A 72089-nucleotide genomic window follows, 5' to 3' on the forward strand; every position below is an offset into this window, starting at 1 on the left:
GTCAATTCAACGTTGTCCATAGGCATTGAAGTAGAATTTTCCATATTCAGATCCGCTAAATTGGTAGAACATCAAAACCAATTCGGGGAATAACCGATTCTCTTTGAATGATATAGAAGAGGCCCATCCATAACGTATGATTTCAAAGTGTCAAAATAAGGAGAAAATCGGCCATCTTGAAAGTTTTTCGGGTAGTCTTTCTCGCCATTATTTTTCTTGGTTGATCCATTGGTAGTATTACCGAGGGAAGGATAGGGAAAATTGTTTGAATAAGAATGGCTGAAAAAGAAGAGATTTATAGCCAATCTATGAGTCCTGCACCAACACGGAGTCCAAGTTTAGTTAATGACCCATGTGATTATGAACAACATCATAGGGGATCCACGAAGAAGTCTTGTCATGTCGGATATCCAAATACAATTAATGAGATGGTTCAATGTTAGAAAATACGGAGGAAAGTTTCACAGGGTAGTTAGACTTACACGTAATTTCAGAAATGATGATCATAACTCAGTAATAGAATATGGATAGAATAATCGAGCTGCATGTGTGACAAGTGTTATGCGTACCTTGTAGCGTGCGCGATCTTCTCTGAACACCATATGTATCAATTAATTATTTTGGTGAGTTTTGGATGGCATTTCTTTGTTATGGTTTGTTTATTTATTTACTTATTTATTTTATTATTATTTTTATTTTTTTATTATTATTTTTTTTAGAGAGGAAAAAAAACAAATAATATACACAAATATTTAATACGGAACTTCTCCATTTAATATATAACCCATACAAATGTGTGAGAATTATTTAACACACCATACTAATATACAAAATGAAAATCAGAAAAAGAGACGGTTACATAGATCTAGATGTTCTGGATCATGTTATGAATGGGTGACAAGAGAATAATGATAAACACTGTTATCACGAATACTGTGATAGCCCATTCGCGTTGCTCCTTTTCCCATCGCTCTATTTGATTCATTATGTTCAAAAATTTGAGAATTTGTGAAGAGGGAGAGAAGGGAATGAATGAAAGTGGAAAAGGAGAGTTGGATTTATAACTTGATTTCTGACCGTTGGGCATCTGACCGTTGGAATCAGTCCGTTTGATTCTGACCGTTGGGCTTTGAGAGTAGGCCCAATGCATCAAGGGACAACTAATATAGTAGGAATTACAATAAGTGCATAACTTAAATAATTTCTCATTCAAATAGTCTGGAGATACAAAATTATGAGAAATCAACCGATATATAATATTTTTATCACAAGAAAACTAAAAATGCAATGCATAAGGGAAATAAACGACTCATGGGAATCCTAGGGTTAGCGTAAGATGAACCATAGTTTCAGATCGCCGCCACGAATTTAACTCCTCGGGCCGAGCCGACCGGTCCGGAATGTGGCTTATAGATCAGAAAGAGTTGATCTTGGAATTGAAGCTGATTTGCCAACATTATTCTCCTCGAAACGGCCTTGGCGATGCGCATTTCTTCTTTGGAAGTCATTTTGGGAAGTAATCATCTCTTCCCCGACGAAGAAACATCCTGCGCATACTAGTGTTCATGTGTCTCAAGGCTTCCATGGGAGTGTTGATTCGGTGCATGGTAGCCTCATTAAAACAGTCAAGTGGTGAAGGGGGAGGAGGAGTTACGTTATCATGCTCAATGTCATCTCTAGCTACTGGGTCCCAGTGGTCCAGAACACAAGTTTCGAAAATTCCAAAATTCTCGAAAGACCTTGTTGGAATGAAAGGAGTAGCGGACTGGAACCCTAAATTAAGCATAAACTGAGTAACAAGTACAGTAAGAGGAGCTAAGCTGTTTGACGCGGTCGTAAGAATATGGCCCAGAAAATGGACCATACAGAAAGCGTGCTTCTTCTCCTGGAGGATCCACAGTAGGTGCAAGAATGTCTTGTTCAAGTCAGACGTCTTTGAAGTGCCAATGACGTTGCAAGCCAGCCATTGAGTGACGGCTAGTTGGTTTTTACGATCGAGCGAAAGTGTTGGTACACGCACGCAGTTCGAGCCATCATTGTACTCTCCCTCAAGAAGCGTGTCAAACATCAAATCCCTCATAGTCGATACTCGACAATAACAGGGGTCGGACTATCGAGTTTATCGGAATCATGGCTGTCAGATTCGATATTAACTCCAATAATGTGAGTTCACGTTCCAACCCATCCGCCATAATCCAAAATTCATCACCCCGAAACCTCCATTGTTGTAAAATTTCAACACTAAATCTTTGAGTAATCGAGCTGGAATTTGATGCAGTAGATATTCCCACTCTCTACTAGCTATTTCCTCATCGAAAAATGGGTGAAACATCCCGAAATTGTAGAGGTTTTGAAATTTCTCTCAACCGTGATTCTCCTTCGCGTCTTTGCCATAGCGGTGTAGATGATATTTTGAGGGTTGAAATAGCTAGGATTGGTGGAGGAGATGGTCTTTGGAGGAAGATTTTTGATTTGGTGGAGTTTAGCCCCGTCGTCGGGTTGAATTCATTGATGGAGTCGCGGCGGCTTGAGGGGAGTGTGAGGGAGATCAAGATCCGGATTTTTAGGGGGAAGAAATGAGAGGTTTGGACGCGTGGGTGCCCCGCGTGTGGGTTTTTGTAGCCGGGTCAGTGTTTTTGGGTTAGGTCCAAATTTTTTGCCCAAGCCCAAATGAATTCCAGAAATTCCCCTTATGTCCCGAATTGTTTCGAAATTTCAAACTTGGAATTTCGATTTGTTTTAACTCCAAATTGAACCAATGAGATATCAAAACGATCGGCATTAAAAATTCCATCCACTGGAATATGATATAATCACATTCAAACTCATTTTTTTTATTATTATTTTTTTTTTGTGATTTTATTTATTTACACATTTATATACAAATGTACAAGACGAAAGGAACGTGTCAACAACACTGGAAGTCCAAATAAAACAACACATCATAACAACTTAACTTAGGCAACTTTCATGTCGGCTCTGGGGCGAACCCAATCCAGCCAGACTGTGGCTTAACATTTATGTTATGGGGGCCTAGGGTTCAGGACGGTACCATCCCTGACCAATGTGCAATGGTCTAGTAATAATATTACCCTTAGTACATATGGTATAGCCTCAAACCGCCTTGATTTGATACAGTCACATAGAAAACCGATCGGGGTTGGCCTGGTGGAATCCATTGCCCACACGAACTAGGAAATGTCCGATGTTGCATATCACGACTTTCTTTGGGCACCATGCTTGGTGCTAAGGGAAAAACGATTATATACATGTTGAGTCTTTTATCGTCAGATTCTCAAGACGAATGTGAGTCTTTTAACGTCAGATCCTCAAGACGAATGTGAGTCTTTTAACATCAGATCCTCAAGACGAATCCCAACCTGTGGGAACAACGGGATGACGACGAAGTTTATCCTGCTGAGCTGGTGTCAGACAATAATATACCTTATACCAGCTCATCTCCGATAGAAGATCAAGACCTGGACAGAAAGGAGTTTGACAGTTCATACACCACCCCATCCTTTTTAAGCCCGTCACTTTTCGAAAGCAAAAAAGTACTACGACCATTACCTATTCGAGATGGGTGAGATTTGGACCAAATGATGAGTTGGAGTTCGCGAGGAAGAGAATAGAAAAGGGAGGAGAAAGAAGGAGTTGAAATTTTTGGTACCCATTGTTTTCCAGGAGGCACGTTTGCTCGATTATCAGAAGACATTTATACTCAGTTCTGAAGTAGAGTTTTTGTGGACTATGGTTCTGGCGCTTGTAACCACACACTCTAGGGATTTAAAGAAAAGAAAATAGAAGAGGGCACGGCTACCCAAATGGCATACTTTCTCTGTTTAAACACATGGAAAGAAGTACACCATCGAATCTATTAGTCTATGTAGACTGGGTTATTGAGAAGAGTCTCTTCGACATCTGGAGAGCGCAACTCATGATAATGTTTAAGGCGTTGGCCATTTACTTGAAATTCGATGTCATCATTTACATTTTTCAAAGAAATAGCCCCATAAGGGGTGATAGCAGAGACTGTGAAAGGACCAGACCATCGAGTCTTTAATTTTCCTGGAAAAATGTGTAATCTTGATTTGTACAACAAAACTTTTTGACCCACTTTGAATTCTTTTCTCAATATGTGCTTGTCATGCACTCTTTTCATGTTGGCTTTATAGGATTTCGAGAGATCATAGGCATCACTCCGAATTTCCTCAAGCTCATTTAACTGCAATTTTCTCTTCGCGCCTGCCGCGTTAGTGTTATAATTGAGGCTTTTGATGGCCCATAGAGCACGGTGCTCAAGTTCAACCGGCAGATGACAAGGTTTTCCAAATACGAGGAGATAAGGAGACATCTCTATAGGTGTCTTAAAAGCTGTTCTGTATGCCCACAATGCATCAGATAATCGTAAAGACCAGTCTTTTCTATATGGATTAACAGTTTTTTCCAAAATGGATTTGATCTCTCTATTTGAGACTTCTACTTGACCACTGGTTTGAGGATGATACGGAGTTGCCACTTTGTACGTGACTCCATATTTCTTTACTAATGATTCAAAAATTTTATTGCATAAATGTTTTCCCCCATCACTAATTATATCTTTTGGAATACCAAATCGAGAGAAAATATTTTCTTTTACGAACAAAACGACCGTTTTATGATCGTTAGCACGACATGCCAATGCCTCAATCCATTTTGATACATAGTCAATTGCTACTAGAATGTATAGGAAGCCATGTGAATTTGGAAATGGACCCATAAAGTCGATGCCCCATACATCAAAGATTTCCACAATTAAAATGGGATTTAAGGGCATCATATTGCGTTGAGTAATCGCCCTAGCTGGCGGCAGCGATTGCATGCTTTGCAATGTTCATGTGCATCTTTAAACAGTGTTGGCCAATAGAATCCACATTGTAAGACCTTGGCCGCAGTTTTCTTACCACTAAAATGACCACCACAAGATTGTTCATGACAGAAGGATAACACATCATTGTGTTCCCAATCGGGGATGCAACGAAAGATTAGTTGGTCGGAACAATACTTGAAGAGGTAGGGATCATCCCATAAATAAAATTTCACAGTGGATAAGAACTTTTTCCGGTCATTACGAGACCAAAATGAAGGGACTTCTTCGGTAACTAAGTAATTTACTATGTCAGCGTACCAAGGAGATGAAAAAATAGAGTACAAGTGTTCATCTGGAAAAGAATCACAGATAGGTTCGGTATTAGTATCAACATCACTGACAAGTCGTGATAAATGGTCTGCAACCACATTTTCGCAACCTTTTTTATCTTTAATTTCTAGAGTAAACTCTTGCAAAAGGAGAATCTATCGGATCAACCTTTGTTTTGCATCTTTTTCGCTAATAGATAACGAAGTGCCGCATGGTCAGTGTAGACAATAGTTGGAGAACCCACTAGGTAAGGACGAAACTTATCCAAAGCATATACAACGGCGAGAAACTCTTTCTCAGTGGTGGTATAGTTACGTTGAGCTTCATTAAGGGTTTTACTCGCATAGTAAATGACAACTGGCTTATCTTCTCGGCGTTGCCCTAGTACAGCTCCAATAGCATAGTCGCTCGCATCACACATTAATTCAAAAGGTTTAGACCAATCAGGTGGTTGAATTATGGGAGCGGTAGTTAATGCGGTTTTTAAATTTTCAAAGGCTTGTTTGCAATTGAAACTGAAATAAAAAACGACATCTTTAAGCAGGAGATTGGTTAAAGGTCGAGCAACCTTTGAGAAATCTTGAATAAATCTCCTATAGAAACCTGCGTGTCCTAAAAATGCGCGAATGTCTCGAACTGATTTTGGTATAGGAAATGAAGCAATTTTTTCTATCTTAGCTTTGTCGACTTCGATTCCGTCCTTTGAAACGATATGTCCTAAAACTATTCATTTTGTAACCATGAAATGACATTTTTCCCAATTAAGAACAAGGTTTTTCTCTTCTGGCGTGTAAAGACTTTTTTCAAGATTTGATAGACAACTATCGAAAAGAATCTCCATATATGTAGAAGTCGTCCATGAACACTTCCATAAAAGCGTTCAACCATATCACTGAAAATGTGAAACATGCAACGCGTTGGAAAGTACCGGTGCATTGCAAAGGCGAAAGGCATTCGTTTATATGCAAATGTACCAAATGGGACAGTGAGCGTGGTCTTGTCTTGATCAGCAGGGTCTATGACTATCTGAAAATAACCTGAATAACCATCAAGAAAACAAGTAATATGCATGACCGGCTAAACATTCGAGCATCGATCGATGAATGGGAGTGGAAAGTGATCCTTACGAGTGACGGCATTAAGTTTGCGATAGTCAATGCATATTCGCCATTTCACTGGAATACGAGCGGAAATGCATTCATCTTTATCATTTTTCACCACTGTAATGCCAGATTTCTTGGGAACAACGTGTATTGGACTCACCCAAACACTATCAGAGATAGGGTAAATAATACCCGCATCGAGTAATTTTAAAACTTCGTCTCGTACCACATCTTTCATGGTAGGGTTTAGTCGACGCTGCGGTTCACGCGACGTCTTAGCATTTTCTTCAAGGTGTATGCGATGGGTGCACACAGTAGGTGTAATGCCTTTAATGTCAGCGAGGGACCATCCAATAGTAGAACGATGTTGTTGAATGACATTAATTAAACGAGCTTCCTGATCGTCAGTTAATTGTGAAGAAATGATAACTGGGTGACGACCATTTGGATCAAGCTGTACGTATTTTAATTCCAAAGGAAGAGGTTTTAAATCAGGGGTGGGCGGAGTGGGTATTAAAGATTCTTGAGGAAAGTCATCATCCATGCAGTAAACAGATTGATGTTCATCCAAGTTACTGGACATCACAGTCGTAGGGTCAAATAATGGTATTGACTCTAATAACTCATTTACTTCTTGTGTATAATCATCGTCCTCAAACTCGGATTCGCTAAAGGAAAGAAATTGGTATATTTCATCTTCTGGAAACGAGTTTGTTAAATACTCTTGCGGAATCTTTGTCAACCCCCGTTCACCTCACCATCAATGTCGCTCGGAATTTGTTTCATCAATTTGAACACATTTACCTCTACCGATAGATTTCGAAGGACATGGTCATTGAACCATCCCTACAGTTAATAAGAGCATTAGCAGGTTGCTAGGAACGGGCGTCCTAAGATGATAGGAATGGAATCACATGCAACTTCTGTATCCAAAATAACAAAGTCTACAGGATAGAAGAAGTCTTGGACTTTTACGAGGACGTTTTCCACAATTCCTTTTGGATACTTTATGGAACGATCGGCTAACTGTAGAGTCATGGTGGTAGGTTTGAGCTCATGAAGACCTAGTTGTTTAAATAAGTAATATGGAAGTAAGTTCACACTAGCTCCTAGGTCTAGTAGCGCAGTAGCCGTATATTTGTCATCTAAGGTGCATGGAACCGTTGGTCTACCAGGGTCTTTCTATTTGACTATACCATTGTGTTCTATGATGGATGGAAACTGTTCGGTGAGGAACGCTTGTTGAGGAACATTAGTTCTCCTTTTTGTGGTGCACATATCCTTCAGAAATTTTGCATGTTTTGGTAATAGTTTTAAGGCATCGAGAAAAGGCAAGTTGATCGTCAAATTTTTAAAAGTCTCTCGAATTTCCGCAAAATTCTCATCAGGTTTATTCTTTGCCAAGCGTGCAAGAAATGGTGCCTTGGGGCAGAATTTGGAAAAGGGGTCTTCTTGCTTATTTCCTAAATTCTAAGATGTTGACTTTGTTTGATCTGGTGAATCATCCGTAGGTTCATTATTAGAAATAGATTCATTGGAACCTTCGGATTCATTTGATTGATCATCTGGCATACGTATTTGATTGTCTACCGTTTTTCCAGATCGTAGAGTAGTGATTGCATGCACCTCACCTTGATTGGAGGTGCTTGTACCAGGTGCATTAGTAAGTTCAAAGGTTGTGTTTGCTGGTTTAGGGTTTGGAATTGCTTGTCCAGGAAACACGCCTTTCTGACTCTTCTCATGAGCCAATTGTTGAAGTGATTGTTGGATAGACGTTAAAATTTGAGACTGTTGGTTCATGTAAGCTAAGAAAGTCTCGTTTGTCCTATCCGAAACGGGTTGCGCAGGTTGTGCAACAGGTAGTAGTTCACGATTATTGCTGAGAAGTTGTTGATTATAATTGGGATCTGGATTAGCTGGAATAAGGCTGCAATTGGTTTGATAGTTAGCATTTGAATTATTTTGAAATTGACCTTGTTGGTATTGTTGATTATTTCCTTGGCGGTATGGAATAAAATTGTTGGTAGGTGATAAGAGCCCAAAACTGTGGTTTTAACCCTGTAACAGTCATACTTTTAGCCCATTATGTGAGTAATAATTAAGAGTTAATACTGATTACGTGTTTTTATGCATTTCAGGCTTCAAAGTCCATTATGTGCAGAAATGTGCCACTTTAGCGAGATAAAGGAGCAAAGGTCGGTTGCTAAGGAGTTCTGTGATTAAAAGCCAATTTTCAAGAAGACAAAGCCTCTGTAAAGCCCGGTCAAAAGATAAAAAGTCAAAGTCCACGCGGGCAGAAACAGTGCACAAAGTCAATAGAACTTCCGAAGACCATATCTTTGGACTCAGACCTCGGAATTGGGCCTACCTTATGTCAAAACGATAGGCTCGGAGAGAGCTTTCCAATGGTTCAAGCCTTGGCCCAATCAGAGTAGCAAAAGTGGACGAAAAGTCTGTCGAAGTCAACTGCAGCTGAAGAGGCCTTTTTGGACCAAAAGTATTGGGTTTTGGGCCTGATTCTCTGGCCCGAAACATGGATCCAAGCCCATGCACGATTTTTGGATCTGAACATATAAAAACCAAAGCTTAGCTCTTTGTTAAGGGTAGCTAGTTAGACCCAAAACTATATAGAATTCTAGATCTAGTTTTCAGTAGATTAATTAAGTTTAAGTTCCATTTTCAATTCTTGTTTTAGATTAAGTCTTTGAATCATTGTTCTTGATTGGTTAGATAAATAAAATAGTTATTTTGTCAATTTCGATTTTTGTCATTTCAATTTATAGATCTAGTTTTAATTCTTGTTGATTATCATTTCGTAGTTTAAGTAGATTGAACATTGTTAGTTAAATTAGTTAAGTTAGAATTTTAATATGATGTGTAGTTATAATTCAATGGGAAATGATGGGTTGATGACTCAAGGCTAAAACCTCCATTAGAGGGGTTGATGAAGCTTTGATGAAAACTTAGTGGTATAGTGTAAAATTGTTGTAGAATCTATTCCACTCTAGAAGGTCGTGATTCGCCATGAGAATGGGTGGACGACCCACTACTAAAAAAATGACTTGTGATGACGGCTTTTAGCCGTCATGAAACAGATTTAATGACATTTTTTTGTTTAAAATTCAACTGTCATTATAGATCCCGTCATAAAAGTTAACAAAAAACGTCATAAAGTTGATGACGGTTCTGGAGAAGCTGACATCAAAGCTCGAACTTAATATGACAAAAACTCATTTATAAACGTCATAACTGGATCCTTTTGCATGACATGTTTTACTTAACCGTCATAATTTATTAGAAAAAGTGTCAAGAACTAAACCTTCATTTATGACTGTTTTTATGTAAGTGTCATCCTGATAAACAAAAGTGTCAAGAAATTAACACTAAAAACTGTCAAGAATTGGTATGCCACACGACAGTTCTTTGGAAGCCATCATATCTCCTTTTATTTTTTCCTGTAAATCTGAAAATTCCTGTAAATTTGAAATTCCTGTAAACCAATACATTCCGACACCACCAATACATTCAGACACTTGACAGCTGGAGTCCATTACAGAAACAAGAATCATACTTTTATTAACAACATAAATCATCCTAAGAACTTATTCATATTACATGGTTTATTCACCGAGAAAAAAATTAAATAACTTGAGCACTTGATTCAAAATCAAGTCTCATAATCCAACAATAATGCAATTTACATAACCCATCTAACAAATTGCTAATCAACCGATCCATCTCAAACAAACTTAATTGAGCTACCGTGTTATCTCACTTATAACCTAAAAAAAATATGAAAAAGAATGTGTTAGTTTGTTTAATAAGTAAACTAAAATTATAATCATATAACGACTTCTATACAATATTAAAAAAATACACAAACAATGTGTTAGCACACTAAGTCAATAACTACTAAACGAAAGAGATACAATCAACTATGACAAAGGAAAGAACATAAGAAATCATACCTAAATTCAAAATGTATGGTGGAAAATCTTCAGAATAAAGCTTTCATATACAACCCCCAAAAACCTATCAAACATAAAATATATATAAATGGTGCACATACCTATGCCGAGATAAATTTCTCGATGTACTCGATAAACTCCAAATGAATTTCAATAAGGTCCGCGCTTGTATATGTCCTAGTGTTAGCCAACTTCATTAGCTACATAAGTCAACAAAGAAATTACAATCATCTCTGTTCTTTTTATATACTTGCAATTAGTATGAGAAATAACACTTCTTGGGATACCAATTGCAGCTGCAAACTTTAATCCTTCAAGGGTAAACTGAAATTGAACATTTCTTCTTTGAAAAGAAGAACATATCATCTTGATAAAAAAGTATCATCCATACGCATCTTTAAAATCTAAAAAGTATAAATGGTCATCAACTCTTTTCATCTCTATAAAGTCTAAACACGACACAAAGATGCACTAACAAAAGTGGGCACCAGTCCAGCTATAGATGCCGATAAATTGAGGCAGTACAAAGGTGGTTTTTCAGCATCTAACAAGATATTGGTTGTTCTTAAGGAGTCTCAAGCAACAATTACCTTCCTTGCATTAACACAACATACAACCCTCTAACCCATAAAATATTGCATTAAGTTCCTAAAACAGGACTGACCTTCCTCCTGATCCAGTGACAACAAATAATGTAAAGCGTAATATTAGGCTGATAGGACACACTTCAAGAAAAGGAAAAGGAACAAACTATAAAAGACCATCATTACTTTATTTTATTTCATAGTTAGAACTTGTATTCCCTAAACCCCTTAAATCCCCTAGTGAAGGTGTTAATCAAACCTAAGACATTGGGCCCGACCTCCCAAGTCTAACCAGTAGGCCATTGGACACTTTCATAACTAAACAGTCAATCTGTTTCCTAACCTTGCTGATAGGAAGATCACCCCTCGAGTCAAACAGTCTTTACGTGGCGGGTTAGGCGCTGGCTGTTTCTGGATCTGATCTAGCTGAACTCCTCCTTCTCCCTCAACATGAATTTGAGGCATAGAGATGGAATGGAGCCCGGGTCAGCCAACAACTCCGGCCCAGAAGCACGCTTGTCTTAAGTTGCAGCTGGATATGAAGGGCTTAGTTCAGAGCCTAGGTGCGGTGATCTTTGTAATGCATCGATCATTCTAAGGTCTTCCAATTCTGCCTGTCGACTATATTACCATCGAGTGAATGTGGTATCGGTTCTTGCCCCATTTTTGAGAAGTACTTAGTATCCTTTTAGCATACTAACTAGAGAACAACATCGGTTTTACTCTAAAGGTGAACAAATTTGTGTAAGTACTTTACTGAAGAAATAAATCAGAGGAATTGACAAAAAAAAAAAAAAAAAACTTATATGGGAAAGAAAGCAATTGCTCGGGCGAGATAATAAGCATGGTCAATGGCCATACATTTCACTCATAGCTACAGGTTGCTTGCTTCCTAACTACACGTAATGAAACTGAAGTTCGAGATGAGCTACGATAAGCGAGACTCCTCTATAAGGGCAGTGGGTTCAAACAAACAAAGGGCAGAAAATGACCTTTGACATACACTAAGAAGCTGAGATAAGCAATTTAGTCTTTATTTTCTTCTTTCAAAACAAAAAAGCCTGAGGTAACATGGACAACAAGATATTAGGGGGAGCCAAGTACAACAGTGCATCTTAAAAAGAATTAGCAAGCCTTAGGAACGTGAGGGCATGCTCCTAACAGCACCCTTGGGAGCAGGTACTTGCCAAGAAATAAACGCATATACCTCACTTTATTAGCGCATCAAACTTTATCTCCTAGAATATATTATTTTGAACTTTAAACAGACTTGACTCTTGGCTACTCTAGTACTCGTTTTCCAACTGAAAGGCATTGGTGTTTACGATAATCATTGTCCAAAAGATTTCTATCACTCAGTGCACTATTGCATGCTATTAGCCTAAGATTGCCAAAGGATGTGATGGGAGATGATGATCTAGCAGTAGCTGCTACTGAGGCTGCTGATGGAAGACCAGTATATTGTAGGGATAGGTACTATCGTGCATTAGCAGGTGGTCACTTTTCTAGACCCATTATAAGGTTTTCTAGACCTGATAGTGGCCTAAGGTGAGTTGATGTGGCCTGCAATGGCCTAAGGTGAGTGGATGTGTGGCCTGCAGTGGCCCTTTGAGGGACCCTGGAGTGGTAGTTGTGGACTATTATGGTCTGCAGATGGTCAAGTGGGGCTGGTGGAGGGCATGGTCTGGAAAAACTTTACTTCCAACCCCACAAAGTGATAAGCAGCACCACCAGTGCATGAAGAGTGACTAACCTCGCAGCAGATGCTTGTGCAAGACATAGTGCAGGACTTCCTAAAGGGGCTAGTAGAAAATGGATAAGCAGACAACAAAATTCAAGTTTTTAAAGCCAAGGGGTCATTCAAGAAGAGTGTTTATGTGCAAGAGTGAATTTGATGAAAGAACAAGCCCAGATGAGGTGAAGAAAGAGATACATAACTGCTATGCACTCATACACAAGCTTGGAAGGGGAGTCGTTTACCTGGGTTCTTCAAGAATGGGGCCAGGCCATCCACATTACATGCAAACAGTAGAGTTGGTGAGAGAGATTGGAAATCTTTTAGACTGCACAACATGGACAGGAGTTGGTCCAGGTCTCATGGATGCTGCAACTAAAGGTGCACTGCAAGCAAAGAAACCAGTCGGCGGGTTTAAGATAGGTAAAGAGCTCCACATTACTAGAAGATCATGATCAAGGGTTAAGGATGAGAACCTCATATTGCTCCAAAAGTGTAGGTTTTTCTCTGCCAGGAAACATGGATTGGTGGATCTTTGCAATGAGATGTCTTTTCCGATCATTATAGTTGTTATCGCTCTCCCAGGTGGTGTGGGGACTCTAGATGAGATGTTTGAGATCCTTGCATTGATTTAGCTTGAAAGGGTTGGATCAGAACATCCTGTTCCTTTCCTTGTGATGAACTACGATTTATTTTATTCGAAGCTACTAGCCTTCTTTGATGATTGTGAGGATTGGGGTACAGTTCCAAAGGAGAGGTGGAATCATTGTGGAAGGTTTGCAATGGAAACACCGAAGCTTTGGAGTACTTGAGAGAGTTTTACAGCTGTTCTTAGAGTAAAACAGAGCGTAAAACTAGATAGCAAAGGGTGTTTGGAACTTTACCAGAAAAAAAGGGTGTGTGAAAGACTCTCTCGACAAATGGTGTGAGATCTATGCATATTCTTTTTGACAAGTACAAATATCAATTGCATGTGTAGGCAACAACATCCCAACTAGTTTGGCTCCTTGTCTCACAAGTTCAGAACATATCAGATGTGCAACTCTCAGTTCTCACACCCAATGAAATCAGGCATGTCATCATAAAAAAAAACTTATAAGGTCAAACAGAAGAAAAATAAAGACAACCAAAGGAAACCTAGCTCAAGAAATCAAAGGGCATAATTCCACACATGAGATAGTGCCTAAATGCCTTACTTGAGAGACTAAACATCTAAACCCAACATAGCTAATTTCCCCAAGTAACACACCACGCCAGTAATGGCGGCCATTTCCTAAAAGGATTTGGGATAATGATATAATCAGTAAGGACCATGAGTCTATTTAACTAAGGGAGAGAAACAAAATTAAGTTGAGTGAGAAAGCTCATTAAAGAGAGTAACTACTGAAATGTAATTCCATCCTACCAAATTAAGATGAATAGTGAAAAACATTACCAAAAACTGCTGAAACATGGGACACAAGAATATGTACATAGACATCCTATCGTGATGCGAAAGAATACAACTACAACAACTTCAAGCTTTAAACAATATTTTTAACTTTTTCATCTTCTTGGGGAGGCCAAATCCATCCAGAGGTAGCAGGAGGATGATATTAAATGTCACAGGTATAATGGTGCAATTATTATCAGCCAATACCCAATACTGAGTTTTTTCCATTACCGATGCAGTCATGTATGCGTAATATTACAATTGATGAAACAGATAAGTAGATGGGGACCTAGTAATAACAAGCAAACTAGAACAGTACGTGTTCACTGTTCAGGATCCATATTACAATGAACAACCAGAAACCAAAAAAACATAATATTGTTGCATTTTTTCAGATGATTTAAACCTCAGACTGAACAAAAAATTCGAATGCAATAACAAATATTTCTACAAACAATTTAAACAAGAAAAAAGAGATAAACAAAAAACATACTTACTTTTAGATTTCAAAAAGCTTTGTTGTAGTAGTAATCAGACTGATCCCTTCTCAAACAAGTTTAAGCGCAGCTAAGAAGTGAAGAAGTGAGTGTGCGAGAAACCAATGAAACGAAGAAAAAAATTGGCGCAACTGTTAGGGTTTGCAATGGAAGGGGAAGAAAGATGTATAGGCGTAACCTAATATCAATCCCTTAATATCCGGCGAGAGGGAAAAATAATTGGGGTGAGCGGGAGAATTTTCATCGCGAGGGAAACTTGAATTTCTCATTATTGTTGTTTCCTAAGTTTTTTTTTTGATACGATAAGTTTCTTTTTGGATAAAGCTGTTTCCTTAAGTGAGGAGTCTATTGACGGTTCAATTCTCAGTGATGAGTCTATTGATTTTGGTATTCCTTTTTTTTCGATTAAGTTGCTGACGGTTTAATTGAAAACCAAAATGGACCAAAGTTGGTGCCCAACAAGTTGACGGTTTAATTGAAAGCCAAAATGGACCAAAGAGAGTGACCAAAAAATTGTGAGAAGGTTGACGGTTTATTCTATTGCTAATTTGATTGTTTTAAGAAATATCATCATATTTTCTTGACGCTTGTGCCATACACGACATAATATTGTAACAGCAATTATAAAATTATTATATTTTCTTGACGTTTGTGTTATACACGACATAATATTGCAACAGCCGTCATAAATTTATTATATTTTCTTGATGCTTCTGTCATACACGACATAATGTTGCAATAGCCGTCATAAATTTATTATAATTTTGTGACGCTTGTGTCATACACGACATAATGTTGTAATAGCCGTCATAAATATATTACTAAAACACCTATCTTGACGGTTTTTAACAAAGCCGTCAAGATAGATAAAAAACATGCGTCATAATATGTCATTTTTTTAGTAGTGACCTCACATGCTAGTTAGTATTTGGTAGAAATGCCATGAACACTAGGGATTAGAACTAGAAATTCTTGCCGTAAGAACGTAAGAATCGAGATACAAGAATCTATGCTAGGTTATTAAGTTGGATTCGAGGTGGATTCAATTCCCCTCTAATCCTTTATCTAGATTTCAAAGCAATCATATTTCCATAGCATTCGTAGTTTAAATTCAACATAATCAATTTCATATTGTATCGTAGTATAACACCCTTCGTAAAGCTCTCATTGGACTTAAGACCGATTAGTTAACTACGAAAGCATTCCATGCTAGAGAACTAGGAGTGGAACGAATTTGTTACTCCACTCTATTTCGATAGAATTGAGAGTAGAAAACTTGATAAATATAGACACGTTAAAGTTTTAGTTTACTTACGTTTTGAGATTCATCGTTCATTTCGTAGGTAAACTATCATTTTTATCTTTTATCAGTAGGTCGAACAGGTGGATTAGCGAAACCTAGAGGAGTCCCCATTTGTTGGTTATTTTGGCGCCAAGCAAAATTCGGATGTTGTCTCCACGGTGCATTGGGAATGTTGAATGCACATGCCTCCTCCGATTGTTGAGTAGGGGAAGCATATAACAAGGGACAATATGCATCAGGATGGTCAGGACTAAGACAAAGGACACATGGGGCGGTGTCAACGTTCATGACTGGTTTTGGTAGTTGATCGTTTACTTGAACTGCAAGGGCATCTACTTTTTTAGTTAGGGATTCTATCAAATTTTTTATTTCGGGATCGGGTTTTACCTCAAAAATAGATGTGGCCTTTGTAACATTGTCCTTTGATGACCTAGACGACTCAGTGTTACCCCAGTGTGTACCTTTTTTCACTTGTTTTTCAAGAAAAGTATAAACTTTGGTAGCTCCTTTGTCTATGAAGCAACCGCCGTTCATTATATCAAGAGTTTCATTTTGATGATCGGAAAGACCATTAAAGAATGAACGAACAAGGACAGCTTTGTCCAGTTGGTGATGAGGACATTCTAACAGAAGATCAGTAAAACGACTCCATGCTTCTGTAAAGGATTCATGAGCATTTTGACGAAAGAATTGAATTTTCTGAAGCATTTCAGTTGTTTTTTTCTGAGTGTAAAACTGAAGCATGAAAGCTTGAACTAGTTTATTCCATGTGTCTATGGACTGTGGGTGTTGTCCCGCTAGCCAAATTGACGCTTTTTTCGAAAAGTGAATGGAAACGGTCGAAGCAAGAGTTGTTCCTTAGAGCTTCTTTGGATGGTGAAATGTTGTTGCCACTTGTTGAAGCCTCACGAAGATGATTGTAAGGTTTTTCGTGCTCCAAACCATGATATATAGGTAACAAACTGAAAACGTTTGGTGGGATACGAAAATCACCGACAATGTCCTCAAGTTTGTTGCAGGAAGAAGGTCCTTCCTGTAATGCAGTATAGAAGTCCGAGAGGGGCTTCTCTGCTGGTGGAGGATCGTCAATCATAATGACAGAAGTTGATGGCGATGAAGGATCATGATGAAGGTAATTAACAGAAGAAGAGTAATTTTTAGGTGAGAACTTACGCAATTGATTATCGTATTTTTTTCGACGATAGGTATGTTCAATTTCTTTAGTGGAACCAGACCTTAATCTCATGCAAGCATAAAATTAGATCTAACTTACAGAAGGAATTTAGGAGGACTCAAATTTTATTATTATCTTAAGCATTAGAGTTGAACAACATATGCCTAAGCTGCTGCTAACGTAGTAGTGAAGCTAGGAATACGTGTGCATAAACCAACAGCCAGGTCACAAGAGAGATATGAGGGAGGCTTTCCGTGCAAGCACGGTTCTAATTAAGTAACCTCAATCTTTCAAGTTTCCTAGACACCATTGGAATATGATTAAGATTTATGGAATTAAAATTTATGCAAAGGCGGTATTAATTTTAATTTAATTTGTTTTTAATTATTATTATTATTATTATTATTATTATTATTATTTTTAAAGATTTATGCAAGGGTTAAAATACAAACATGCAAATATGATCTACTCATACAATACTATGTACGGTAGCATGTGAAGATACTCTACTCAAGATAATTATAATGAACGATAGCTATACTAATAGGCAAGCTTGTGTCATCGATAAATACTTTCATACGTCATGGGGCAAATATACATCAAGAATAATATGTATATGTACACTAATTTGTAAATCGATATTTAAAACGATATATCAATAGTAGCGGCAAATTTGAATCACTCATACGTATCTAAATACATTAGCATGCTAATATAGTATACATACGCGGATAAATCATCGACAAAACTAAACATGCAAAAATTATTATACATAAACTAAAATAAACTAAAAATCGACTCTTGTATTGCATAATAATTCGATTTCGACAATACTCATTGAGATTGCGAAAGATCTTTACATTCGACATAAGGTAAGAGGCCTGTCATATAGAGAGCGACTTTACCCGTAGGTTTGGAAACAACTTACCCAACTCAGATTTTAACCCTCGTTGGAATGTTCTCCTCTTTCTTCACAAAATCGACTTATTAGACAATACCGTGTACGTATACGTAGAGAAATACTAAACATGCAATAATAGACACTTATACATACAAATATAGATACCCATGCAAAACAGTACAATTGGTATGTACATATACATTAATATGCAATTCATACCCACTTAATCGCATATAAATATTTACGGGCGTATTAATATGATTCATGCATATTTCTAGCCTAAGACGTAAATAATAATCCATAAACTAATTTATAATAACTACGTACATGGAATTCATGTAATAAAAAAAACAGTAAAACGTTGGAACCTGTAGCTTCCTGCTAAACCGCCAAAGAGTGAAACAGACGTTTCAATCGTCGACGTGATTAATCCCAATAGATATTCGAAATTTTTAGGTACTGGTTCAGAGAGTTAGGCCTGGATATGGATCAGGGTGTATCAGTGGATGCTGGAGGTTGAACAGGAGAAGCAAACAAGGAAATACACCCGCGGACGCGGGGTACACCTGCGGACGCGAGTCTTTCCACGCGCACGCGTGTCAAATATGCCACAATTAGTTCAACTTTTCACAGAAGTCTTATAATTGCCTGCAGTATACTTTCCCAGTCCTAACTTTTGGTACCTGGAAGTGCAACAAAAAATTCGTGAGCGAACAGGTCTATTGCGAGACAAAAATACAAAATTTAACAAAAAACGTAAGAACGAAACTAAAAGGAAGAAAGGAAGAGAGTGGGGGTTCCCCCTTGATGCAACTTCCAATCTGTAGCACAAGTCCTATGGCTTTAGAACAGCAGCGGCACCATTTTGATATTACACTTTTACTACATTTAAAGATTGATTCTCTAATTTGGTGCAAAAGCGAATTCAAAGTTCCTTACTCACAATCTTCGCATTCGTAAAGTTGAAGTAAGGATCGAACCAACCTAAAGGTTAGGACATCTACAACTTGGTTGTTACTCTTAGAGAACTAGTGAGTAAGTTTATATTAATACTAGGTTTATTTCCTACATAAACATTAAAGAAAAACATTAAGATTCGAAATATGAAACTAAGACAAAATACAATTTAACAAAGAAAAGGTGGAGAGCTAATCTTCCTCATGTGAAAATAACATTTAGTTGTTGATTTGAAAAGGTGAATTTGATTCTTCCTAGACTCATAGACAAGCCCTAATGGAAGAAAACTTGATCCTTAACATGTATGGCTCATTTCTAAACTCATACATGTTAGCAATTGGAATCAAGTAATGACTTATCTCTAAGCTCATTACTTGATTCCTAACTAGACACTACACCAACTATCATTTTGGGATAGGATGTAGGTCTAGTTGTTCTTCCTAACAACCTACCAAGCTAACAACAATTATTTTCCCTCACATGAGTTGGATTAACTCCCCAAAAGGGAAGTTAGCTCATGATCCTTGGAATAAAGGATTACAAACTTGAAGAACAAAAAGAGAGAGGAAGAGGAAAAAAAAAACTAACTAAACTCATTTGCTTTTTATTTATTCTCTAGAAGAAAACCAAAGTTTCCTCCATTAAAACTATTACAAGCTTTTCTTACCAAAAACTAAAAACTAAATAATAAGAATGACTAAGGAACTAAAATAATACAAGGTAAGGAAAAGAAGTCAAGGGAGTAAATGGAGTGTCCCCTTGTTTTGTTTTCTTCTTTATTTGAGAGACATCTCCTTTCCTCCATGTGAAACATCAAACCACATTTACTTCCTTTTTATCCACCACATTAAAACAAAGTGACACCTTGCCATTTTTTCACTATTAACACCTAATCTAATTAATTATATGCAAGGTGTCAACTTTGCACCAATAATTTGTCATTTTTGTCTTGACATGCTCCATGATTGATGACTCATCCAATCTTGCGGGTTCGTATAGTGGGTCCTATGTCTCGTCCAGTGGCGGTCTGATCTTTGGATAATTTTACAACTTCCCGCCTATGCATAGAGTTCATCACCTTGATTGTCTGAGCAACTCACTTGTCGCATTCGGAGTCCTGGTTCAAGAGGTAGGAGCTTCGGAAGTTTGATGCTTCTGTGCGGATTTGGAAGAATTCATATACATGTCGTTCCTCGTGCTTTATTGCAGGTTTAAACCATATTTCCATGTTTACTGCGAATACCTGCAAAAGTATGAAAACATATTTATTTCATGATTATTAAACACATAGTTAACCAAATTTATATGTCTCAACAGGGTTTCATAATACACTTTTGGGTGCTTATCAGGGGGTAGTAACGATATCTCCCGCTCCGCTAGTTCTTCTACAACAGTTAAGGCCGCCGGTATGTTTGAGATTAAACCTGATCCTGAACTAAAAACGTTAATCGAATCTCTCACTAAAAAGGTAGAGGCTATTTCTGTTCAACAAAAGCCTATCCCCGTCATGGATGTCAACTCCAATCCATGTAATTTCTGTTTGAGTCCTGAGCATCCCGATTCCTATTGTCCTCTTGCTTATGAACAACAAACATCACAATAAGATAACGTTTGTTCAATTAATAGTTATCCTATTCCTAACGCCCCTTGGAGACAACATCCCAACTTCAGTTGGAGAAATAATCAACAAGTAACACCTCCAGGGTTTAATAATCAAAATGTTAGGCCAGCAAACAATTACAACCAAGCTCCACCACGACAAGGACAAGGTCAGGATAATTATAATAATTATAACAATAATAATTATAATGTTAATAGAGGTATTGTTCCGGTAAATAATAACTATCACAGCCCACCCATTAATAATCAACGTGACATAGTTCCTGTCACACAACCTATAGCTAACACTCCTCCACAACCAGATCGTTTTGACGCCTTTATACAAACCCAATAACAGATTTTACAAGCCATCCAACTTTCCTTACAACAGTTAGCACAAGAGAAAGTATAACCAAAAGGTGTGTTTCCAGGTCAAGCGATACCTAATCCTAAAACAACAAACACACCCTTTGAGGTAAACGGTAATACTAGTAAGGAAAATGAAAACGTATGTGAGCTAAATGCCATCACTACTCTCCGTTCTGGCAGAGTGGTTGATAACGCCGTAACTATGCCTATAGTTACCCCACTAGTAGTCCCTACACCAAATATTGAACTAGATACCGAACTAGAAACTGAAGATCCTACCCCTGTAGAGGTACCAGTTAAACCACAACCTAAGAAACAGAAAGCCAAGGTTAGACATCCTGTTGATCCATACGCGAAATATAGAGAGAAACCACCGTTTCCCTAGAGATTAGCAATGTTAAACAAGGATACGAATTTCGATGAGATTAGGAAAGTTTTCAAAAATCTAACGATAAACTTACCTTTTCTCGAAGCGATTAAAACGTTACCTCATCATGCTAAGTTTCTTAAAGAGTTGTGCATAACTACCTAAGTGATGAGTATGAGAAATAGGATAAAATGTGGAAAGAATAAAGAGAAAGACTTTTCCCAAATAAAAGTCAGTTATTTACTTCAAGAAAGAAAAATAGAATCATGTTCTTAAGCCATCTAAAAAAAAAAATCCATTAAAGGCTTAAGAACAAGGTTGGAAAACTCAGTTAGAAGAAGGAAAGAAAACAAAGATTTCTCTAGTGTAAATATATGAAGACCCTATTCTCTCATACTTGTAAATTTTAATTATCCATTTCCATTTTCTTATACACTATCACCTAAGCCCCACAATACTTAAGAAAGACCTCTAGCTCAATTAGGAGTAGGGTGGTGTGATAATAAGTAGTAGACGTGATTGATCGACATCAGCTCCTCCTCATTTATCATTGAGATGTGAGGAAGCGTGTGCCCACATTGCTGGGTTAAATTGGAGTTAACAAAACCTGAGTGGAAAAATTTTGAGTGAAATTATGTTTTGACACATACCTGTGAGAACCCATTTAGGTACACTCTCCAAAGGATTCAGAAACAACCCTGCTAGTACATTTTAATGAAAAGTTCACTGCATGTATGATCATATGTAGATGTTTTAATTATTGAATACATATTAACTTGAGTTTCAAAGAAATCAATCCTCGTTCCCTGCTAAGGAGATGTATGGATATCTGAGATTAATTTAGGAACGCGAGTTTTACGTCTTTGAAGTCGTTGTAGTATAAATGAAGTTTGTGAGTATCTTCTCTGGAAAACTCTCACGAGGCTATAACTCGTCCACTAGGGAATTCCTAGTGGTTTAAGGCCTTGTTGCATATGGTCAATGCAACCGCACTCTGCGGAACGAGAATTAGTTAGGACTACACATTTTTTGCCACTTATCTATTTTAATATCTCTTCTTTGCTTGAGGACAAGCAAAGTGCTTTTTGGGGGTAGTGTGATAAGCACCCAAAAGTGTATTATGAAACCCCGTTGAGACATATAAATTTGGTTAACTATGTGTTTAATAATCATGAAATAAATATGTTTTCATACTTTTTGCGGTATTCGAAAATAAACATGGAAATATGGTTTAAACTCGCAATAAAGCACGAGGAGCGACATGTATATGAATTCTTCCAAATCCGCACAGAAGCATCAAACTTCTGAAGCTCCTACCTCTTGAACCAGGACTCCGAATGCGACAAGTGAGTTGCTCAGACAATCAAGGTGATGAACTCTATGCATAGGCGGGAACTTGTAAAATTACCCAAAGATCAGACCGCCACTGGACGAGACATAGGACCCACTATACGGACCCGCAAGATTGGATGAGTCATCAATCATGGAGCATGTCAAGACAAAAATGACAAATTATTGGTGCAAAGTTGACACCTTGCATATAATTAATTAGATTAGGTGTTAATAGTGAAAAAATGGCAAGGTGTCACTTTGTTTTAATGTGGTGGATAAAAAGGAAGTAAATGTGGTTTGATGTTTCACATGGGAGGAAAGGAGATGTCTCTCAAATAAAGAAGAAAACAAAACAAGGGGGACACTCCATTTACTCCCTCGACTTCTTTTCCTTACCTTGTATTATTTTAGTTCCTTAGTCATTCTTATTATTTAGTTTTTAGTTTTTAGTTTTAATGGAGGAAACTTTGGTTTTCTTCTAGAAAATAAATAAAAAGCAAGTGAGTTTAGTTAGTTTTTCTTCTTCCTCTTCCTCTCTCTCTTTTTGTTCTTCAAGTTTGTAATCCTTTATTCCAACGATCATGAGCTAACTTCCCTTTTGGGGAGTTAATCCAACTCATGTGAGGGAAAATAATTGTTGTTGGCTTGGTAGGTTGTTAGGAAGAACAACTAGACCTACATCCTATCCCAAAATGATAGTTGGTGTAGTGTCTAGTTAGGAATCAAGTAATGAGCTTAGAGATAAGTCATTACTTGATTCCAATTGCTAACATGTATGAGTTTAGAAATGAGCCATACATGTTAGGGATCAAATTTTCTTCCATTAGGGCTTGTCTATGAGTCTAGGAAGAATCAAATTCACCTTTTCAAATCAACAACTAAATGTTATTTTCACATGAGGAAGATTAGCTCTCCACCTTTTCTTTGTTAAATTGTATTTTGTCTTAGTTTCATATTTCGAATCTTAATGTTTTTCTTTAATGTTTATGTAGGAAATAAACCTAGTATTAATATAAACCGGTTGATTACGTTAGGCGTTTTTCTTCTACCTGACATTAATCTCATGCAAGGTTAAGACCAATCTTAACTAAACACGACAACACTGAAAACAATCCTGATATGCTAGTATAAACCACTAACAGGAGATGCGAGGAGTGGAAGAAAGAAGTACCTGAATGCCTCCTTGCTTCTCTTATGAATAGCATCTTGTATACGCGAGCTCAGTGTGTGTAACAAGTTAGAAACACTGAATAACTTGAAGTAATGGAAGTTTGAACTAACTAGTGAAAATCGGGCTTTTCCAAAAGAGGGCGAGGGTCGCGCTCAGAATTAGCCTAGGTAGAGCGGGGGCTTTCAGTCCAACTTCGAGTTCAGACGGCTTCAAGCACGATCCTATTTCGAAGTTAGCCTTGTATGAGTCGTCTTCCAGGCTTATTCTTTGAAATTTTTTAAGTTTCTGAACCAAACAGTCATTATTAGAAACAAACAAGGGTGGGTGGGTTTAATAGGACTTTGGGAAGACTAACAATACTAATGAAAACAATTCTAAACCGAACTAAGATGGCAACGGCGTCATTTGATAAAATGTAAAACGAATAGTTTTTCCTGCGAATAAGCAACGAGACTCAAACGCAAGTAAAACTAGAACTAGATTTACGCTTATATTATCAAAGTTTTCTACTCTCGATGCTATTACAATATAGTTGGAATAGAAGATTCATTCCACGCCTAGTTCTTTAGAAGTCTAAGTTAACTACGATTATCAGTCTATCAAGGTAAATGAGAGTAACGACAGAAATATACTACGATAGGAAACTACTAATCAATATGCGAATAACGAAATTACGAAATTCAAATACTAACTTGACAATAGAGAATTAATTAGGGGAATTCGATTCCACCTTGATTCGACTTAATCAACTAACAAAGAAATGTCGTAATCCAAATTTCAATGCTTTCGCATAACGAGCTGGTATTTCTAATCCCTAATTATTCATGGCAATCTCTACCAAATAATAACTAGCATGTGAAGCAATCAAACCTATTATCATGGTGAACTAATTACTTTCTAGAATTGAATAGATTATCATAGCAATTTCTAAGCTAACAAAATCAAGTTTTCATCAAGGCTTCCTCAAACCCCTCTAATGGAGGCTTTAGCCTTGAGTCATTAAACTATCATTTCTACATGAATTTAAGCAAGACATGATATAAAGATTATAAATTTACTAATTTGATCTAATCAAGGATTTACAACTGAATTAACAATTAAGAAATGATTAACAACTAATAACTGAATTTAGATCTAAGTAATTTAATAAACCAAAACTAAATTTATGAATAACTAATTATTTTTATTAATCTAATGAAGAATTATCAATGATTCAAGAAGCTAAATTAAAAACAAGTAAATCACTAATTAAAAAATGGAGTCTAAGCTAATTTATTTCTGATCTAGGTCTAGCTAATGAGTCTGCCTCCTTTCCTCCTTCCAAGAAGAGAAAGAGATCCCTAATTTCGTGCATGGGCCTAGAGCCATGTTTTGGGCCGGAAAATCGAGCCCAAAACCTAATTTCTTCAGTCCACAGAGGTTTTTCAGCTAGATTTGACTTCAGCAGACTTTTCGTCCACTTCTGCTCCTCTGATTTGGTCAAGGTTTCGACCATTGGAAAGCTCTTTCCAAGTTGGTCGTTTTGACATAAGGTAGGCCCAATTCCTACTGTACCCACAGACGGCGCTTGATAAGTGCTCAAAAAGTGTTATTTAACCCTCGATTATGCCTCTTGTTTAGCCATCTTAGTGGACTAATAGTGTTTGTAAGTAATATTTTAAGATTCTACAGGTGAAAAAGAGAGTTTTGTAGAATATTAGAGAAAAAGGGGTAAAACAGAGCAATACGGAGCATTAAGGATCACATGGGAAGCCCGTGGACAATCATGGAAAAAGCTAAGGAATTGAAGCTACTAAAGATGCGACTTGGACCTATTTTAAAGCCTATTTGGAAGCCCAAGACCAAAGGATTCGTTGCTTGGACCAAAACCCGCAAAAGAGGAAAGAAAAATAGACCAAAGGTGGAAAAATAGAGTCTTGCGTTTGAGACGCGACTATCATGCGTCCAGACGCGACCCATGCGTTTGGGACACATAGATCGAGCGTCCAGACGCATTGATTAAGTCTGGGACGCATAAATAGTGCGTCCAGATGCATGAATCGACACTATAGCCAATTTCTTCTCAGTTTTGGAGATGAAGTTGGACTCTGAAAGAAGTCTATTTGTATTAGGAAACAAATGACGGTTTGGAATGCTTCTAGAGCTCATTATAACCCCTATAAATAGAGGACCTAAGTGCCTCATATAATAGGCCAATTCACTTATATTCTTGTCTCGAACTTTGAGAGAGAGATTAATAATAAAAGATCGGTTTTAACTAATTTGAGTCTTAATAAATTAGTCTTTCTAGTCTTATGTTCTTGACTCTTCTTCTTCTCGTTCTTCGTGTTCTTCCTTCTATATGGAAGGCTAATCTTCTCCTTCAGGGAAGAGATGAAGCCGTGCTTAAAGGTTTAATGATTCTTACGGTTTATGGTGTTCTTCAATCGGGTTAGTTCTTTATGTTTTTAGTTATTAGTTCCATTGCCCACACCAGGGGATGGAAGTATAGATTAAGGTTTTTATTTATTACAATTGAATATCATGCTAGTTTAGGGTTTTATTTATTGCAATTGAATATTTGCTAGTAACATGTTTTTATTTATTGCAATTGAATATAATGCTAGAATAGAGTTTTATTTATTGTAATTGAATATTATACTATTATTCTCTACTTTTCTTCTAATTATGTAGTGTTTTAGAGTAAAGGAAGTATTCCTTATGTTTGCCTTAGATGGCGATTCATTGAATAGCTGCCCAAGCTCACATAAAAGGAAAGAAGATACTAGTAACATGAACATAGGAACAACCTTAAGTAGAGTTAATTGTTTAACGATGTTTCACCCAAAAAGGCATCAAGACTCATTTCGATTGCCGATTGTAGTCTACTTGGAGAACAACATGAAGCAAAAAGTCATTGAATCAAAAGCATTGGTGGATTTGAATCTCTTGAATCTATCTATCTCATATTCTCTCCCTATTTCCAATTCTTAGCTTTAGTATAAGTTTAGTTAGTTTAGTTTAGCATTAGAATCTAAAATCTCTACAATTATAGTTTTTAATCCCTCAAACCCCCTTTCCAGTCCTGTCCTTTATATAAACATACACTTAAAAGTGGAACAATACCCTACTCATCCTTTACTTATTGAGGGATAATTAGGTTTTGATACGCTTCTTTTTGTTCAACGACCATCATCTATCTACATCATCCATATACCACATCACAAAACAAAAAGGAAGTCCAAAATCAAACCCTTCTTATCGGGGGATATAATTAATTGTAGCCCTGGAAGAGTTGGTCAAATGGCGTCGCTGCCGTTTTAAGTTGTTTATGTTTAACATTTTCTTTCAAGATTAGAAGTTTGGATCTTAAGGTAATTTTAGCCGCATCATCAATCCTTTTGAGAAAGAGAGAAGCTTGAAGGACATCTCGAAGACAAGATCTACCATCCAGGTTAGTCGAATCTTCATTCTTTTTATTTCATTCTTAGTTTAGTTGCATCATAATTAGTTTAGTTTTATTACTTTCTAGTATAATTGTATTTAAGATTTTTTCAACAATTGAAGTTGTAAGCCAACACAGCGAAAAATCAAACTCTAGTGTTTCTTGTCTGAATCTTGACAAACAGAGTATCGTCTGTGGGACGTGGTACTTAAGCAATCCAAGTGATTCACCATAACCCCTAGAAGAGGCGACTTTTTAGACAATCTGGCGAGATACTAGATGCAAAGCCCAACCCAGTTGAAGAAAAGTAGTTTTGCATATTAGTATAATTTAGAATAGTTGCATATTAGTTTAATTGCATTCAAGCATAGTAGGATAGTTTTCACCATCTTCGCATAGCAAGAATACTAGACGAGATTGATACAATGGCCGCACACAATGATGGAGGTGTTGTGGACACCAATAATCCTGAAACTATCCCACCCATGCAAGCACAACAAAGGAAGAAGCTGAGTGATTTCTATTCACCAATCATTGGAGACCCACCAAGCAGTATTGTTTTTCAAGAGACAGAATCTAACCAGTTTGAACTTAAAGCATCAGTAATCTCTATGCTTCCAAAGTTTAATGGTTCAAACAATGTTTAGCCATATGTTCACATGAACAAATTTCTATCAGTCCTCAGAACTTTCAAGAACCAGAATATCAAAGATGAGAGTATCAAGTTGATTCTTTTTCCGCTCTCACTCGAAGGTAAAAGCCTCCGAATGGTTAAGCGCCACGGTCGATCAATTCAATAGATAACTGGGAGAAGTTGAGAACGAAGTTTATGAACAAGTTCTACCCACCCCAGAAGACAGATGCCATGCAACAAGCCATTAGCAATTTCAAAGGGAAAGTGACTGAAGAATATCATCAAAGCTGGGAGAAATTCAATAATCTGCTAGTCTCATGTCCACATCATGGATACGGAAAGAGCACACTGGCTCATTTTTTCTATCGAGGACTCTCGATGATGAACAAGCAGATGATACAGTCAATGCACAAAGGCAAGTTTACATCGATGGATGGAGAGGAAGCATACAACTTTCTCGATAATTTAGCTGAAGAAACACAACAATGGACTACTAGCAATGAGGATATCGCTAGCATGGAGGGGGAGCCAAAGCAATTTGGCTACCAAGCACATGAACAAGCAGATCAAGAACTGAAGTCTACATTGGCCAGCCTGGCCACCAGCAATTGAAACTCGAGTAAGAAATTTAATCAGTTCTCTATGAATCCCTCCAAGTTCAACAAGTCTCAAGCTAAATCTCTCCCAGTCATGCAAGCTAGCCAATCTGCGAAGTCCGTTGGACACTTCTCATGCAACTCTAGAATGTCACGGTTACTATCAACATGCATCGGTTGGAGAGTACAATATAAACTCATTTTGAGGCCCAACCAAGGTGGTAATAACTTTCAAGGTAATTATTGGAGACGAGAATCTTTGGACTGATAAGAGCCCAAAAACTGTAGTTTTAACCCCTTAACCATCATACTTTTAGACCAATTATGTGAGTAATAATTAAGAGTTAATCGATTACATGTTTTATGCATTTCAGGCTTCAAACTCCATTATGTGCAGAAATGTGCCACTTTAGCGAGATAAAGGAGCAAAGGTCAGTTGCTAAGGAGTTTTGTGAATAAAGGCCAAGATTCAAGGAGACAAAGCCTTTGTAAAGCTCGGTCAAAAGCTGAAAAGTCAACGAGGCGTAAGCTTGTGCACAAGTCGTGAGAGAACTTCCAAAGGCCGTATCTTTGGACTCAGACCTTGGAATTGGAAGTATCTTATGTCAAAACGACCGGCTCGGAAAGAGCTTTCCAATGGTCCAAGCCTTGGCCCAATCAGAGGAGCAAAAGTGGACAAAACATCTGTCGAAGCCAACTGTAGCTGAAGAGCCCATTTTGGACTAAAGAAATTGGGTTTTGGGCCCGATTTTCCGGCCCAAAACATGGCTCCAAGCCCATGCACAATTTTTGGATCTGAAAGTATAAAAACAAAAGCTTGACTCTTTGTTAAGGGCAGTTAGGTTAGGAAGCTAATGTTAATAGAGTTTAAGGTTAGAAAAAGATAGATCTAGATTAGTTTTTAGATCTAGATCTAGTTTTTTTACATTCATTCAATTAGTTAGTTTAGAATCATATTTTAGTTTTTAGAATAAAGTATTAGTTTTTCATTTCAATTTAGATTATTGTTTAAATTCTTATTTAGATTTAGTTGTCTTAAATTCATAATTAGTTATTCACAATCTTAGTTCTAAATTAGTTTTAATTTCAATTTAATTTAATTATGTCTTATTGTTATTATTGTTCTTGTGTTGGGAATGGTAGTATAGAAATTTCACATCAAATCATTACTCTCACCATTGTTCCTTTTGGGTTTGATTAGTTGAATTCGATTTAAGTCTAGAGAGTTAAGAGTGGACGAATCCTTACTCATTATATTGCATGATTATGTTTTGAGAGTAAGAAGACTTGATTTAAATGTAAGAACGGTAGGATTACGTATTATTGTTGTTAACATTAATATTTAGGATTCTACTATTTTTACGGGTATCAAATGGCGCCGCTGCCATCTTAATCTCGTTCAAGACAAGAATTCAATTACTTGAGTCCAAGGGGCAATCCCCCATTCTCTACCCACCCACCCTTTTAATTTTTCATTCTTATTTCTTGAATTTTTCGAACCTGTTCCTTTGTTTCAGGCATAGGGGCTGCGGATTCACAGAGAAAAACACTACGGTGAAGGTATTTCTAAATTTTCGAAAATTCTGAAAATTTTCAGACATAATATTTAATGTGTTGTTGATTTATTGGAATATTTTCAGATTTTTCAAAGTTGGTTTACCTTGTAAAAAAAATACGATCTTTACAGTGCTGCATTTCAGTTTTCACACGTATATTCTTGAAAAACAGACGAGTAAAGTTACTTAGGGAGTTCTAAGAATTCTATAATTTTTACAGGAGTATCTATCTTAAGTCAGGAGTTTGTAGTAAAAATTTGACGAGTTTTTGATTTGTTTTGACCACCTAAATAGTAGAGTGTTTCCAGTGTGTTTCTGCAGTGTTGCAAACACTTAATATCTGGAACACCAGCCGATAAGGAGAGGTTGTAGAACTCCAATTGCTCTAAAAGTTTTACAGAAACAAGTAGGATCTGTCAGGAGTCTCCAGTAAAAATTTGGAAATTTTTGGCTTTGTTTTGATGGGTTAACCATTCGGTTGTTTGTATTGTGTCCGAAAACTATTTCGCAAACTTTGCAGGGCAGTAGAGGGACTTTCATAGCTCCGATTGATCTGAAAATTTTACAGGCTACTTGATAGATGTCTTATAAAATTAATGTAAAAATTTCAAATTTTTTGGAGTACGATAAAAGGCCTAAAACTCGAAAACCCTGAAGAGCGACCCGCGCCCAAACCGAGCGCGACCGCGCCCAAAACACTGGACATTCGAAAACCCTGAAGTGCGACCCGCGCCCAAACCGAGTGCGACCGCGCCCAAAACACTGGACATTCGAAAACTCTGAGCACACCTGCACCCAAACAGAGGGCACCCGCGCCCTCGAAGGAAAATTCAGCATGAACAGCCCAATTTTCACAGGTTAGTTCAAATTTCTATTTCTTCAAGTTATTGGTGTTTTTTAACTTGTTAAATACTGCGAGATTGCGTATACAAGACGCTATTCAAAGCAGCGTAGCAAAGAGGCATTCAGGTACTCCTTCTTCCACTCCTCGCCTCTTACGTGAGGAGGAGTTTTAATTCTAGTATAATCGGGCTTGTTTTTCGTAGAAATAAATACAACACGCCTATCTAGAATTTCACACACTACACTTGCATCAATGGCTAAAAAGAACAAGAGACTCATCTCTCGATTTTTATAAAGCCCTAAGCGATGGCCCTAAGTCGTGCATCGTTCTTGCAGACCTAGTGGGGATTTTTGAATCCCCTAATATATTTAACTTGTTACCGGTTTTCATGGTTTAGACCACGAGAAGCCTTACCAAAGACATCGTAGGATAGACCAAGTTCTCACTACATTCCATCATCCTAGCGTAAGTCGGATCAAGTTAAACTTAGGGTGTTTCCTTTCACCCTAGCCGACAAAGCGGCGTCTTGGTTAATTGCCCAAGCGCCAAACTCTGTGGACTCATGGGCTCAACTTGTTCAATTGTTCATGGAACAATTTTACCCACCACTAAAGGCGGATGAAATGCTTCACAAGATTCATTTCTTTAGCCGAATCCTCATGAATCCTTTTCAGGAGGCACGGAATCGTTTCAGCGATCTTCTCATTAAATACCCGCATCATAATCTTGCGAAAGACACGCTTGTTCGTGCTTTCTTCAAAGGGGCTTTCACATTATCATAAGGAGGTTCTAGATATCATGGTAGGGGTAGTTTTCTTAGTAAAGGAGCCTTGGAGGCTTATAAATTCTTAGAAGATCAATCTAAGAAGAACAACAATTGGGGAGGTAACGATTCCTCCGCTCCTCTCCTTCTTCTCTTGAGGTTAAACATGATCGAGAGCTTAAAACTCTTTATCGATGCCCTCACTAAAAGGTAGATGCCATCTCTATTCAACAACAACCCACTCGGTCATGAACATTAACTCTACTTTCGTTGTAATGTGCATTTGTAGTCTTGAGCATTCCGACTTCTATTGTCCTCTTGTCTATGCACAAACACCACCACAACCATCACACTTCAACCCGGTTAACTTCAACATCAAGGACAATGGAACTTAGGTGACCAGAATAGAGGTTTAGTACCCATAACCCGAACTATCAACATCAAGACATGAGCGCTCAACAAGCTTTAATTCCAATACAACCATCTACCGGACAAAGTAGTAGTGACCTTGTTGGAGAAACAAAATCAAATTATGCAACAAAACTCAACTTGATGAAAGATCAAGATGATCAAAACTCTAATATGATGAAACAAGCGATGCAAAATGATGCAGTCTTTGTGCCAAAAGGTTATTAACATGTCTTCTAACCAAAATAATAACCAAACCGGCGTGTTTCCAAGTCAAGCGATTGCCTATTCCTAAGTCAACAAACACGCCTTTGAAATAAGCGATTTTTCTTGTAATGGTAATATAAACCAAGGGGACCTACATGCAGTCACTACCCTTCGTTCAGGGCGAGTAGTTGATAACCAAGTGACTATGCCTAAAGATTACCCGCAAACTAAAAATGATACCATACCAAATACTATAATAGAAACTGAAGACCCTACAACTATAGAAGTACCAGTTAAACCACAACCAAAAGGGAAAATATTACAAGACCCAATAATAGAAAGTGAAGACCCTACACCTGTAGAGGTTCCAATATAGACACCTAGATGGAAAATGGCTAGAGATAAAGCAAAGACTAATAATACTTTTATCCCTTCTGCTAAAAATAGCGATAAAGCACCAGATCCCCAAAGACTAGTTGTGTTTAAAAAGGATGAGAATTTTGATGAGATTAGGGAAGTGTTTAAAAATTTGACTATAAACCTACCTTTTCTAGAAGCTATAAAAGTCTACGGACACGCTAAGTTTCTAAAAGAGTTGTGTGCACCAAGAAGAGGAAAACCAACATACCCCACGAAGCATTCTTAATGAACAATATCCCTCTTTATCTCGAACATAATGGAATTGTTAAGTACAAGGACCTTGGTAGATCCTATCTTGTACAATGCACCTTAGGTGATACCTTCATAACAACTGCTTTTTATTAGACACGGGGGCAAGTGTTAACTTACTCCTTTTTATTTATATAAACAACTAGGTCTAACAAAACTTCAACCAACCAAAATGACTTTTGCGGTTAGTCGATCGTTCTATTAAGTATCCCAAGGGTGTAGTTGAAAATATTCTCGTTAAAGTTCAGGATTTTTACTATCCAGCCGACTTTGTTATTCTTGACACAGAAGTTGCTCATGATTCCATTCCCATCATCTTAGGGCGTCCTTTCTTGGCAACCGCCAATGCCCAAATCAATTGTCGGGATGGCTCAATGACTCTTTCTTTTGGAAATCTTTCTGTAAAAGTTAACATATTTAGACAAAAACAGGGACAACTAGGTTTGCCTGTAGAAGGGGAAGTGAAGTACATTGAGAGTTTTTTACCTCACATTAGTGCGGCTGACACTTTAGTCCCCACACTAGTAGATACCCCTCTTATGGAAGAAGACAAGGATCACAATTTCTACTCCCTAGGCGTAGATAACATCAAGGAGGATTTCCTTCGACTCTTTTGCAATCCTTTCTTTTGCCTCATGAAGTTCTCTCCTATTGACATCCATTCATCTCTTGGCCCCATGACGGAAGAAGAATTTTTAAGCCCTCTATCCCGTGATTTTTCTTACCCACCTATTGAGGAATGTCTTGCATATCTCAAGGCCTCTGATGATATAGAACTAAGAACACTAGTTGAACACCATTCACCCACCTCACATCCTCATGTCACTCATTCACCTTCCATCACGAATGTTCCTCGCCCTCTACCTTTTCAAAGAACCATTGAGTTTGTACTTGACCTTGGCATTTCTCCTATGCTTCATAACTATCTAAAACCAACTGGTGAAGAAGTAACACCCAAGGACAAGCCACCTGACACTTTTTCATTTTTTCCATTTTTTCCTTCTCAAAATTATCCACATCCTACATTATCTTCCACAACCATCAATTTTCTCACGTTCATTTACTTGGCATCCCCTTCGTAGGAGGACAAAGAAGAAACTGTATACTCGATTAGGTTTTAGATCTATAAGGCTTTGCTCTCATTCCACTAAGCTACGTCATAGGAAATCTTGGTGCTTAATTCTGTTTGATGGTGCATTCCATGTTGCATTCCATGTTAAACTTTTTGATTGGATATATGGTAAACTGCATTTTAATACATATATATTAGATAAAGTCTCGAAAGTATCGACTATAAAAGACTCATTTTATTCTTGATTGTACTCCATTCCAATCTTATGTTATGGAAGTGCACCATTAAGGCAACGGACCCTCCTTTTTTGGAGTGAGTGGTTGTAAGTGTCGGATTCTTAGTCTACGTTTCATGTGACTCACGATTTATCTCTTGCACTTTTCTCGTGGATTGAGTAGTGCTTCTCTATGGAGTGAGTTTCATTTTATTTCTTTATCGTAATTTTGTTTTGTTTTTCTAAAAATCAAACATATAAAAACTAAATAAAATAAAAATATAAACATATATTAGTAAGTCTAGGGAATCTAACTTTAAAAGACCCAAGTTTTCGTACAATACCAACTTTCTGGAGTATAGGCCAAACAAAATTTTCAAACTTAAAAAGAGTTTTCCAATTTTGTTTGGGGGTGGCGTATTTTGGTATTCATTTCAAATCATGTTGCCACCCTAAGCTGTCATGTTTACTCGGTAGAGTTTGTGTTAGTTGAAATGCGATACCGGTTTAATCGTGCTTCATATTATCATATCATCTTTACAATATTTACATTTACAGTCTTCCAATTTTTGCCACGTTTCTATGGTAAATTCTTTCCTTATCTCTTTACACTTTGAGGACAAAGCGTTCGATTGTTTGGGGGTGGGATAGAAACATTTGCAAAAATTAGACACTTTTAGGATGTAAATTACGCACTTTTATTTATAAAATGTTAAAAATTATAAAAATTAGTTAGTTACATAATTTAATTGTGCTATTGAATTGTTTCATGAACCCCCTTCTCCCAAATTGTTTGGGGGTGGTATAGAAACACGATGTAAATGTGAAGCACATATTAGGTTGTATATTACGTATTATTTGTCTTAAAAATAATAAAAATAAAAATAAAAAGTTTATGTTATACACTTAGGAATATTGGTATTGTTTCTTTCTCTATGCTCTTAATAATTTAAAAGTCTCACGTAGCTTTTGCATTAGAATAGTTTTTAGAAACTTAGGTTAATATGTAGGTAATAATCTTTGCATCTATCTATAAATATATTACATGAGTATCTATGATTGTTTGGCGATAAGTTTAAAAATCTAGGCTAGAGTACTTATTCTACAAATCTGTGAGAATATAGCCCTAAAGCCTTATATGAGTGAAACATTTGAGAAATGACACAAAGGGAGAAGTATATTCGAATAGATAAATCACACGTCCACTTGCTTGACCACTATACCATGTCCTAAGAGAGAATTTAGGCCCTCTTTGGATCGATATAGCCAGAAATTCAAACCTATGAATTATCATTCCGCTAGTCGCCCCACTGAGCCTTTCATTAGCCCTTCCATAAACCACAATTCCTTTACCCTATTACAAAGCAAAACAAAATATATAAAAAATTATAAAAAATTAAAAATTAAAAAAAAAATCAACCTACCCATTTTAGAATAAGTCTGAGAATAGGATGAGTGAAGAAAAGAGAAGAGAAAAACCTGTGTAAATAGAAATTAGTTAGTTGCTTCATCCAAAGAAAAAGAAAAGAATTTTCCATCCAAAGAAAAGAAAAGAAAAAGAAAAATATAAATAAAATAAAAACTCCAAAAATAGAATAAAAGGAGTCGAAAAGCCAAAAGAAAAAGGCTAAGAATGGAAACAAAGTGTAGAAGCAAAAGAACAAGGTTTTCTCTAGTTATGAAATATGAAGACCCTATTATCTCAGACTTGTCTTTTTGAATATCCGTTTCCTTCATTCTTAAACCATCTCCTAATCCCCGTAACACCTAATAAAGACCTCTAGCTCAATTAGGAATAGGTTAGTGGGATAGTAAGTGGCAGATGTGTTTGATCAACTTCGGCTTCCTTGTGTGTCATTAAGATTGTAAGGTAAAGTATGCCCACTGCACACTAGAGTAGCAAAACTTGAGTGGAAAAATCAGAGTGATTTTTGTCTTGACTTTTATGTGAGAACCTACTTAAGGATGTTATTCCAAAGTTTGAGAAAGCGGACACATTCTGCATTTCATAGCATTACTCATTGTATATATGTTTATTAAGTAGATGATTGATTATTATGCATATATTAGCTTAGGTTTTCGACATGATTATTACGTATTCATTGCTAGTGAGATGTATAGATAATTGAGACATAAATAAGGAAACAATAGTTTTATTTCTTAGTGGATTTGTAGTATAGATGAAGTTTGTGAGTACCTTCACTGGAAAACTCTCACGAGGCTATAACTTCGTCCACTAGGGAATTCCTAGTGGTTTAAGGCCTTGTTGCATATGGTCAATGCAATCTTTTCGTAAAAACGAGTAGATAGAACTCCATTTTGCTCACTTATTCTAATTTCTCATCTTTGCTTGAGGACAAGCAAAATGCTGTTTGGGGGTGGTTTGATAAGAGCCCAAAACTGTAGTTTTAACCCCTTAACCATCATACTTTTAGACCAATTATGTGAGTAATAATTAAGAGTTAATACTGATTACGTGTTTTTATGCATTTCAGGCTTCAAACTCCATTATGTGCAGAAATGTGCCACTTTAGCGAGATAAAGGAGCAAAGGTCAGTTGCTAAGGAGTTCTGTGAATAAAGGCCAAGATTCAATTAGACAAAGCCTTTGTAAAGCTCGGTCCAAAGCTGAAAAGTCAACACGGGCAGAAACAGTGCACAAGTCAGCAGAACTTCCAAAGGTCGTATCATTGGACTCAGACCTCAGAATTGGGAGTATCTTATGTCAAAACGACCGGCTCGGAAAGAGCTTTCCAATGGTCCAAACCTTGGCCCAATCAGAGGAGCAAAAGTGGACAAAACATCTGTCGAAGCCAACTGCAACTGAATAGCCCATTTTGGACTAAAGAAATTGGGTTTTGGGCCCGATTTTCCGGCCTAAAACATGGCTCCAAGCCCATGCACGATTTTTGGATCTGAAAGTATAAAAACAAAAGCTTGACTCTTTGTTAAGGGCAGTTAGGTTAGGAAGCTAATATTAATGGAGTTTAGGGTTAGAAAAAGATAGATCTAGATTAGTTTTTAGATCTAGATCTAGTTTTTTTACATTTATTCAATTAGTTAGTTTAGAATCATATTTTAGTTTTTAGAATAAAGTATTAGTTCTTCATTTCAATTTAGATTATTGCTTAAATTCTTATTTAGATTTAGTTGTCTTAAATTCATAATTAGTTATTCAAAATCTTAGTTCTAAATTAGTTTTAATTTCAGTTTAATTTAATTATGTCTTATTGTTATTATTGTTCTTGTGTTGGGAATGGTAGTATAGAAATTTCACATCAAATCATTACTCTCACCATTGTTCCTTTTGGGTTTGATTAGTTGAATTCGATTTAAGTCTAGAGAGTTAAGAGTGGACGAATCCTTACTCATTATATTGCATGATTATGTTTTGAGAGTAAGAAAAATTGATTTAAACATAAGAACGGTAGGATTACGTATTAGTGTTGTTAACATTAATATTAGGATTTTATTATTATTACGGTTATCAGGACCCCCAGGTTCTCAAGATCAAAGTTATATTCCACATACAAGTCAAGTTTCACAGTTGGTCCCTCAACAACAATTATACTCTCAACAAAATTCCAATACAAGTGGAGAGTTAGTGCCTGATCCTAGGAGAAATTATGCCACACCTGCCAACCTGGAGAATGCAATTACTTTGCTATCACAGAAAAATCAAAAGTTTGAAAGTGTTCTAGAGCTTCTTGCACAATCTCAACTCAATCTCCAGCAATCTTAGGCAAGTCAATGTTTTAGAATGGAGTCTCTAGAGGCTAAGGTCGACCAACTCACCACTGCTTTGTCTGTAAAGACACAAGCCACTCAACCTAACTTATTGGAACCAATATTGAAGAGTGAAGATGTATGCCACATTAGGACAACTTCTAGTACTGATCAACTCCATGATCATGTCAACTCAGTTACTACTCTCAGATCAGGATTGAAGATAGACAACAAGGTTGACTTACCTTCTCATGATGACATTGCTACAGAGCAATCGGTCAAGATTTCAAATGAAGTTGAAAAGGAAGTGGGGGAAATCCTTTCCACTCCCATTTGTCAAGATAACCAAGACAAGATATGCAAGAATGCCAAAGAGAAAGAAGAGCAAACACATGCTGATGTGTTTGTACCAAAGGCACCTTTTCCTATGTTTTTTGCTCAAAGCAAAAAGGACAAGCAATTTTTAGAGATGAAGGAGGCATTTGAGAAAGATAACATCAATATCCCCTTTCTCAAAGCAATCAAGCAGTTGCAATCATATGCCAAATTCTTGAAGGATGCATGCAACATAAAGAGAAGTACTCATGTTCCAAAGCGAGCATTTCTAGCTAGACAAACAACATCTATTATCCCTCAGCAAGCTCCAGTCAAGCTCAAAGATCCAGGAAGTCCTACAATATCATGCAAGATAGGAGAAAAATTCACGGGTAATGCTCTCTTAAACCTTGGTGCTAGTGTTAATCTCTTGTCATATCATGTGTACCAAGCGTTGGGCCTGGAGAACCTAAAGCCTACAAAAGTCAAATTGAAGTTAGCTGACCGTTCTACCAAGATTCCTAGAGGCATAGTTGAGGATGCTCTTGTTCAAGTAGCCGATTTCTACTATCTAGTGGATTTCATTGTGATAGACACCCAGGAGGCCTTTGATAAAATTCTAATTATTCTAGGCCGACCTTTCCTCACCACCGCAAAAGCTTTGATAAATTGTCACAACAGTGAAATGAAGATCAACTTTGGTCAGATGTCCATGGACATAAATATCTTTCACCTGTTGCATAAGGATTATGATGAAGCCGAAGGTGGAGAGGTGTACTTCCTTGATAGCATGATACAAGAATTCGTCCCATTCGAAGATACAATTGAAAGTGCTCAATATACAAAAAACTATGATGAACCTGATAACCACACCACAGAGGCGTTGCTAGCCATGTTCTTAGAATCTCTGCAGAAAATTCAAGATTTAAGTGAGCATAATGGAAAATTGACAGAGAGAGTATCATACCTTGAGAAGATGAACTCTACATTTCAGGATGAACAACATACTTACCCGAGAAAAATGGGGTTACTAGAGAATCAGCTTAAAAAAGTTTTGGAAAAACAACAGAATCAAGAAACTGAAATGAGTCTTCTAAAGCAAAAAGTGGACCATATTGATAAGAAGCATTGCATTATTGAAGCCTCTTCTACACCATCATTGTCTAAACGAGAGAAGTATATGAAACAGTGTACCAACCACCTTGAGCGTAGTCAGCCAGATATCTATTATCAGTACTATGGTGGTAAAGGGCACATCAGATATTATTGTCCTGTTAGAAAGAAAGATTTTCGTCAATCTTCTACACAGAGGAACCACAAGGCCTATCACAAAATCATCAGACCTGAAATAGTTCAAGGTAGAGAAGCAACTTCACCATCAATCTTTCCGACATATCAAGGAGTATTTTTGACAACCCACAAGGTGAGACCTCCTGCGTCCCTCGAACATTAAATCCGATTTGGGTAAGAAAATATGATCTCCTCACTCCAAATTGATAATGCATGATATACTAGTCTTGAGGATCTGACTATAAAGGACTCAAAAGTCTTGAGAATCTGACTTTAAAAGACTCACATTACGTCTTGGGGATCTGACGTAAAAAGACCTAAAAATTTGTTTCTTGAACTAATTCTGATATTCGGCATTAATGGTAATATCCTACCTTTTTCTCATCCATTTCATTTACTTCTTTATACATTGAGGTCAATGCATGCATAAGTAGGGGGAGGGTGTACTTGATAAATGAATTTCGAAAATTAGTTTTCAAAAACAAAAATATTTTTGTTTCTATATATCGATAGCATGAGAAAAATGAATTTTAATGATGAGTCCGGGATATATATTCTATCTTGCTTAGTGTTGAGTTTGATAGATAGTTGATATTATTGATTTCATTACTGCTTAGACTATTTATTATGCTCGGACATAGTTCTTGTTGATAGAATTCTTTATCAAGGCACCACCATAATACTTGATCAGTTTTGTATACTTTTGCTAGAAGAGAGATTTAAACCCCTAGTAAACTGGAAGTAGAATTTTTAGACTTATCCCGTGAGACTTGAGCTTTATACCCATTCTTTGGATAGTTCTTACTAAAAATCCGAGTCTTAGTGACTCAACATCTTTCAGTTCTTTATGTCGTTGTAATATAGTCTCATTATTTGTTGATTTGGTTAATCACGAAGTGACATCAACTGGGGAGATAGCTATTAGGTCTTGTAGTCTATTCGAAGCAGAGTATCATACTGATAAGTCAAGTAGTGAACCTATTCAGCCTTTATCCCACCTAGTAGGACCATCATATTAAACCCTTTTGAGCCTTACAATAAGCCATTTTCTTCCAAAACCCTTTTACCTTTACCCAACTCCAGACAAGGAGTATAGCCAAAATCTTTATCAGCCATACCCATATGTTTCTGAGAATACGAGGGGCACAAGGAGGAACAAAGACCACAAAAGGAAGATTACAAGGAAATATCAGAGAGATACAATGAAGACCATCATTCTGTTCAAAGTGAAAGAAGCTAATGGAAAACAAGCATATCCAGTACTAATCAAGGATATACTACTGAGCTTTAAAAAAAAAACAAAAAACAAAAAACAAAAAAAAAAAAAAAAAAAAAAAAAAAAAAGTTGAACAGAATGGATGGAAAAGCTAAGAGAAAGGAAGAATTTTCTCTGCAAAATAGAATTTGAAGAAATCTTCCAAAGAAATAAGCAAAACCCTTAGTGTTTTTCAGAAACAACCTTAGAATCCTTTTTACCTTTCCTTCATAAACCAATACCTAAACCAAGTTACAACCCATGACTTATCACTACAGTATGGTACAAAGTCTAGAATAGGTGAGAGGATGCTAAAGTGAAGGACCCGACACTTCATATGTGATTGACATTCTTTCCATGAGACTACTTTTATTCAGAAGTCTGTTTTTCAAGGTAGTATGTGGGATATTCGTATGCATTATTCTTTTCCCCACATACATGAGGTAAAATAGTAGACCATCTTCTGAGAGATTCTTTTCTGAGAGTATGACCGGTGAGGATTGAAAGTCGAGATGATCTACCTATGGTAAACTAGGGATTCCATTTCTTGGATAGGAGAGTATAGGAGATTGACTAACTACACACATAAGCCTTGATTGAGAATTTTGTCAATTTTTACTATCTCCCATCATAATCTATGAGTCTTTACAGCAATGTAGTTCGCAATGGAGACTGTCTATTGGAGTAAGCACTAAGTGGGTAAGGAATTTCTCTCTCTAAAAAATACTATCATTCTTGAACATTCTATTGATTGATTTTGTGGGTATATCACCTGAAAACCCTCACGAGACTATAACTCGTCCTTTTTGGGGAACTTAAAGGTTTAAATCCTTGTTACATATGGTAAATGCAATCGCGATGCCTACGAAAATGAGTTAGGATTTTATTTTTGTTATTAGGATGTGATTTTGATCACTTATCTATTTTTTTTATCTTATTTGCTAAGATACTAGCAAAAGGCTAGTTGGGAGTTGTGATAAGTGCTCAAAAAGTGCTATTTAACCTTCGATTATGCCTCTTGTTTAGCCATCTTAGTGGACTAATAGTGTTTGTAAGTTATGTTTTAAGATTTTACAGGTGAAAAAGAGAGTTTTGTAGAATATTAGAGAAAAGGGGGTAAAACAGAGCAATACGGAGCATTAAGGATCACATGGGAAGCCCGTGGACAATCATAGAAAAAGCTAAGGAATTGAAGCTACTAAAGATACGACTTGGACCTATTTTAAAGCCTATTTGGATGCCCAAGACCAAAGGATTCGTTGCTTGGACCAAAACCCGCAAAAGAGAAAAGAAAAATAGACCAAAGGTGGAAAAATAGAGTCTCGCGTTTGAGACACGACTATCGTGCGTCCAGACGCGACCCATGCATTTGGGACGCATAGATCAAGCGTCCAGACACATTGATTAAGTCTGGGACACATAAATAGTGCGTCTAGATGCATGAATCGACACTGTAGCCAATTCCTTCTCAGTTTTGGAGATGAAGTTGGACTCTGAAAGAAGTCTATTTGTATTAGGAAACAAATGACGGTTTGGAATGCTTCTAGAGCTCATTGTAACCCCTATAAATAGAGGACCTAAGTGCCTCATGTAATAGGCCAATTCACTTATATTCTTGTCTCTAGAACTTGAGGCAGAGAGAGATTAATAATAAAAGATCGGTTTTAACTAGCTGAGTCTTAATAAATTAGTCTTTCTAGTCTTATGTTCTTCGACTCTTCTTCTTCTCGTTCTTCGTGTTCTTTCTTCTATATGGAAGGCTAATCTTCTCCTTCAAGGGAAGAGATGAAGCCAGTGCTTAAGGTTTAATGATTCTTCTGGTTTATGGTGTTCTTCAATCAGGTTAGTTCTTTATGTTTTTAGTTATTAGTTCCATTGCCCACTTTGAGGGGATGGAAGTATAGATTAAGGTTTTTATTTATTACAATTGAATATCATGCTAGTTTAGGGTTTTATTTATTGCAATTGAATATTTGCTAGTAACATGTTTTTATTTATTGCAATTGAATATAATGCTAGAATAGAGTTTTATTTATTGTAATTGAATATTATACTATTATTCTCTACTTTTCTTCTAATTGTGTAGTGTTTTAGAATAAGGGAAGTATTCCTTGTGTTTGCCTTAGATGGTGATTCATTGAATAGGTGCCCAAGCTCACATAAAAGGAAAGAAGATACTAGTAACATGAACATAGGAACAACCTTAAGTAGAGTTAATTGTTTAACAATGTTTCACCCAAAAAGGCATCGGCACTCGCTCGATTGCCCGATTGTAGTCTACTTGGAGAACAACATGAAGCAAAAAGTCATTGAATCAAAAGCATTAGTGGATTTGAATCTCTTGAATCTATCTCTCTCATATTCTCTCCTTATTTCCAATTCTTAGCTTTAGTATAAGTTTAGTTTAGCATTAGAATCTAAAATCTCTACAATTATAGTTTTTAATCCCTCAAACCCCCTTTCCAGTCCTGTCCTTCATATAAATATACACTTAAAAGTGGAACGATACCCTACTCATCCTTTACTTATTGAGGGATAATTAGGTTTTGATACGCTTCTTTTTGTTCAACGACCATCATCTATCTACATCATCCATATACCACATCTCACATACAAAAAAGAGCGAAGGTCAGCGCTAGCCGGGTCTCTGCATCCAGCAGGGTTTTACTCTGAAAGTAAACTCGCTTTTCTATCTTGTTAACCACTCGCACAAGAACTGAGCTTACCTCATACTCAGTAACTCCCAGATATAAATACAACTTCTCTCCTTGCTCCGGTCTCGATAGTAAAGGTGTATGCCTTGCCTAAATAACTCTTCAACTCTTGGAAGGCCCCATCACATTCCGCATTCTAACGAAAATCAGGTGTTTTTCTTAGCAAATGATACAGAGGTCGGCATTTTTCCGGCGACTTGGAAATGAATCTATTGAGCGTAGCGACTCTTCCAGCCAACCTTTGTACCTCTTTCACATTCTGAGGGGACAGCATTTCTATCAGTGATCGAATCTGCTAAGGATTCGCCTCTATTCCGCGGTGAGTGACTATGTAACCCAGAAACTTTCCTGAAGTTACCCCAAACGTGCACTTCTCGGGATTGAGTTTCAGCTTATGCTTTCGCAGTATGCCAAAAATCTCCTGGAGACCTTCTAAGTGTTCCTCTTCCGACATCCTCTTCCGACATGCTTTTTTCCACCATGTCGTCAATATATATTTCAATCCCCTTTCAAATTTTGCCTTCGAACATCTTTTCTCCTAACTGCTGAAATGTGGCCCCAGCATTTTTTAAACCAAAGGGCATTCTCGTGTAATAATAGGTACCACCCTCCACTACAAAGGTTGTCTTCTCTTGATCTAAACCGAACATCGCAATTTGATTGTATCCCATGGACGCATCCATGAAAGAAAATACTTTGAAACCAACCATTCTGTCTACTAACTCGTCCACCCGAGGCATAGGGTAACAAACTTTCGGACACTCTTTGTTTACGTTTGTAAAGTCGACACACATCCTAACTTTGCCGTTCTTTTTTGGAACCGCGACCACATTGAACAGGCATTTTATGAACTCTACGTCCCTTATTATCCCGGCACCTTTCAACCTTATCACCTCTTCGCGAATCCCCTCAGCATACTTTGGTCTCACCTCTTCGCTTCGCATCTGAGTTCATATGTAAGTGATGGCAGGTAAACTCTGGGTCTAACCCCATGATATCCTCGATTACCCACGCGAATATGTCCTTATTCTCTGCCAAAAATTGCACTAGCTTGCTCTTCCATTCATTTGGCAAGTCAGACCACACCAATGTAAATTTCTCTCATCTCCCACTCCCAAGTTCACTATCTCAATCTCATCCAAAGTTTTTGGCCCCATCGGCGGCTCTTGTACTACCGCCGTGGCCACCTCCTGTAATTGCTATGTTGATCCTTGTTCGGGAACCAAACCCTCCCCTTTTGTTCCTCAGACCATACTCTTCATGGTCACCTGATGGATGCTCTGCGCGGCAACTTGATCCCCTCTTATTTCATACATTCCCCTATTCATGGGGAAGCGGATCACCTGGTAATATGTCAATGGGATTGCCTTCATCTCATGGATCCATCTTCTCCCCAGGATTGCATTATATTGTGAATTAGTATCCACCACCATAAATCTTGTGAATACAGTAGTCGGACCCGCTATTACTGGTAACACAAGCTCCCCCATGGGCCCTGTCATACTGTCGTTAACTCTGAACAAATTTGTTTGAGGGGCTTTCATCTGATCTCTGTCTATGTTCCTTTCCTCCATGGCCCCTTTGAATAGAAAATCCACTGAACTTCTGCAGTCTATCAAGACCCTCTTAACCAGGTAATTACCCATCGCTATAGTGATCACCAACGCATCTTCGTGCGGTGTAATTACTGACTCTAGATCCTTTGGGGTGAACATTATGTTTTCCTCTCCTATTGCGGTTCCACTGACTAGCCGTGGTATACTCACCACCTCATTGACCTGTTGTAAACTTGTTGTCTTCCTTATCTTATCTCTGTATGCATTTCTTCCTAGTGTTTCTCCACTAAAAATGACATTGATAGTTCCTAGAATTCTAGCTGGAGTCGGCACTCTCTCGGCTTGACGAACCTCAGTGACAAACTCCCTAACCATCCCCTTCTCTATCATCCTTTCCACCAGCCACTTCAAGGCATAAAATTCATTAGTTGTATGGTTCCTGATTTGATGATACACGCAAAAGGGTTTCCCCTCCAGCTCCCCTGGTGTACTCCGCAGACCCTCATAACACTACTGCCCCTTAATTAGCGACAAGATTTCTTCCAACGGCCTGTTAAGAGGAGTTTGCGTTATTTCGCAGTATGGCTTCCGCTCTCGAATGTCCCTCCTGGCTCGATCCCCAGTTCTTTCTGGCCATTGGGTTTCCCCTCTGTATGATCCCCTTTCTCTTTCATCTGTCCTACCTTTATCCTTTCGATCATCTCTGTCTACAGCCTGCACTGCCTTCCCCAATTTCTTCTATTCCTTCACATTCCTCTGCATTATGTCCTCATACCTTATGTATTTTTCTACTTTCGGGTACAAAGTGTGCAAAGTAGTGATTTCAATTTTGGAGACCGACTCGTGAACTCTAGTTTCAGGCCTCAAGCCGTGCTGGAAAGCTATGACCGATGTATGTTCCTCCAGATTTTCCACTCTCAGTGTCTCTCCCTTGGATCTACACAAAAACTCCCTTAGCGACTCCACTGACCTCTGCTTGATGTTGAAGAGTGCCGCTATATCGACCACCCTCCTTTTTTGGTGTATGATTGGTCGACAAAAGCACTCTCCAACTCTTCAAATCTATTGATGCTCCACGAGGACAACCTGTAATACCAATCTGAGGCTCCCCCCTTAAGACTAGCAGGGAACATCATGTAGGTGAGTCCGTCATACTTACTTTCCTGCCACAACTGCATCTGCTGCCGGAAGTGATGCAAATGATATGTCGGGTCTCCTTTCCCATCATACCTCTCAAACCTTGGCTGGGTAAACCTCTTAGGTACCTCCGAATTCCATATCGAATCTGCCAGCGGATTCTGATTGACATTCGCCACCACTTTCTGCGCTGCACTTTGGTTCGCTCTTTCTGCTACGGGGTTCACTTCCCTATCATTCTCGATCATCGCCTGTACCACCTCCAATGTGATTCCCACTGTTTGTTCTGTGCCTGATAAAATGTAAAATGAATATTTTTTTCTACGAATAAGCAACGAGACTCAAACGCAAGTAAAACTAGAACTAGATTTACACTTATATTATCAAAGTTTTCTACTCTCGATGCTATTGCAATATAGTTGGAATAGAAGATTCGTTCCACTCCTAGTTCTTTAGAAGTCTAAGTTAACTACGATTATCAGTCTATCAAGGTAAATGGGAGTAACGACAGAAATATACAACGATGGGAAACTACTAATCAATATGCAAATAACGAAATGACGGAATTCAAATACTAACTTGACAATAGATAATGAATTAGGGGAATTTGATTCCACCTTGATTCGACTTAATCAACTAACAAAGAAATATCGTCATCCAAATTTCAATGCTTTCGCATAACAAACTGGTATTTCTAATCCCTAATTATTCATGGCAATCTCTACCAAATAATAACTAGCATGTGAAGCAATCAAACCCATTCTCATGGTGAACTAATTACTTTCTAGAATTGAATAGATTATCACGACGATTTCTAAGCTAACAAAATCAAGTTTTCATTAAGGCTTCCTCAAACCCCTCTAATGGAGGTTTTAGTCTTGAGTCATTAAACTATCATTTTTATATGAATTTAAGCAAGACATGATATAAAGATTATAAATTTACTAATGTGAACTAATTAAGGATTCACAACTGAATTAACAATTAAGAAATGATTAACAACTAATAACTGAATTTAGATCTAAGTAATTTAATAAACCAAAACTAAATTTATGAATAACTAATTATTTTTATTAATCTAATGAAGAATTATCAATGATTCAAGAAGCTAAATTGAAAACAAGTAAATCACTAATTAAAAAATGGAGTCTAAGCTAATTTATTTCTGATCTAGGTCTAGCTAATGAGTCTACCTCCTTTCCTCCTTTCAAGAAGAGAAAGAGATCCCCAATTTTGTGCATGGGCCTGGAGCCATATTTTGGGCCAAAAAATCGAGCTCAAAACCCAATTTCTTCAGTCCACAGAGGTCTTTTCAACTAGATTTGACTTAACAGACTTTTCGTCCACTTCTGCTTCTCTGATTGGGTCAAGGTTTCGACCATTGGAAAATTGTTTCTAAGTCGGTCGTTTTGACATAAGGTAGGCCCAATTCTGAGGCTTGAGTCCAAAGATATAGTCTTCAGAAGTTCTGCTAACTTTTATGCACTATTTCTGCCCGCGTTGACTCTGACTTTTCAACTTTGACTGGGATTTAAAAAGGCTTTTTCTCTTTGAATCTTGGCTTTTAATTACAGAACTTCTTAGCAACCAACCCTTGCTCCTTTATCTCGCAAAAGTGATACATTTTTGCACATAATTGACTCCAATGCCTGAAATACATAAAAGCACGTAATCAGCATTAAATCTTATTTATTACTCGCATAATTGGTCTAAAAGTATTATTGTTAAGGGGTTAAAACTACAGTTTTGGGCTCTTATCAGCGCCCAGCGGTGGGTATTCCTCAGTCTCCCCTTCCATGTCACTACCTCAGGAATCTGCTTTTTCCGTTTCCCCCTGTGTGGTCTCCCTTTCCTTTCTTAACTCGTCATTCTTGTTTCTCAACCTAACTATCTCCTCTTGAAGAAGCCTGGTGGCGTCTGCCGCCACGTCTGAAACCTCTTCCTCCCCTACCCCTTCAATCTTGACACTCCCTATTTCCTCTGCAACCTCTCTAACTGCTGCCTTCTTAGGTTTTCCCACTCCTATTTTTGCTACGGTGGCCATTTTCTCTCTTTTCCCCACAGACGACGCCAAATGTATACTCAAATATTACAACCTCCAAGATCACTAGTCTTTAGTTCCTCTCTCTCCTTTCTCTTCTCTCGGTCTTTTTTCTCTTCTTTTTCCTAACCCTCTGTCTTTATAACTTCCTTCCCCTTTTCTAACTTCCCTCTCTTGTGGTTCCTTCATTCTCTTTCATCCAGCGGTCTCTACCTCTTCATGTGTCACTTCAGTCTTTTGCGGTTAAGGTTCTGCTGTCCTGATATACTGCAGCATGTCTTCCCTTTACCACTCTGCATCTGGCCCACTTGCCACTAATAACCTCTCATGTGATGAATATGACCCATACAATTGGTCCACATCACCAAACTCATTAAGGGGACTAGCACTGAATCAATGTCAAATATTATTTTTTCATTTTTTCTTCCTTCAACATAGCCCAAAGAAAGTTAAATCACAAGAATCTAAAAGATGTTGCACTGTTCATTTTCTCCATTCGCCTATAGTACCAAATTATGGCAAGCAACAAGATTTATTGTTATTTTGAATGGAGTTTTTATGATCTAAACAAACAATTTAGGAGATATTAATTCGTTTTTAGTAGATTAAGGTAAACTCAAAACCCAATTTTATAAATGAGAAAAAGGATAGTTCTTGAAGATGAAGAACCAGACTAGCTGGTTCATTCATGGAGTTGGACTATTTGAAACGACATTTCATGAACGAATCATTCAAACATGTCTCTTTTTAACAAATCCATAACAAATTAAATTGATTTTATTCTCCACCAATTGACAACTACATCTTGCTTCTTGCAAGTTGCAATTTCTTGGCGTGTCTTATGGATATAGAGAGATAAAAAGACTGAGAAGATGAATATTGCAATGCCATACTGTCTGTACTTATTGTTTGTTCTTGAAAAAGAGGATTTGATGTAGTGGTCAAGTGCTGGTCCTATTGTTTGAGGATAGGTGAGGTGAACCAATCAGTTTTTTATGTCGCGTGGACAGGAAAATGATGTATGTCTACAAATTCATTCTCTTTCAAATATTTTTCCAATACAACTAGTCAAATGTTAATTAGACAGTATCATTTTTTCAATACAAATTATGGTTGCTTCTATTGACCTCCAAGTTTCCAACACTACGTGTGTGGCAGACTGCCCCAGTACGTTATTATTAAGTACGTTATTACTATTATAGAAAAATCTGGGGTCGAGTGAACAGTATATTCTACGTCCGCCCCAATGGCATTTTTGTAATTTTATAGTTCTTTTGTTTTTTATTGTTTGTCTTTTTGAGGGGCAAAACAGTAATTGTGCAATTTCAAATTTTGTTTTATTTCAAACGCATCGGCATGGTGGGCTCCAGTGTTTGGAAAAAGTGTACACGTTGGGGTAAAATAGTAAATTCACTTCTATTGTAAAGCTTTTTTAAAAAAAGAAAAATAGTGGTGGGGATTGATAAGCACCCAAAACTGTATTATAAAAACATGTAAAGACATAACATTTCGGTCAATTTTGTGCTTAATAATCATGAAATAATCGCATCTTCGTGCTTTTTGCAGGTTGGAGCAACTAATGTAAAAATTGTGATAAAGCCAGCATTTAAGCACGGAATAGGGAGTATACACATGCTTTCCCATCAAGCCCATGTGAAGCCCAACAAATCCGGACTAAAGCCCAAAGACTCAAATAGTACTTAATCCAGTCAGAAACGGGATTACGTGCACAGAAACGTCAAACTTCCCAAGCTCATATCTCTTGAACCAGGACTCCAAATGCAATGAGTGAGCTGCTCCGACGATCAGTGCAACGAACTCTACGCATAGACGAGAAGTTGTAAAAATGCCAAAAGACCGGACTACCACTGGACACTACACGTGGACCCACTAGGCGGGCCCATAAGATTTGATGAGTCATCATGCAAGTCAAGACAAAGGTGCAAATAATTGGTGCAAATTTGACACCTTGCATGAAGTTAATGAGTTGGTTGGATTTAGGTGATGATTATCTAAAAAAATGAAAGGTGTCAAATGGGGGTTAGTTGTGGATAAGTGAAAAATAAACGAGAGGAGAGTGTTTCACGTGGGAGAAGAGAAAAAGGCTCTCTTATGTAAAGGGGGGCTGATTTTGGGAGTGGGCTAGCTTTTACTTCCTTGACTTTTACTTTTCATTTACTTCCATGTCTTTACTTTTAGTTTTTAGTTTTTAGTTTTAAGAAAAAAAGCTTGTAACTTGTTAATGGAGGACTACACCTTCTAGTTCTTGAATAAAAACTTCTGTTTTCCTTAGGTAATTAGTTGGCTTTGTATTCATTTCTTCTTTCTATCTCTTTTTACTTATCTTACTTGTAGTTGTAATCAAATCCTAGGATCATGAGCTAAAACTCTCCCAAGGGGAAGGTTAATGTGAGGATCAGGCTACAAATTTAGGATTCCAAAATCACTACTTAAAAGACTTAGGTTCTATTTTTCATCCTGTCCCAAAATGACAGAGATAGACAAATATTTGATCAACTGTTGTAAAGTAGAACTAAGAGTTGGAATGATATTTCAGATATGAAATATCATTTCAATTCCACATGCTAGCATGATATGTTTAGAGATATATATATTATGTTAGGGATTTGAGATAGTAGTGACCTGTTTCTAAAAGACTTGTAGCTAGGCCTTGCATGAGTAAGATTAATACTTCCCTATCTTTCTCTCTCTTTCATTTAACTATAAAACAAACTTACAAATTTTAAATAACTTGTGTTAAAAAAAATCTATCTATCAAATCCTTCTCACTTAGTTCTCCAAGGTGTAGATTTCAGTTGTGATCATTTAGATTCTTGTCTTAGAAGTTGGAACGAAATCCCTACTCGAACTAGATTGGCATTCTAAAAGAAAAACAGTGAGTAAGGAATTATTGAGTTTTAGCACGTAGTAAGTAAATTTCTAAAAAAAACACTGAAAAGTGCTAAGATCAAATGGCGCCGCTGCCATTCTAAAGACCTAAGGACATGTGCTTGCAAACTGGAATTGCTCCAAGGGGAAACCCCCCATGCTCATCCTTTCATATATTTCTTTTTCTTATGTTTTCTTCGTTTTTTTTTAAATTTCCTGCATTTTTGCTACTGATAAACATTATGGTTTTGGTTGTACTGACAGGTTCCAAATGCTAGGACCTGGAAACTAGGCTACAAAAATCACTAAGCTTACTGTGAAACATTTGGTCTGTTGTGCACGTTTCTTTTATTTGGTGGACTTGCGGGAAGCTTGCAGGTTCCAAATTTTAAATATTTTTGCATGCTTCACATGTATGTAGTTATTATGTTGTAGTTAATGGACTATATTTTGCGTATTAGGTTAGTAATATGCATGAATCATGAATATTTGTGAATATATATATATATATATATATATATATATATATATATATATATATATATATAAGTCACATGTTTAGCATATATATTACCGTATAAGTTGTTATTTGCATGTTAGCATATATAACTTAGGAGTTATACATAGTAATTAGGGTGTGTTTTGGTATTTTGGCCATAACTTTGGCTATGGTTCTCTGAATCACACGTGTCAGCTCAATTCGGAAAGATCTCGGTGGAGGTCATTTTCGAGGTCAAAATCAACTGTTTTCCCCTCCAGAATCATCATTTTAGAAAATTGTGTTGTTTAATAAGTCGATTTTGTCATGAAATAGGAGAACATTCCAACGAGGGTTAAAATCTGAGTTGGGTAAGTTGTTTCTAAACCCTAAGGGGTGAAGCTGCTCTCTATATGACACTTGCAATCTCAATGAATATTGACGAAATCGAATTATTATACAATACAAAAGTCGTATTTTAGTCTAGGTAAAATACGTTGCCTGTTTAGTTTACATTTTCACATTTTAGTATATATATGCGTACGTATAATATTTTCACATGCTACCATATCTAAATACATATGAGTAATTCAAATTTGCCTGTAACTATAGATATACGTCTACGCAATATCGATTTACAAATTAGCGTACATATCACATTATCAAGTATATTTTGCCTCATGCGTATGGAAATATTTATCGATGATACAACCTTGCCTATTCGTGTATAGCTATCATTATGAGTAGAGTATCTTCACATGCTACTGCATCTAGTATAGTTTGAGTAGATCGTATTTGTATGTTTGTATTTTCACCCTTGCATAAATAAAAAAAAAAAAAAAAAAAAAAAAACGACCTTGCATAAATTTTAATTCCATAACTCTTAATCATATTCCAACGGTGTCTAGGAAACTTGATAGATTGAGGTTACTTAATTAGAACCGTGCTTGCATGGAAAGCCTCCCTCATATCTCTCTTGTGACCTAGATGTTGGTTTATGCACACGTATTCCTAGCTTCACTGCTACGTTAGCAGCAACTTAGGCCTATGTTGTTCAACTCTAATGATTGAACATAATCATAAAATTCAAGTAATAATAAGTTCCTTCTGTCAATTAGATCTAATTTTATGCTTGCATGAGATTAAGGTCTGGTTCTACTAAAGAATTTGAACATACTTATCGTAGGAGAAAATACGATAAGCAGTTGCGTAAGTTTTCACCTCCACAAAGTTCTTCATCTATTAATCCAAATCAACAAGATTCCTTGTCACATTTTCCGTCATTCATTATGGCTGATGAAAATCCAGCAGCTGAGAAGCCCCTTCCGGACTTCTATCTGACCTTTACGGGGAAAGACCTTCTTCCCAAGATCAAACTTGAGGACATTGTCGGTGATTTTCGAATTCCGCCAAACATTTTTAGTTTGTTACCTATGTATCATGGTTTGGATCATGAAAAACCTTACAATCATCTTCGTAGGCTTCAACAAGTAGCCACAACATTTCACCATCCCGCCATCTCTAAGGAACAACTCTTGCTTCGGCTGTTTCCATTCACTTTAGCGGATAAAGCGCCAATTTGGCTAGCAGGACAACAGCCACAATCCATAGACACATGGAATAAATTTTTTCAAGCTTTCATGCTTCAATTTTACACTCAGAAGAAAACTACTGAAATGCTTCAGAAAATTCAATTCTTTCGTCAAAATCCTCATGAATCCTTTACGGAAGCATAGAGTCGCTTTACTGATCTTCTTTTAGAATGTCCTCATCACCAACTAGACAAAGTTGTCCTTGTTCGTTCATTCTTTAATGGACTTTCTGATCATCAAAAAGAAACTCTTGATATAATGAACGGCGGTTGCTTCATGGACAAAGGAGCTACTGAAGCATATACTTTTCTTGAAAAACAAGCGAAAAAAGGTACACATTGGGGTAGCACTGATTCTTCTAGGTCATCTAAGGATAATGTTACAAAAGCTACGTCTATTTTTGAAGTAAAACCCGATCCCGAGTTGAAAAAACTGATAGAAACCTTCACTAAAAAAGTAGATGCTCTTGCAGTTCAAGTAAACGATCAACTTCCACAACAGGCCATGAACGTTAACACTTCCCCATGTGTTCTATGTCTTAGTCTAGACCATCTCGATGCTTATTGTCCCTTGTTACATGCTACCCCTACCCAAACACCGGGGGAGGCATGTGCATTCAACATTCCTAATGCACCATGGAGACAACATCCAAATTTCGTTTGGCGCCCGAATAACCAACAAATAGCTCCTCCAGGTTTCGCAAATCCACCTGTTCGACCAATCAACAATTTTATTCCATACCGCCAAGGAAATAATCAGCAATACCAACAAAGTCAAAATCAATTTCAAAGTAATTCAAATGCTAACTATCAAAACAACCGCTGACCTTGTTCGGTAATCCAAATTTCGCTATAATCAACAACTTCTCAGCAATAATCATGAACTAGTAACTGTTGCACAACCTATGCCTCTTGCTACTGATAGGACAAGCGAGATGTTCTTCGCTTACATGAACTAACAATCACAAATCCTAACATCTATCTAACAATCAATTCAACAATTAGCACAAGACAAGAGCCAGAAAGGCGTGTTTCCTGGCCAAGCAGTTCCGAACCCTAAGCCAGCAAACACTGCCTTTGAACTCACTAATATACCTGGTACAAGTACTCCAACCCAAGGTGAGGTGAATGCAATCACTACTCTTCAATCTGGGAAAACCATTGACAATCAAATCCGTATGCCAGATGATCAAACAAAAGATACCGGAGGTTCCAAGGAATCTATTTCAGATAATGAACCTACAATGGAAACACCAAGTTCAACAACGTCACAATCTAAAAAAATTCGGAAACGAACAAGTGGACCCTTATGCCAAATTCCACCCTAAGGCACCATTTCCTGCCCGTTTGGCAAAGAATAAACCGGATGAAAACTTTGATGAAATTAGGGAAACCTTTAAAACTTTGACAATAAACTTACCTTTTCTCGATGCCCTAAAGCAATTACCAAAACATGCAAAATTTTTGAAAGACATGTGCACCACAAAGAGAAGAACAAATGTGCCTCAACAGGCTTTTCTTACTGAATAGCTTCCGTCCATCACTGAATACAATGGTATAGTAAAATACAAAGACCCCGGTAGACCAACAGTTTCATGCACATTAGGTGATAAGTATACGGCTACGGCATTACTAGACCTAGGAGCTAGTGTGAACTTACTTCCTTATTACTTATTCAAACAACTAGGTCTACATGAGCTTAAACCTACCACGATGACTTTACAATTAGCCGATCGATCCATTAAGCATCCGAAAGGCATTGTGGAAAATGTCCTTGTAAAAGTCCAAGATTTCTTTTATCCCATAGATTTTATCATTTTGGATACAGAAGTTGCCTGTGACTCCATTCCTATCATATTAGGGCATCCATTCCTCACAACTGCTAATGCGCTCATAAACTGTAGGGATGGGTCCATGACCATGTCCTTCGGAAATCTTTCGGTCGAGGTTAATGTGTTCAAGTTGATGAAACAAATTCCAGAGAATGATATTGATGGTGAGATTAACATGATTGACACCCTCGTTACAAGAATATTTCACAAACTCTTTTCACGAAGATGAAGTACACCAATTCCATTCTTTTGGCGGTTCTGAATTTGATGTTGATGATTATTCAAAGGAGGTACATGAGTTTTTAGAATCAATACCACCAATTGACTCTACTACCGTTCTATCAAGTGACTTGGCCGAACATAAATCTATTTTCTCTGTGGAAGATGATTTTCCTCAAGAATCTTTAATACCCACTCCTCCCACCCCTGACTTAAAGCCTATTCCTTTGGACTTAAAATACGTACAATTAGATCCAGATGGTAGTCACCCAATTATCATATCATCATAATTGACTGCTAATCAGGAATCACGTTTAATTAAGGTCATTCAAGAACACCGTTCTGCTATTGGATGGTCTCTCAATGACATTAAAGGCATTGACCCTAATGTGTGCACCCATTGCATACATCTTGAAGAAAATGCCAAGACATCACGTGAACCGCAACGTCGTCTAAATCCAACCATGAAGGATGTGGTACGGGAAGAAATTTTAAGGTTACTTGATGCAGGTATTATTTACCCCATCTCGGATAGTGTTTGGGTAAGTCCGGTCCATGTTGTTCCCAAGAAGTCGGAATTACGGTTGTGCAAAATGATAAAGATGAATGCATATCCATTTCGCATTCCGGTGAAGTGGCGAATATGCATTGACTATCGAAAAACTTAATGCAGTCACTCGTAAGGATCCTTTTCCACTCCCATTCATTGACCAGATGCTTGAACGGTTAGCGGGTCATGCATTTTACTATTTTCTTGATGGCTATTCAAGATATTTTCAAATTGTCATAGATCCTCCTGACCAAGAAAAAACAACGTTCACCTGCCCTTTTGGTACTTTTGCATATAAACGAATGCCATTTGGCCTTTGCAATGCACTCGGTACATTCCAATGTTGTATGCTTCATATCTTCAGTGATATGGTTGAACGTTTTATGGAAGTCTTCATGAACAATTTCTCATTATATGGTAATTCTTTTGATAACTGTTTATCAAATCTTAAAAAGGTTTTAGTACGTTGTGAAGAGAAAAATCTTGTTCTTAATTGGGAAAAATGCCATTTTATGGTTACAAAAGGAATAGTACTAGGTCATATTGTTTCGAAGGATGGAATCGAAGTCGATAAAGCAAAGATTGAAAAAATTGCTTTCTTGCCTATACCAACTTCAGTTCGCGAAATACGTGCATTTTTAGGACACGCAGGGTTGTATAGGAGATTTATTCAAGATTTCTCAAACGTTGCCCGACCTTTAACAAATCTCTTACTTAAAGATGTCGTATTTGACTTCACTTTCGATTGCAAACAAGCTTTTGAGACCTTAAAGTCCGCCCTGACTACAGCTCCGATAATTCAACCACCTGATTGGTCTAAACCTTTTGAATTAATGTGTGACGCGAGTGACTACGCTATTGGAGCTGTCTTAGGGCAACACCGAGAGAACAAGCCAATTGTCATTTACTATGCTAGTAAAACTCTTAATGACGCTCAACGTAACTATACCACCACTGAAAAAGAATTTCTAGCAGTTGTATATGCCCTGGATAAGTTTCGTCCTTACCTAGTTGGTTCTTCCACAATAGTCTACACTGACCATGCGGCGCTGCACTATCTATTAGCAAAGAAAGATGCCAAACAGAGGTTGATCCGATGGATCCTCCTTTTGCAAGAGTTTACTCTAGAAATTAGAGATAAAAAAGGTTGCGAGAACGTGGTAGCAGACCATTTATCACGACTCGTTAATGATGTCAATAATGAGGCCGAACCTATCTGCGATTTATTTCCAGATGAACATTTGTATTCCGTTTTTTCATCTCCTTGGTATGCTGATATAGTAAACTACCTAGTTACCGAGGAGGTCCTTTCATCTTGGACTCGAATGGACCGGAAGAAGTTCTTATCCACTGTGAAATTTTATTTTTGGGATGATCCCTACATCTTCAAGTATTGTTCCGACCAACTGATACGTCGTTGCATTCCCGACTGGGAACATAATGACGTGTTATCCTTTTGCCATGAATAATCTTGTGGTGGTCATTTTAGTGGTAAGAAAACTGCAGCCAAGGTCCTACAATGTGGATTTTATTGGCCAACGCTGTTTAAAGATGCACACGAGCATTGCAAAGCATGCAACTGCTGTCAGCAGCTAGGACGCATTACTCAACGCAATATGATGCCCTTAAATCCAATTTTAATTGTAGAAATTTTTGATGTATGGGGCATCGACTTTATGGGTCCTTTCCCAAATAGTCATGGCTTCCTATACATACTAGTAGCTGTTGACTATGTGTCAAAATGGATTGAAACGTTGGCATATCCTGTAAATGATCATAAAACGGTCGTATTTTTCGTAAAGGAACATATTTTCTCTCGATTTGGCGTTCCCAAAGCTATAATTAGTGATGGGGGAAAACATTTCTATAATAAAATTTTTGAATCATTAGTAAAGAAATATGGAGTTATTCACAAAGTGGCAACTCCGTATTATCCTCAGACCAGTGGCCAAGTAGAAGTCTCTAATAGAGAGATTAAATCAATTTTAGAAAAGACAATTAATCCATCTAGAAAAGACTGGTCTCTTCGATTATCTGATGCCTTGTGGGCATAAAGAACAGCTTTTAAGACACCTATAGGCATGTCCCCTTCCCGACTCGTTTTTGGTAAACCTTGTCATCTTCTAGTTGAACTCGAGCATCGTGCTCTATGGGCTATCAAAAGCCTAAATTATAATACCGATCGGCAGGTAAAATTTTAAGGTTAAATGAGCTTGAAGAGATTCGGAGTGATGCCTATGATCTCTCGAAATCCTATAAAGCCAACATGAAAAGAGTGCATGATAAGCACATATTAAGAAAAGAATTCAAAATTGGTCAAAAAGTTTTGTTGTACAACTCGAGATTACACATTTTTTCAGGAAAATTAAAAACTCGATGGTCTGGTCCTTTCACTGTCTCTGCTGTCACCCCTTATGGGGCTATCTCTTTGAAAAATGTAAACGATGACAGCGACTTTCAAGTAAATGGCCAACGCCTTAAATATTATCATGAGTTGCGTTCTCCAGATGTCAAAAAGACTCTTCTCAAAGATCCAGTCTACAAAGACTAAAGATTCGATGGTGTATTTCTTTCCAGGTGTTTAAAACAAGGAAAGTACACCATTAGGGTAGCCGGGCCTTCTTCTATTTTCTTCTCTCAAAACTCCTAGAGTGTGTGGTTGCAAGCGCCGGAACCTTAGTCCACAAAAACTCTATTTCAGAACTGAGTATAAATGTCTTCTGCTCATCGAGCAAACTTGCCTTCTCTGGTAAACAATGGGTACCAAAAATTTCCCAGCCTTCCTTCTCTTCCCTTTTCTATTCTCTTCCTTGCGAACTCTAGCTCATCATTTGGTGTAAATCTCACCCATCTTGAATAGGTAATGGTCGCAGTACTTTTGCTCGAAAGCGACGTGCGCGAAGGATGGGGTGGTGTATGAATTGTCAAACACCTTTCTGTCCATGTCTTGATTTACTATCCAATATGAGCCGGTATAAGGTATATTATTATTTGACACCAGCTTAGCAGGATAAACTTCGTTGTCGTCCCGTTGCTCCCACAGGGTGGGATTCGTCTTGAGGATCTGACGTTAAAAGACTCACATTCATCTTGAGGATCTGACATTAAAAGACTCCACATGTATATACTCGTGTATTTTATTTTCACATTTGCATTGTGCACAAAGAGAGTCGTGATGAACAACATCGGATAGTCCCACGTTTGCACAGGCAATGGATTTCACCAGGCCAACCCCAAATAGTTTTATATTTTATGACAATTCGGGGCGGTTTGAGGCTATACCATATGTATTAAGGGTAATATTATTATTAGACCATTGCACATTGGTCAGGGATGGTACCGCCCCGAACCCTAGGCCCCAAAACATAAAAGGTTAAAGCCACATCCGGCTGGATTGGGTTAAGCCCGAGCCGACATGACAGTTGCCTGATTTTACTATAATGATTTTCTTCTTGTAGTCCGGTGTTGTTATCACATTCTTTTGTATAATGACACATACATCTTCCCTTGTGCATTGCCACGTTCATCTCCACTTGTACATTTGTATATAAAAAAAAAAAAAAAAAAAAAAAAAAAAAAGAAGGTTGAAGGTGCCTTCTTCATATTCCAGTGGATGGCATTTTTAATGCCGATCATTTTAGCATTCGATTCATTTAATTTGGAATTGAAACGAATCGAAATTCCGCGTTTGAAATTTTGGGACATAAGGGAAATTTCCGGAATTCATTTGGGCTTGGACCAAAAATTAGAACCGACCCAAATCACGTGTCTGGTCACAAAACCCAAATATTATCTCCATCGTAATTATTACAAGGCACAAACGGTCAGATATCCAAAAAGATCAGATATCCACAAACGGTCAGATATCCACAAACGGTCAGATATCCAAAACGGTCAGATTTTTGCCTATAAATTCCGGCATTCCTCATCACCCTTCACTCACCTCATTTTCTCACTATCCAAAGCTTAATCTTCACATATTATCTTTTCATTCAAAACAATGGATCCGATCGAGCGATTGGAAAAGGAGCAACGCGTGAATGGGTCATCCAAGATTCGATGATAACGGTATTTGTCATTATTCTACCGTCGATCATGCATAACTTCATCCAGAATATCTAGATCTATGTAACCTCAATATCTCTTTCCCTTTGTCGCTTTGTATATTACTATAGTGTGTTAAATAATTCTCAACCATTTGTACGGGTTACGTATTAAATGGAGGAGCATCCTATTTAATAAATTATGTACATTAGTTGTATTTTTACCTTATCATAAACATAAAATAGTTATCAAAATCATAACAAATAAGAAAAATCAATAACACAATAAAATAAATCAAACTCAACTTATTGTTTTCAGAGAAGATCGCTCACGCTACACGGTACGCCTAACACTTGTCACGCACGCAGCTCGATTATTCTATCCATCTTCTATTATTGAGGTATGATCATAAATTTTGAAATTACGTATAGGTCTAACTGCCCTGTGAAATTTTCCTCCGTATTCTCTATCATTTTAAGACCTCATTAATTGTTTTTGGACACCTGACATGAAAAGACATACTATGGATACCCATAGTTGTTGTACATAATTAGGGATACCAACATCACATGTTTCACTTATAAGTCGAGATCTAGATGCAATTGGCATCCTGATTCGTACCAGATCCTATATTTGCTATAAATCTCTTCCTTTCAGCCATTCTCATTTCACAGTTTCTACACTATCCTTCCATCAATTATCCTTCCAAATGGATCAACCAAGAAAGATAGTACCCGAGAAGAACTACCTGAAATTTTTTGATGATGGCCGATTTTCTCCTTTTTATGATACAGAAATTGTACGTCGAGGATGGATGCCTCTTCTATATATCATGCGAAGCACCTATTCGAGGAGATTTGGTCTTGATGTTCTACCAATTTAGCGGACCTAAAATGGAAAATTCTGTTTCCATGCCTATGGACAACGCGTTTTGAATTAACTAAGGAAATTATCTCGACATACTTCAAATTCCAATGAATGACTCGGGGTTCGATCTTTCGAGTCCCCATTTAATTCCGTCAAAAAAGTTACTACGAGCCACCGTATCTCATGGGCGAAGTCGAAAATAAAATCACGTTGTTGTTTCAACGCTCTTTGAAACGTAATCAACGAGCTATGCTCCACTGGTTGGGACACAATGTGGTGGGTACGTCACACCAATCTGAAGTCACCAAGCCTCAACTACACCTACTTTGGATTATGCAGAATCAAAGAGATGATTTTTGTATAATCTAACACCTCTGGAACGCAATCACCAGAATAACAAAAAGGTTAGCACCTCTGACTACTTTAGTCACGAAAATTATGATGCGTTGGGGTTATCCAGCAGTTTCTCCAGAAATACCTCTTCAAAGAGCATTTGTTACTATACTTCACAAAGATCGCGTCTTGCGGTGGTTCTTGGGCCTTGGATACTGGTCGGATGAAATGGATGGCCAAAACTCAAACTCTGCACATTTCTTTGATGAAAATGCCATATAGAATATTTTTAATCTCATAGAAGGTATTCAATTTCTTCATCAAGGAATGAGGGAACTACACGCACGTCAGGAAATCATCATCAAAAGTCTTATGGGTTTCCAAGAACGTCAAGCGATGCATGATGTTGATCAAGAGGCAATATTGGAAACTCACTCTCAGTCATTAGAAAATCACACTCTTCTAATAGAGAATCAAACTACGATCTCTCGCAAACTGGGGACCCTTCAAATCCAAATTTTAGCCAACAAATTGATGAACTGAAGCGGTGTTGTCCACGATCTGCATTCCTATCACCATCCTTATCATCATTACGAACTATTAAAAAAAAAAAAAGGGTTTGCGTTCGTTTTTACAAAACTCAACTTTCCCCAAAATAAATTTATTATTATTAAGTGTTTCGTCGTATGCTCCTTTAATTAAAATTTTTGTTATCTTTGTATCTTCTTTTGTAAGAAATGCCTACTACGATTGTCATATTTCAAGTTGTGATAATAACAATTTTAACGTGTTCTTTTAAACTTGATTACAGGAGGTTTTATCTTCTTGCATACTCATTCCTCCATCCAGTCAAATTTTCTTGGACATATTTCTTCTCATATCTTTCCCCATCACTCCACTCCATCAAACATGACATCTTCATCAAACAGGACACCTCCGAAACTCATCCCTGAGCAATCATTTCAGGCCATGATGGATTCCAATACTTATGGACTTCATTTCCGTGATTGCATTACTAACATCGGGTGGTCTTCCCTTGTTATTCGCCCTGACCAAACTTATTCTCCAAGTTTGGCGGCCTACTTTTATGCTAATATGGAAGATACACCATCATTCAACGGTGCTCATGGCTTTTTCTTAGACGGATTCACAATCAAAGTTGGTGGCACAAACCATGTCTTTTCAGAGGCAACACTTGCCCTGACTTTAGATCTTCCATATCACGAGCCGGCAACAACATGGCCATACATTTATCACAACTCTACTCGTTCCTTTTCATGGCCTGCTTTTCGCGCAGCATACGGTGACGGTCTTGAAATTAAAGATGAAGGAATTGAACTAAACTTGGCAGATGGCCAGACATCACCATTCCCTTAGCCATCATGACCATGAACATGGTAAATGCGATGTTGTTTGTCCTTCTTAACATCATGGGAGATTGGCATTTTTCTACCGCCAATGAAGATGTGTAGTCTTCAATCGCTTTGCTCGAGGTCATACATTCTTTGATATCTTAAACTGTGTTATCTCCAATTTGAAACGAGCTCGTACTTTTCGGGATCAGTATATATTTTTACCTGTAACTGCTTGCCGAATTATGAAGACACATTTCCCACAGTTTTCAGCTACTTTTCATGACTGGGTCAAAGTAGATTCTATGTGCCCAGCAAACAAGATAATTCGTTCATTAAGATTTAGGCAATGGAAACGTCCTACACGATACTTGAGACATGTTCGTTGTTATCCAAACGATGATAAAATGATGAAGCATTTGAACGAATCTGGTGAACAAGAATGGACCACCATTTGGGAATACGTTATCTTTTGGCGCGATACTAAGGAAATGCATTTCACTGAAGAAGATGCCAGACCTTCACCATATCCTGAATGGTAAACTTGAGTAAGGAATTGTACATATATCTAACTGTATATAGTTGTATATATAGTGTGCTACTGTTTTTCTTTGTTTTTTTTTTCTGTATAATATATTATGTTACCACAACTTTCTGTTCCAGCAATCCAGCTCTAATTTTGTTCACGGTTATCAGGTAATTCCTTTCTTTATCTATTTCGAGACTAATCATCACTCTGTTTGGGAGTGATTTAAAAAAAAATAAATATATATATATATATATATATATATATATATATATATATATATATATATATATATATATATATATATATATATATATAGGCAACTTGTAGTCTGTATATAGTTTCTATTTTCTTGTTAGTAAATGTAATTAGTGACAAGGTCTTGTTTCTTTTTCAATGATGAAAATTATCTAGAATTCTCACATTAGCATTCGAATTATGATTCGTTTTTAAGAAACTTAAGCTAATACATACACAATAGTTTTTACATCTTTTCATGAGTATTCATGCACTGAGTATTATTGATTGTACATGACAGTAAGTTTCTGGAACCCACGGTTAGTCTACTTAAACTATCAATCCTGTGAGAATCTAACCAAAAGCCTCGATATAAGTGATTTGTGAGTAATGACATAGAGGAGTAGTTTTTCCGAATAGAGAAAATCACGCATCGACTTACTTGATCACCATTCGAACCCTAGGCGAGAATTTAGGCATTCTTTGGATCGACATAGCTATAAATTATTACCTGTTACAAATTTTACCGCTAGTCACTCCATTGAACCTTTCATCAAACCTTTCACTTTCAGCAAAAATTCCTTACCCATATATTAACCCCAAATAAAAGAACCTACCTAAGTGATGAGTATGAGAAATATGATGAAATGTAGAAAAATAAAAGAAGACTTGTTCCAAATAAAAGTTAGTTACCTGCTTCAAAAAAATAAATAAATAAATAAAAAACAGAATCATGTTTCTTAAGCCTTTAAAAAAAAATGAAATAAGTACAAAGGCTTAAGAGCAAGGTAGGGAAAACTCGGTAGAGCAGGAAAAGAAAAAAACAAGGATTTCTCGAGTGTAAAAATATATTGAAGACCTTATTATCTCATACTTATCATTTTTGATCTTCCACTTCCATTTCTTTCTACACTATCACCTAAGCCCCATAATACCTAATAAAGACCTCTAGCTCAATTAGGAGTAGGATGATGTGATAATAAGTAGTAGATGTGATGATTGATCGACCTCGCCCTCCTCATTTGTCATCGAAAGTATGTGAGGAAAAGTGTGCCCACCGCACATCGGAGTTAACTAAAACCCGAGTGGGAAAATTATGGTTTAATTTGTGTTTCGACACATACATGTGAGAACCCATTTAGGTACGCTCTCCGAAGGATCCAGAAACAGCCATGCTTGTGCAATTCAATGTAAATTCACTGTATGCATGCTCATATGTAGATGTTTTAATTATTGTATGCATATTAACTTAAGTTTCAAAAGAATTAATCCTCATTCCCCACTAAGGAGATGTATAGATATCTGAGATTAATTTAGGAAACAAGCTTCTGTTACTGAGTCGTTGTAGTATAAATGAAGTTTATGAGTATCTTCTCTGGAAAACTCTCACGAGGTTATAACTCATCCACTAGGGAATTCCTAGTGGTTTAAGGCCTTGTTGCATATGGTCAATGCAACTGCACTCTGCGAAACGAGACTTAGCTTAGAATGCACAGTTTTGGCCACTTATCTGCTTTAATGTCTCTTCTTTGCTTGAGGACAAGCAAAATGCTATTTGGGAGTGGTGTGATAAGCACCCAAAACTGTATTATAAAACCTGTAAAGACATAACATTTCGGTCAATTTTGTGCTTAATAATCATGAAATAATCGCATCTTCGTGCTTTTTGCAGGTTGGAGCAACTAATGTAAAAATTGTGATAAAGCCAGCATTTAAGCATGGAATAGGGAGTATACACATGCTTTCCGATCAAGCCCATGTGAAGCCCAACAAATCCGGACTAAAGCCCAAAGACTCAAATAGTACCGAATCCAGTCAGAAACGGGATTACGTGCACAGAAGCATCAAACTTCCCAAGCTCATATCTCTTGAACCAAGACTCCGAATGCGATGAGTGAGCTGCTTCGACGATCAGTGCGACGAACTCTACGCATAGGCGGGAAGTTGTAAGAATGCCAAAAGACCGGACTGCCACTGGACACTGCACGTGGACCCACTAGGTAGGCCCATAAGATTTGATGAGTTATCATGCAAGTTAAGACAAAGGTGCAAATAATTGGTGCAAATTTGACACCTTGCATGAAGTTAATGAGTTGGTTGGATTTAGGTGATGATTATCTAAAAAAATGAAAGGTGTCAAATGGGGGTTAGTTGTGGATAAGTGAAAAATAAATGAGAGGAGAGTGTTTCACGTGGGAGAAGAGAAAAAGGCTCTCTTATGTAAAGGGGGGCTGATTTTGGGAGTGGGCTAGCTTTTACTTCCTTGACTTTTACTTTTCATTTACTTCCATGTCTTTACTTTTAGTTTTTAGTTTTTAGTTTTAAAAAAAAAAAAAACTTGTAACTTGTTAATGGAGGACTACACCTTCTAGTTCTTGAATAAAAACTTCTGTTTTCCTTAGGTAATTAGTTGGCTTTGTATTCATTTCTTCTTTCTATCTCTTTTTACTTATCTTACTTGTAGTTGTAATCAAATCCTAAGATCATGAGCTAAAACTCTCCCAAGGGGAGGGTTAATGTGAGGATCAGGCTACAAATTTAGGATTCCAAAATCACTACTTAAAAGACTTAGGTTCTATTTTTCATTATGTCCCAAAATGACAGAGATTGACATATATCTGATCAACTGTTGTAAAGTAGAACTAGGAGTTGGAATGATATTTCAGAGATGAAATATCATTTCAATTCCACATGCTAGCATGATATGTTTAGAGATATGTATATTATGTTAGGGATTTGAGATGGTAGTGACCTGTTTCTAAAAGACTTGTAGCTAGGCCTTGCATGAGTAGGATTAATACTTCCCTATCTTTCTCTCTCTTTCATTTAACTATAAAACAAACTTACAAACTTTAGATAACTTGTGTAAAAAAATCTATCTATCAAATCCTTTTCACTTAGTTCTCCAAGGTGTAGATATCAGTTGTGATCATTTAGATTCTTGTCTTAGAAGTTGGAACGAAATCCCTACTCGAACTAGATTGGCATTCTAAAAGAAAAATAGTGAGTAAGGAATTATTGAGTTTTAGCACGTAGTAAGTAAATTTCTAAAAAAAAACACTGAAAAGTGCTAAGATCAGGGCTCAACCACGTTGAGATTGTTCCACCGACACGTGGCATGAGGCTAGTTTTCATAATAGAATATGCCCTTCTACATTACGTTAATTACTTAGTATCTAAGAGCATCTCTAGCTAGGTGGAAGTACCACCTGCACATTTGCCTCCACAATTCGAAATTTTGCGAGAAACCATCTCTAGGTAGAGACAAATGTGGAGTTATCACCTATTTAGCCGCATCCGTGGATGCAAATTTGTGGTTTTATATGGGGATGAGGCGTGACAATGGTAATGTTGCGCTCCACTTCTAATGTCGCCCGGACATTTTTTTTTACTTTGACCAGAACACACTACGGCATTACTATTGTTGCGCGACATTTGTGTTGTAGCGCGATACTATCACTGTCGTCTGCTCCAACAGGAAAAAAAAACGGCTAGAATTCTACATCCATATATCTACACTCATTTCCTTCTTCATTTTACATACACTCAACCTAAACATTCTAATCAAACAACTCAACCATTTCACACACAACATTCTCAATGTCACAACCAAAACAAGGTAGGGGGGTCCAAGTTGGACAAATGAAGAAAACACTGCTCTTACTAGAGCGTAGATTGAGATTGGAGAAAATCCTATAATAGGAAATGATCAGTCGGGATAAGTTTATTGGGAACGAATTATGGCTATGATGAATGAAATTCAAGGTTTTAACCCAAACCGTAAGTGGAAGGGAGTCTCACAACGTTAGTCGATTTTTTTACCATTCTTAACCAAATATCATGTCATACTAAAAAGGTTGAAAAACAACCTCCAAGCGGGTGGGGACGCGATGACATTATAAGATTCATCAAAGTTGTTTAATTTATACTTCGTTTTCTTTATGCTATTATTATAGACTACTTAATATTGATTTTGATTTTTTTTTTATAAATGTAGCTTACAGACGTGGCAACAACTTATACGGCTACCACTGGGAAACTATGGATATGGCAAGATTGTTATAATCTAGTCAAAGATACGCCAAAGTGGCAAAGAACTCAGTTACGCAATGAAACACTTGCTCCAAGACCAAGGAAGAAAACAAGATCCGGAGATCTTGAAGGCTTTGATTCTTCACCATCAACCCCTTCAACGCCTCACTCTAACCCTTCACCTTCACTATACTCGGAATACGACCCTAGCAATACCGAAGGTTTCTGGAGAGGTTGATTGGTAGGAAGCAGCAGAGCAAAGAAATTGAGAAGAACTAGAAAATTGCTTCTACTGTCGAGGGTAATGTTGCATCCACTGCTAAAAATATGGATGAATTTGTTCGGGCCTTTAAAGAAAGTCGAAGATATTGAGAAGAGATTCTAGATGGGCAATTTCAAGCTACGATTAAATTGAAGCAAGAGAAGACACAAAAAAAGTTATTTTTGAAGCAAGAAAAACTCCTTGTTATGGATAAGAAAAATGAGACTAGGTTGTTGGCAATGTCACTCGACAAACTTAATCCTTGTGCGCGAAGGGTTTCAGAGCTAAAACAAGAAATAATTGCACTTAAATATGAAAAAAAAAAAATTGGATCAAGTAGTACAAATAAAGCTTCCGAGGACAACGGAGCCAATGATGAAGAAAATGATGACTGGCTTGATAACTAGAGTAACTCTAGTAGTATGTAATAAGGGTGATATGTAATAGTTGTCTTTTATTTATTTATTTTTATTTTATGTTTTTGCAATCATGTATTAGTTGTCATTCTATTAATAAAAATTGCAATTCATTTGTTAAATCAAATTGATCAAAGGAAGTAAATTAGAACTTGTCAATATGATCAAATGAACAATTCTAAATCACACAACATAATAATAATCATCATACAAACTTAATATTATAAATCATCAAGTCATCACTTCCTACATACGCCTCCTCTGTCGTGTCCTTGTGTTGAACTCTCTGCCTGTCCGGCCATGTAATGAACTCTCATGATGTACCATAGTGCGATCAAGTTGAGCTTGTAACTCATCAACCTGGCATTGCAAATCATCATATATAATCCACATGAGCCTGGGAAAGAAGTGTCTCTCTCTCAACATTGTAGGCGAATACTGAGGAGCGCATGCCATCATTTACACGAATATTTGTCTCATATCTCCTATGCAGCTCATCCTGAAAAAATTATTCATTAATAATTTATGACATTTTCATAATAAACAAAAATAAACCAAAGCTAATAGAAATAATTACCAAAGGTAGATGTCCAGTGTCAGGCTCTAACTATATGACGCGAGTGTCATCATTAGAAGGAATGGGATGTTAAATCGTCTGGCCACTCAGATCACTCAAATTGAAAACCCAAGGCCACTCTGACTTAGGGGGATCTGGCGCTGGAACAAATGTGTGTACAGGTCCCTACTAAAGCGTCGGCTGGCCAATTTGATATCCATGTCAGACACCCATTCTGTTAACCGTATGAATGTTAGTTGCATGTACGACCCACAACTGGGAACAATGACCAATAGATACCTTAAACCAATAACGGTAATACTGCTCATAAGTCTGCAATGTAACTAGGTCAGAAGCTATTGACCAACTCTGATAAACATAAAATAAATTAGTTTACCTATGAAATGAACGATGAACTCAAAACGCAAGTAAACTAATACTTTCTTGTGAGCCTATATTTATCAAAGTTTCTACTCTCAATTCTATCGAAATAGAGTGGAGTAACAAATTCGTTCCACTCCTAGTTCTCTAGCATGGAGTGTTTTCTAATCTAATTGATCAGTCTTAAGTCTAATGAGAGCTTTACGAAGGGGAATTATACTACGATGCAATATGAAAAGCAATATGTTGAATGTCACTACGAAATATATGGAAATACTAATGTTCTTGAATCTAGATAAAGAATTAGAGGGAATTGAATCCACCTCGAATCCAACTTAATCACCTAGAATAGACTGTTGTAATCCAATTCTTACGTTCTTACGGTAAGAATTGCTCGTTCTAATCCCTAATTAACATGGCATTTCTACCAATTATAACTAGCATGTGAGGTCGTCCACCCATTCTCATGGCTTAAAACACGACCTTCTAGAATGGAATAGACTCTACAACGCTTCTATACTATACAACTAAGTTTTCATCAAGGCTTCATCAACCCCTCTAATGGAGGTTTTAGCCTTGATTCATCAAACCATCATTTCCCATTGAAATTGAATACAACATATTACAAAGATTCTAACTTTATGAAATTTAACTAAACAATAATCGAAATCTAATTAATAACTAAGAATTGAATGATAACAAGAATTGAAATTAGATCTAATAAATTGTAAATGACAAAAATCGAAATTGACAAGAATAACTATTTTATTTATCTAATCAATAAAGAACAATGATTTAAAGTTTTAATCTAAAATAGGGAATGAAATTCTAAAACTGAGATCTAAAACTAATTAATGGAGGCTACTAATCTAATTTATAATCTAGGTCTAACTATCTACCATTAACAAAGAGCTAAGCTTTTGTTTTTATACATTCAGATCCAAAAATCGTGCATGGGCTTGGAGCCATGTTTTTGGGCCAGAGAATCAGGCCCAAAACCCAATTCTTTCAATCCAAAAAGGCCTCTTCAGCTGTAGTTGGCTTCAACAGACTTTTTGTCTATTTATGCTCCTCTAATTGGATCAAGGCTTGGACCATTGGAAATCTCTTTCCGAGTCGGTCGTTTTGACATAAGGTAGGCCCCATTCAGGGTCCGAGTCCAAAGATACTGACCCCGGAAGTTCTCACGACTTGTGTCTTGTTTTACGCCCACGTCGACTTTTCAGCTTTTGACCGGGCTTTAGAAAGGCTTTATCTTCTTGAATCTCGGCCTTTAATCACGGAACTCCTTAGTAACCGACCTTTGCTCCTTTATCTCGCTAAAGTGGCACATTTCTGCACATAATGGACTTTGAAGCCTGAAATGCATAAAAACACGTAATCAGTGTTAACTCTTAATTATTACTCACATAATTGGTCTAAAAGTATGATTATTAAGGGGTTAAAACTATAGTTTTGGGCTCTTATCAAAGCACCCCCAAACAGCATTTTGCTTGTCCTCAAGCAAAGATGAGAAATTAGAATAAGTGACCAAAAATGGAGTTCTATCTACTCTCGTTTCGCTGAGTGCGATTGCATTGACCATATGCAACAAGGCCTTAAACCACTAGGAATTCCCTAGTGGACGAGTTATAGTCTCGTGAGAGTTTTTCAGTGAAGGTACTCACAAACTTCATCTATACTACAACGACTAAGAAATAAAACTATTGTTTCCTTATTCATGCTCTAAATTAACTATACCTCTCACTAGCAATACATATAGAGTAATCAAGTCTAAAACCTAAGCTAATATATGCATAATAATCAATCATCTACTTGAATAAACATATATACAATGAGTAATGCTATGAAATGCAAGAATAATGAAGTCCGTTTCTGAAACTTTGGAATAAGCGTCCTTAAGTAGGTTCTCACATAAAAGTCAAGACAAAAATCACTCTAATTTTTCCACTCAAGTTTTGCTACTCCGATTAATGCAGTGGGCATACTTTACCTTACAATCTCAATGACACACAAGGAAGCGAAGTTGATCAAACACATCGCCACTTACTATCCCACTAACCTATTCCTAATTGAGCTAGAGGTCTTTATTAGGTGTCATGGGGATTAGGAGATGGTTTAAGAAGGAAGGAAATGGATATTCGAAAGGGACAAGTCTGAGATAATAGAGTCTTCATATTATGTAACTAGAGAAAACCTTGTTATTTACTTTTGCTTCTACACTTTGTTTCCATCCTTAGCCATATTTTTTTCCTTTTTCTTTGGCTTTTGACTCCTTTTATTCTATTTTTTTGGAGTTTTTATTTTATTTCTATTTTTATTTTTCTTTTCTTTGGATGGAAACTTCTTTTCTTTATTTTCTGAAGCAATTAACTAACTTTTGTTTACACAGGTTTTTCTCTTCTTCTTTCTTCCTTATTCTATTCTCAGACTTATCTAAATTGGGTAGGTTGAATTTTTTTTTTTTTTATTTTGTTTTGTTTTGTAACATGGTAAAGGATTTGTGGTTTATGAAAGGGCTAATAAAAGGCTCAGTGGGGCGATTAGCGGAAAATATACTTAGGTCGAAATTTCTAGCTATATCGATCCAAAAAGGGCCTAAATTCTCTCTTAGGACATGGTATAGTGGTCAAGCAAGTGGACGTGTGATTTCTCTATTCGGAATATACTTCTCCCTTGTGTCATTTCTCAAATGTTTCACTCATATAAGGCTTTAGGCTATATTCTCACAGGATTTGTAGAATAAGTACTCTAGCCTAGATTTTGAAACTTATCTAACAATCAATCATAGATACTCATGTAATATATTTATAGATAGATGCAAAGATTATTACCTACATATTAACCTAAGTTTCTAAAAATTATTCTAATGCAAAAAGCTACATTGAGACTTCTAGATTGTTAAGAGCATAGAGAAAGAAAACAATACCAATATTCCTAAGTGTATAGCATAACTTATTTATTTATATTTTTGAATTTATGAAATTTTAACTAGAAAACAAGTGCATATTATACATATCTATATCCTAACGGATGCCTTAATTACACGTGTTTCTATGCCCACCCCCAAACAAGAAGCATGCTTTGTCCTCAAAGCATTTAAATAAAGAGGGTAGAAAAGTACCATGGAAGCGTGTGAAATTCGGAACATCCATAAAACAAGGTTAAAACATACTAATATAAAACCGACGAACTCTATAAGAGTTCCACCCATTATGGGGTTAACAGATTTAAATTGCTTGGGACATAAGCAGACACTAAATGGAATTAAAAACTTACCTTATCTCCCGGACATGCATACTATCTACCCAATAGCACCATGGGTCTTGTATTTCAGCGGGCATGGCAACTCCTAGAACAAATGCTAGAAAGAACCATAAGCAGTTCCCAGCCTACGTGTGTGATCACCTCGCGAGTCCAAGCACCATAAGTA

General features: G+C 37.1%; 1 protein-coding gene and 1 pseudogene across 1 annotated transcript; one reads left to right on the forward strand and one right to left on the reverse strand.

Moving 5' to 3' along the window:
* The first annotated feature begins 12136 nt into the window (after nt 1-12136).
* On the forward strand, nt 12137-14788 carry LOC147524995 (uncharacterized; annotated as a pseudogene).
* A 29813-nt stretch (nt 14789-44601) lies between these two features.
* On the reverse strand, nt 44602-46298 carry LOC147524996 (uncharacterized). Its single transcript, XM_086577663.1, has 2 exons — nt 46009-46298; nt 44602-45352 (listed from the first exon to the last, which is right to left on the reverse strand). The coding sequence occupies exons 1-2, from the start codon at nt 46296-46298 to the stop codon at nt 44602-44604; spliced, it is 1041 nt and encodes a 346-aa protein (XP_086433789.1).
* Between the last annotated feature and the right edge of the window lie 25791 nt (nt 46299-72089).

The sequence above is a fragment of the Coptis chinensis genome, chromosome 1 (genome assembly GCF_015680905.1).
Source record: "Coptis chinensis isolate HL-2020 chromosome 1, ASM1568090v1, whole genome shotgun sequence".
Taxonomy (NCBI): domain Eukaryota; kingdom Viridiplantae; phylum Streptophyta; class Magnoliopsida; order Ranunculales; family Ranunculaceae; genus Coptis; species Coptis chinensis.

Excerpts from the sequence above, each read along its gene's own strand:
- LOC147524996 (XM_086577663.1), bottom strand. The coding sequence starts at position 46,298 with ATGATCGAGAATGATAGGGAAGTGAACCCCGTAGCAGAAAGAGCGAAC. Across the intron at positions 45,353-46,008 it reads AAGGGGGGAGCCTCAGATTG|GAACCATACAACTAATGAAT; the intron begins GTATTACAGGTT and ends TCATCAAATCAG.